At 37.1% G+C, this 60,948-nt stretch overlaps 2 non-coding genes and 3 pseudogenes across 2 annotated transcripts; 4 read left to right on the top strand and 1 right to left on the bottom strand.

Moving 5' to 3' along the window:
* Positions 1–868: 868 nt before the first annotated feature.
* On the top strand, positions 869–1,807 carry LOC143682025 (olfactory receptor 2F1-like; annotated as a pseudogene).
* Positions 1,808–15,229: 13,422 nt separating this feature from the next.
* LOC143687572 (protein SET-like) lies at positions 15,230–16,072 on the top strand (annotated as a pseudogene).
* A 7,348-nt stretch (positions 16,073–23,420) lies between these two features.
* On the top strand, positions 23,421–23,611 carry LOC143653881 (U2 spliceosomal RNA). The gene has a single exon (XR_013161592.1). It is a non-coding gene; the product is annotated as a U2 spliceosomal RNA (small nuclear RNA).
* An 8,641-nt stretch (positions 23,612–32,252) lies between these two features.
* Positions 32,253–32,443, top strand: LOC143653851 (U2 spliceosomal RNA). Its single transcript, XR_013161558.1, has one exon. It is a non-coding gene; the product is annotated as a U2 spliceosomal RNA (small nuclear RNA).
* A 13,237-nt stretch (positions 32,444–45,680) lies between these two features.
* LOC143682009 (taste receptor type 2 member 41-like) lies at positions 45,681–46,608 on the bottom strand (annotated as a pseudogene).
* Between the last annotated feature and the right edge of the window lie 14,340 nt (positions 46,609–60,948).

Below are 60,948 nucleotides of genomic sequence, written 5' to 3'. Positions count from 1 at the left end.
TTCCAAATGCTGTTATTATATTATTTAGATAAGCATTTATTTGAATATCTAAATAAATGCCTGCAATTCGCGATATTAATTATCCATTATTGAGAACCAAGGGTAGCTGCAATGGTATTCTAATTACAAAGCAACAAATTAAATTTAATCTCAGTGTCCCTGGTTAAATTGTAAGAACCAAGGAAGTAGGACCAGATTTAGGACTTCCTTGCTCACAGACAGGTCTCCAATACCTGGTACAGTCCCTGGGACAGCTGCACTGATGGGCAAAATAAGAATAATGTGAAATGATCCCTTTCTAAGCACTGGCTAGACCAGATTCTAGAAGAAGCATGAAGAGAACAAAATCCAGTTCTCTAAGGAAGGACACTGAAGAACCTCAGAGCATCACTATTGTTCTCGAGCGTCTGAATATAATACTTTACTCACTGCTAAGTCACATTTAAGAATATTTTCTTTCTTACTTTCCTCTTTCCTACCCTCCTTTTCCATACCAACCTTCTTTAGTGCTTTTTTTTCTTTTACTTTATTTTTTTCTTTCCTATCATTATTTCTCATTTTTCCCTATCACCTTTTTTCTCTTTCTACATTGATAAACTATCTCTTATATGATTATAATGGTGTTGGGCACTAGACACACACACAAAAAAAAGGATGATCGAAAAAGTGGAGACTTCAGCCCTGAGAATCTCCAATTTACTGTGGAAGCCAAAGTTTCTTTCTCCAGTGTTTTCATTTGCATTCCACCAAAACACCTAGATTAAGGAATTTAAGGTATGTTTCCCAATTTTAGCTTCAGTCTTAATCCATAGCTTTACTTCCCCTTCCTGACTCTCCTCCTCCCCTGGCAGACTCACCTCCCTCTTGCATGAAGAAGGACAACCTAACTTGGGTGAGTGAGTTTGTCCTAATGGGCATCTCCAGTGACAGGCAGACACAGACTGGATTCTGTCCTTTTGGTGCTGCCTACCTGCTCACCTTGCTGGGAAATGGGCTCATCATCCTCTTGACTGGGCTGGATGCACAACTCCACCTGCCCATGTACTTCTTCCTCTGCAACCTCTCAGTTGTGGACATCTGCTACATCTCCAGTGGTGTTCCCCAGATGCTGGTGCATTTCCTCCTGGAGAAGAAGGTCATCTCCTTCACCTGGTGTAGAGTCCGGCTCTTCTTCACTCTGGCTTATGGTGGAAGTGAGTTCCTATTGTTGGCTGCAATGGCCTATGACTGCTATGTGGCCATCTGTAACCCACTGCATTACATGTCAGTGATGAACCCAAGACTCTGTGTGATACTAACAGCTATCTCTTAGCTTGTGGGCCTGGCTAACACTATCATGGAGACCATGGTCACCATGCACTTGCCCACTTATGGGCAAAATGTGTTGAATCACGTGACCTGTGAGACACTGGCACTGATTAGATTGGCCTGTGTGGACACCACTTTCAATCAGGTGGTCCTAGTGGCCTCCAGCATAGTGGTGCTGCTGGTGCCCTGCTGCCTGGTCTCACTTTCCTACTGCTACATTGTGGCCAACATTTTGTGAATCCACTCCACATAGGGTCATCACAAAGTCTTTGGGACCAGTGCCTCCCACCTCACTGTGGTCTCCATGTCTTATGGGATAGCCCTCTTCACCTTTATGCAGCCTCACTCCACTGCCTCAGCAGAGCAGGACAAGGTGGTAATGGTCTTTTATGCGGTGGTGACACCTATGCTCAATCTTTTCATCTATTGTCTACCGAACAAAGATATGAAGGCTGCTCTGAGTTGAACTCTAAACAGCAGCTCTGAATTAAAATGTTAGGAAGTGATTTGTATACTGACAGACCTTCATTCTGAACACAACAGGCACTGGAGCTTGTCCTCTAACATAATGCAAAAGGAATAGGGATGGATATGTGTGAAGAGACAAGGTTTGGAGACCAAAGTCAATACATCTTTTGAAGTAATGGGGAAATGAGTTTTATCTTTGGATCCTAATTTTTGATCCCTGTTCTACTGCAAAAAGTGTGATATTGAAACAATTTAGAAATAAACACACCATACAAAAAGAAAAAATATTATATACTGGTATACCAGAATCAGAAAGGAAGATAAAATCAAGAGTCAGTTCAGTGCACAAAATTCATGCCATGAAAATCTATTTCCTCACTATGTCCTACAAATGTATGTCCCAGCTTTCCTGCAACAAGTGAGGAAAGAGAAAAAAGGCTATAAGTTACAAAATTCACTGTACCCATGGGATCAAAAAGGCCTTAGGCTAAAGGTGCAATGGTCACCCATGTGACTCACATCTGGTCCCACCCAGCTCATTAGGATGGGAAATACACATAGGGATTTAGGGTCAAAGGGATCATAATGTCTATCACAGCCAAGGTGGGCAGAATTCGTCCCAGTGTCATAGAGACTTAGCTTTGCATATTTTCCTTTTAAACCTGCAGTGGTAGCAAATAGCTGGCCAAAAAGTCAAGGATCAGAACCTCAAACAAATATCTTTCTAAACAATTAGGTATAAAAACATCACCTTGAGAAAACTGAGGACTATATTCAGGATGCATGCTTGACTAGAAGACCAAGCCATTCATGATCATAGGTGGGTCAAGGACTTAACCAAGGAAAGAATCAAAATTCTCCACTGGCAATAATTTTGTTCTTTTCTTTTAACATGCAACTGAGTGACTAAAATCTAAAAATGCCAAAACATAAAGCAAAGCAGTGATCATTTTATCTTTAAAAATGTTAAAACAACTTTTAAAAATCATAATAAATCACCTCTTATATAAGTATTACTAATCTCTGGTTTGCATTGACCACATAACAGAAAAACATAAAGTAAAACCATTCAAACCTTTACTCAAACTTTTCCTTTTTTTTTTTTTTTACATGGGCAGGCACCGGGAATCAAACCTGGGGTCCTCTGACATGGCAGGCAAGCATTCTTGCCGCTGAGCCACCGTGGCCCACCCTTACTCAAACTTTTGAGAAAATGCCAAAGGGCTCTATGCAGTACAGCACCATTTTAAATTCCCAACAAAACTCTTTAATCTCTCATCTTTAGACCTTTCTCTAGCTATTAATTTCTCTTCCAAATCAACCAAGTTATTTTTTCCTTGCTCTTCTCCAAGTTCAGATTTTTGCTCGCATTTTGCCAATGTCTGCAATTTGTACAGCAAAGAAACCTCAGGAGCAAGGATTCTTCCTCCTTAGATTGTAAGGGAGAACAAATCTCAAGCATTTATAATTTGATATATGCTCTTTTATCCTCATCACACATCTCTGGGACATCTGGCTTTGAGCAGTGTAGTATCCTAGTGGCTTATAACATAGCCTGATAACATAGCTTGTAACATAGCCTGATTGTAAAATGATCACGAAAATAACTGAATAATCAACCTTTGTGTATGAGGCTTTTTGATAAAACCAGTTAAAGGTTATACATATCAACCAAACCAATAACCTTGGTTTTATACTGGTTGAACTGTAATCTTTCTTCATTATATAACTCTATAGTAGGGACAATAATTTATTAAGGCAACTTCTAATAATAATAGTTAAAATAAACTTTAGCATGTAAAATTATACTGTTGGGGATTAAATTGTGTCCCCCATAAAGGGCATGTTGAAAGCCTAATCCCAGGTCCTGTGAGTGTGAGCCCATTTGTAAATAAGACCATTGAAGATGCTAGTATTAGTTAAGATGTGGCCAAACCGAATGACAGCAGACCTTAAACCACTATGGCTGAAGTCCTTATAAGTCAAGGAAATTGGACACAGAAGAAGCAAGAAGTCAGCAGAAACCAGAGGAGCAGATAGAGGGAGTGATAGGGATCACCATGTGACAGAGGAATGCCAGAATGCCACAGATTCCAGGAAAAAGCAAGTGCCCCCAATACCTTGATATTGGATTTCTAGACTCCAAAATAGTTAGATAATTCATTCCTGTTGTTTAAGCTACCTACTGTGGCTTAAGACAAGTACATTTCTATTCTCCATGGCAGGTATGCATAAATCTAGCTTATCCAAAGAACACATCAATTCATTAAGTCAAAAAGAAAGAATTCCAAAATATGTCCCTATTTCTGCCACTGGAAATAACCATTTGCTTCACCAAATGAAGCATTGGGAACTCATTGTTCCCAATGAGTGAAGTCATTCTTGAAGTAGTCTTATTGAACAGATTCCACGTAATCATTGATAAGAAGTTTCTGTACTAAGCTCATAAAACTTAGTTCACAGCTGAATCCTGATCCCTGACTTAAAGCATCAAGTGTCTCATATTGTTTTTGATTACTTTTGCCACAAGATGATAAACAGAATAAGAGAAGCCACTCATGGAATAGTTAAGTCTAAAGTCCACCTGATTTTCATATGGATCACTGGACTGGGAAGTTGAGAATAGCAACTTATGGAGCAAGAAATTAAAGTATATTACCAACAGAGAGGCCAATAGGCTCCTGTTTTTAAAAATGGATAGATTATTCCCTGCATCCAATCAAAAGGAATCCATATTTATAATGACAGTAAAGGTGAGTGTTAGTGAGGATTGGAACCCACCATCCAGAGGAGCAACCCACAATCTTGGGTTTAGCAAATCTCCCCTGGTTCTATTTATCTTGTACTTTAACCAGCCATACATATGGTTTCTGTTTTGCTTAGTTTTTAAACAATAAAATAAAAATATACTCAGGCAAAATTTTAATAGTGTGAAAAGGTTTTCCTATTAACTGAAAATCCATAAATACTTGCATCTTATCTTGAATTGAAATTTCCTCAAAACAAATTCATTCCAAGATGTCTAATAAATTTCCTAATATATCTTCCTGTAGTGAATTCCTGGAAAACATATCATAAATTGTGCACTAGTTTGAAACTCTTATGTACTCCAGAAGAGTCATGTTCTTTTGATACTGATCTAATATAATAGAGTAGGACCTCTTGATTAGGTTGTTTACATAGAGATGTGACATATCCAATTGTGGGAGTGACCTTTTGATTAGATGAAGATGTGACTCCATCCATTTAAGGTGGATCATAATTGGTTTATGGGAGTCCTTTAAAAGAGGAAATATTTTGGAGAAAGCTCAGACACAGACATTTGAAGATCAAGATGGAAATAACCCAGTGCTTAGCAGGACTCACAGAAATACCCAGAACCTGAAGAGAAGAAATTTCTGGCCCAGAAAGATGCTAAGATATGAAACCCAGAGTTTTGTCCTGGGACAGCTAACTGAGGTCCCACAGGTGCTTAGAGAGGAAGCCACTGGGATCAGAAGCTGGAAGCAACAGAACCAAGAACAAGGACCAGCAGATGCCAGCATGTGCCTTCCCATGTGATAGACATTGGCTTTTGTTTAAACTCATGGCATCTTTTTCTGGATGCCTTAGTCTGGACATTTTTAAGGCCTTAGAACTGCAAACTTGTAAACAGAATAAATCCCTTTTATAATTGTCAATCCATTTCTGATATAATGGATCAGTATAATATATGTTCTAGTACATAGTCATTCTGGCAACTTTAGCAAACTAAAACAAAGTTTATCATCATAAAGCTGATAATATTCTTCTTTTGTTAAAACAAAGAATTTTTTAAAAGAATTTGTGTTTCTGACCAAATCTCAACACCAAATTATAAGTAATAATTTTTCATAAAGCATAAGTTCTTAGAATAATTTAAAATAAAATCATGTGATATATCTCTCTATATCCTATAAAATGGGGATTCTCAATAATAAAATGTACAGTTATAAAATTTCATCATTTTTTTTTCGTAAATTTGAGTAAACCTGCAATACAACTCTATCAAAATATATACTTCACGAGTAAATACTATAAATGAAGATAAAAGCAGGAAAATCTCTGTATTAATAATGTTCTATGGATTGCTCCTTCTACATTCAAATATCAGACATAATACAATTGTAATAGGAGATTTCACAAAAGATCTCACAGAATCCCTGAAAAAAGCCTGTTAGAAATTGGGAAGAGACATACAAGCTGGGCACCTTTAACATGCCCTCCAAAAATAGACCTAAGAAAGGAAACTGACAGATGGGCACCAAAAGTAATCCACATGCAGTATCTACTGGAAAAGACCACATCTGGATATATCTCATCACAATCAAAGATTAGTAAGGAAAAATATAAAAAATAAAATTATGAAAGTGATAATGTATAGAGAGAGGGAGGTGCATCCTACAGAATCTAGAGGAAATTTACTGAAAGCTGACCAGAATGGTCTTCTCCATACCTCAGGTACAGAAACTCATTGGGAGGAAATACACTGAATGAAAAGCCAAAAGGATGAAATTAAAAGGAAGACTAATGAATGAAAAATATGATAAAGTATCTGAGAAATGCTCAGATCTCTAATGCAGATTTTGTTGCCACAGAGTGTTTCCTCTTAAGGCATTTTGGAGATGGGCAGCTTTAAAATCAACTCCTACCTGCCCATTCCAAAGTGAATTCTACCACTTGACATTGTTTATCCACATACTTAAAGTTCTGATGGCACTGCCCATCCAGAGCAGAGACTTATACAAATGTAGCCTACCCTCACAATTACACAGGAGCAGTCTATTACCACACAGTCATCCCTTCTTAAATATAAATGGGTAACTCCTGTTGCTGAAAATTTAAAACATGAATTAATAAAATGGTTGAAAGATAAATTGAAAGGGCCTTTTAGGAATATAGAACAAGAAATCAGAAATAAAAATTATAGAAGCTCTATTTCCAGCCATGAGGCAGTAAAAGGGTCTAGAATTCCCAGCTAGCATAAACAATTAAAAATCACTGTTTTCAGATGTTGAAAAGCAGACAGCACAGCACCACACAGATTTTCTGCCAGGAGTTAATATCCAGAGTATGGCAAAGAGAGAGGGGGGGATACTAACAGAATCCAGAAATATTGTTGAGTTGATGGGACAGAGATTGAAGTTGGAGGATGCCAAGGAGAACAGTACCACTCCAGGAAGGAGCAAGCTGCTCAAACAAAAAGTTTAAGAAATCAGTAAAAGTTCCCTCTGAGTCATTGGTTAAACACCAATCTGTGTATGAGTAAGTAGAATTCCCACAGTCTTGAGAAGAATAACATCCAAGGAATAAAAATTACAGGAGTGGTACAAAACAAACAATTCCCAGAATTTACACAGACCCAGGTTTTGTTCATTCAGAATTTTGCAACTAGTGCTGAGAAATAGGCAGGGAGACAACAGAAAAGCTATTCTTCAGAGGCCAAGCAAAATTAGTCCTTTAATAAAGACTGCACTGAACCTGCCCTAAACAAACATCAAAAGGACCAACTGATCCACAAGTAACTTAATTGATTATGAGAAAAAGTCCATGTTTTGAAAGAATACAATAGCATCAAGCACTTAATACTTAAAAACCACAATTTCCAATATCTAATAAAAAATTACTAGGCATATGAAGAGCAGGAAAATATAACTCATAACTTGGGGCAAATTAATCAACAAACAGACCTGAAATGACAGGAATGATGAAAATAGCAGATAAGTACTATAATAGCAGATATTCTTAATATGCTATATATGATTTTGGACTGAGTTATTACAACAGTGCATCCTGGGAACATAGGTTTGGGGCAAAAGAAACTTTCATCAAATGATCCCTCTATTGCAAAGAATGCAGAGCCAGGAAAAGGCAAATCTCCTTGTCACTTACATAGCACAAAGAGCCCAAAAGAGCAGAGGAAGAAGTCCCATCATGGCTGTTCTCTCAGGGCTGCCAAAAACTGCTCCTGGTCAGGATCAATGGATGGTGACTCCATACACACCCCTTAATGCTGGAGAAGAGAAGCATAGCTATACTGTTGGATTGTGGTTTTTAGCCACCACAAGAGGAAGTGCCTGCCACTGAGAATGTCCATGCTGATAAGTATTTGGGTCTGGTGTGGTCTTGATTTCCAGGTTTAAGTTCCAATAAGGCCTTTGCATTAGACTTAACATCTGCCCCAGGCTGTGGAAGACACACAATAGAATGGGAGGTGGCTGTAGTGGAAGGCCTGAGGATGAGCACTTAGTGTGTGTTTGTTATAACCTCCTCTTGGGAGTGAGATTTCCTTAACAATGAGCTAGAATATAAAGGAAAGCATGAATATAATAAGTGAAATGGAAAACATATTTAAAGAACTAAATGGAAATTCTGGAGAGTAAAGATGAAATATCTAAAGTGAACATTTCACTAGATGGGATTAACACTTGCTTAGACACTGCAAAAGAAAAGATCAGTGAACTTGAAGATTTAGCAATAGAATGTATCCCATATAAAGCATAGAGAGAAAAAAGACTTGTGGAATAATGTTAGGGTGATAAATATACACGTAATTGGAGTCCTAGAAGAACAGGAGGGGAGGCAAAACATATTTTAAGATACAATGGCTGACATGTTTGCAAATTTGTTTAATTAATATAAACCCATGTATCCAAAAGCCTCAACATATCATAAATGGAATAAACACATACACAAACACACACACAACACATACCAACATACATCATAATCAAACTGTTGAAAACAAATGATAAAGAGAACATCTTAAAAGCAGCCTGAAAAAAAGAGACAAGGAATACATGTTAATTTTAGAGGAACACATTATGTTTAGACAACAATTCTTATCAGAAACAGCAAGCCAGAAGGAAGTGGAGTGACATTGTAGTGTTTAAAGGAAAATAAAAGTGTGAACCTAGAAGTCTAGATCCAGAAAAAATATCCTAGATATTTCACATAAGTGGAATCATGCAAATGTTTTAATTTGTCTTCAGTTTTTCAGTGTTAGAAAGGATGCAGAGAACTATGAATCCACCTACCTTGCTTGTAGGAATGTAAAATTGTGTAGCTGCTGTGAAAAACATGCTTGGGGGTTCCTGAGAAAGGTAAACATAGAATTACCATAAGATCCAGTAATCCCACTGCTAGGTATATACCCCAAAGAATTGAGAGCAGAGACTTGAACAGATATTTGCATACCAATATTCATAGTAAGATTATTCACAATTGCTGACAGAAGGAAGCAACCCAAGTGTCCATCAAGGGAAGAATGGATAAGCAAAATATGTTATATATGTTCAATGGGATAGTGTTTTAGCCATGAAATGGAATGAATTGCTGATAGAAGGTTTCAACATAGATCAATGTTGAAAACACTGTGTTAAGTGAAATAATCTACACACAAGCCAACTTATATGAAATTCCACTTATATGACATATTAGAATAAGAAAATTCATATAAACAGAAAATAGATTAGAAGTTAACAAGAGGCTGGTGAGGGAGGATGGAAAGTTGTTGGTTAATGGGTTTATAATTTCTGTTTTGGGTGATGATAAAGTTTTGGTAATAGATGCTGAGGATGATGCACGGCATTGTAAATGTAATTAATAACACTGAATAGTGTTACTTAAAATGTTTAAAAGGGCAAATTTAATAATATATATATATCATAGATATATATGTTACCAAAATAAAAAATAAATTTAAAAAACAATTTCAGCTTTTATTCTTTCTCTTATTCTCACTTTGCATTTTATTCTCTTCATTGATAAGAATTTCAGTTGCTGTACCCAACACTCAGGAATCATTTTGGGGGACCAGAACCTGGTTACTAACATGCTGACAAAGGAAGCAGGTTTTTGGGGCAGCTAGTGAGTTCCTAGGTACAGGGCTCTGAAACTCAGCCTCTGCATATTGTGCCAAAACCAGTTTCTATTCTTAGTAATTTCTGTAGTGACATCTTCTGGCCAGAGAAGAACTGAAAGAAGGAAAAGGGTAAAGTTCCAGCTAGCTCTCAGCGGGAAAGATAGGATCCATCTACTCGGCCATCTCTCCAGGTTCATGGCAACTCAAATCTCTGTTTTGTATAAATTGTTTTCATTTCTGTTTAATTTGATTCTGTAGTCCATATGTCATTTCCTTAATATGCATCCTTTTCATTTTAATAGTGCTTGAAAGCATTATCAAACTTCTATCAACTTGAAAGTTTATGAAGGGATTTTTAATACCTTATTTCATTTGATAATCACTAGTTCTTACTTAGAGTCAAGATATTCTAGAACATTGGTTTTGGACAGATCAAGGAAAACTACGGTTAAGGAGAAACCCAGAACACAAAAGGCAAGTATTCAAAATAAATTCTTCATTCATTCATGGTGCAATCTGAGGCAAATCATTTAAACTATGCTAGCCTCAGCTTTTCAAACAGAAAATAGAGTTTAATATAAATGACTCCTAAGCATCTTCCCCCCTCAAAGACCTCAGTCTAGGTTTATCCCAAAACATTTCATTCTCTCAAATGCCACGTGGGATATTCAAAGATAAGATTAGAGGTTTCCCTTAAAGAAATGGTTCTCAAACTGAGCTTCACACTGTAAACACGTGGGAAGCATTAAAAGTTTCTAATATAGTGATGTCTGAGTTTCATCCCCTTGAGATTGATTTAAATGCTCTGGAGTGTGACCTGGGCTTCCAGACTTTTTAAACTTTCCCAAGTGATTCTAATATGCAGACAATGTTGAAAGCATTCCACTGGTATCCACCATGCATTTGGGGAGATTTTTACAGGCAAATCTTATTCTCTGAAAGTCTTTTCATCCCTCTCAAGCCTTTCCTAAGGGGCATCTGTTCTAGTTTGCTAGATGCCAGGAGCAACACACCAGAAATGGAATGGCTTTTAAAAAGGGGAATTAACTAAGCTATAAATTTACAGTTCTAAGGCTGTGAAATTGTCCCAATTAAAGTAAATCTATAGAAATGTTTCATCTAAGGCATGCAGGGAAAGATATCTTAATTCAAGAAGGCTGATGATGTTCAGGGTTTTTCTCTCAACTGGAAAGGCACATGGCGAACATGGCGGCATCTACTAGCACTCTCTCCCAGCTTCTTGTTTCATGAAGCTCCCCCAGGAACATATTCCTTCTTCATCTCCAAAGGTCTCTGGCTGCATGGTTTCTGTGATTCTTGTGGCTCTTTAATCATTCTGATGCTTTCTCCAAACTGCTTCCTCTTTTAAAGGATTCCAGTAAACTGATCAAGACTCATATTGAATGGGTGGAGCTACAGCTTTGTGAAGATAATCTACAGTGTTGAATAGGGTTTAAAAGAAGCAGCTGCCTCCATAAGGTGGATTAGGATTTAAACATGGCTTTTCTAGGGTACATAAATCCTTTCAAACCAGCACAGCATCTAAGTGGCTTTTCTAGAAGTTGGACTTTTCCAACTGTCCCTGTGGTCTCTCCTTATCCTTGGAATAACCAATAGAATTTCCTTCTCCCTCCATGTTATAAAATGACATGAGGCGAATATTAAAACAAAGGCTAAAGGACTTGCTTGCTAGTGTTTTTACAGACAAAGAAGTAAAGGGCATAAAATTGCTTGGTACATCTGTACTAAAAAATAATGATATCTTTATCCCTTTATAGAGGTTAAAACCTAAGCAAAATGATTAGGGAGGTGTTCCAAGGGCAAACATGGACAGAAAGATTTATCCAAAACAAAGCCCTAAGGATTTAAGAGTCACTTCCTTACTGACTTAATCTATGAGCATTATCAGTTTCCAAATGTTTTCATTGCAAGTAACAGATGTGTATATTGATCTTTTATTATTTACTTTAACATTCAAACAAATGTCAGCAATTTTGCCAAGGAAATGGCTTAATCTCAAAAAATTGGGAAACATATTATAATTGATATAAATTCCATGAGGCCTTAATCTTACCAGCCTGGTATTAAGCCTGATTAATCAGTATACTGAGAAGTAAGTGAGCAATAATCTCTCTGTCGCTGAGCCTGGCCTGGATTATGAGAGAAGCAGGAAGAGCCACTTGCCCCAGCCTAAGAAATAAGGATAAGAGGAAATCCCAGAACATACCTTGGACATCTTTGCATCTGGGAACAACCCTCAAGACCAAATTTTAAAAACTTATTTTATTCATGCTCCAAAAAAAAAATTTACTGTGCAATATTTGCTAGGAATCTCCATATAAAAAAATAAGGCAGAAAAAAATCCCTAACTTCAAGAAGCTTATAGTCTAGAGGAGAAAGCATACAAATAGTTAGAGTCCTACTTAAGGCCCTTTGTTCAGTTCTTGGCTGCAAATTCTGATTATGATTAAGCCTCTCTAACTTACCTCCTTTCCGAGCAGCCTAACCTGCCTCCTCCATGAAGAAGTGTTCTAGTTTGCTAGCTGCCAGAATGCAACACACCAGAGATGGATTGACTTTTAATAAAAGGGGATTTATTTCATTAGTTCTTCAGAGGAAAGGCACATGATAAACAAAGAAACAGGAAATGGCCAATCCAAATGCAGAGGACAAAACTCTTGAAAATAACAGTGAAGAAGACCACAATGTGGACATATCAAACAAAGATTTCAAAATCAGATCTTAAAAATATTCAAGTTGATGAATGAAATACAGAGAGAAAGAACCAAAGGATATCAAGAAAACATTGAGTAATATGTGAATCTTAGTAAAGAGATCATTTTAAAGAAAGAATCAAACATAACTACTGGAGTTGAAGACCACAATAACTGAAATGAAAAATTCCCAGAAAGAATTTGGAGGAAATTGGAGCTGGAAGAAGAAAGAATCAGCAAACTCAAAGGCAAGTCAATTAAGATGAGACAGGCTGGGTGATGCAATGGTGGCTCAGTGGCAAAAATTTGCCTGTCGTGCTGGAGACCCAGGTTCAATTCCTGGAGCCTGCCCATGCCAAAAAAAAAAAAGGAGAGACCAGTTGAGGAGCAGAAAATATATATATATATTAAATTGGCACTTCTGGGACAGCATCAAATATACCACATGATGGGAGGCTCAAGAAGAAGAAAGCAAGAAAGGGGCAGAAGGAATATTCAAAGAAATAAAGACAGTGAACATCCCAAACTTAACAAAATACATAAATATGCAATCCAAGCAGCCCAAAGAACATCAAACAGGATAAACATGAAGAAAAATGTGCTCCATCATACACTGATCACACTAGTGAGTACAAAGGAAAAAGTTCTGAAAGCAACAAGAGAAAAGCAAAGAGTTATGAACAAGGGTATTCCAAATGACTGATTTGCCAATTTCTCATCAGAAATCATAGAGGCAAGAAGGCAGTGGGTGGAAAGTGCTGAAGAAAAACAACTGCCAAATAAGAATTTTATATATGATGACAATTCCTTTCAAAAAAGGAGAGAGAAACTAAGGCATTGCCAGATAAACGAAAGCTAAAGGAGTTCATCCCCTGCCTTTATAAGTATTTCTGAAGAAAGTTCTGCAGATTGAAAGGAAGGAACACTAGAGAGGAGTCAAAGTCACATACAGAAATAAAGAACTCTGGTAAGGGAAACCATTTGGGTTATTATATATGCTAGTATAATTGCATTGTATTGTTAGATATGTAACTCCACTTCTTACTTCTTAGAGGTGCTAAAATTCAAATAAATGAAAAGTAAGGATAATCTATGGTTGAGGATATACAATATATGAAGATGGAATTCGTAACAAGTACAAGAAAAGGTGGTTGATGGAGAGGTAGTGGGGAAAAAAGCATGAATATACTATTGAAGTCAAGTTTCTATCAAACCAAACATGATTGGTATTTATTTAGAATGTTACATTTTAACCCCATGATAACTGCAAGAAAACATATGGAAAAAAATATGCATATAGAAAAAAGAAAGTACAAAAGATGAACAACACACACATACAAATAAACATAAAAGCAGGCATTAATGGAAGAACTGAAAAACAAAAAGCATAAGACTTACATAGTTTAAATATCAAAATGGCAGAAGAAAGTCCAACATAATCAATAGTGACTTTAAATGTAAATGGTTTAATCACTACAGTTAAAAAGCAGAGATTGGCAGAGTGGATTAAAAATCACGACCCAACTATATGCTTTCTGCAAGAGACTTACCTTAAATTCAAAGACAATAGGCTGAAAATGAAAGGATGGAAAAATATATACCATGCAAGCACAACTAAAAAAGAATGAGGTGGCGATGCTAATAATAGATAAAATAGACTTTAGGCAAAATTGTTATGAGGGACAAAGATGGTCATTATATAAAGGTGTCAATTCAACAAGAAGATGAAACAATTAAAAATATATATGTAGCTAACAGTAGTGCCTCCAAATTATGAAGCAAATGCCAACAGATTTGAAGGGAGACATTGATGGTTCTACATTAATGTTAGGAGACTTTAATATAACGCTTTCAATAATGGATAACATCTGATCAGAAGATCAATAAGGAAATATAAGACTTTTATGATACTCTAAACCAAATAGACCTAACAGACATATATAGAACACTTCACCCAACAACAACAGAACACACATTCTTCTCAATTGTACATGGATCATTCTAAAGGATAGGCATATGTTATGTCACAAAACAAGTGTCAATAAATTCAAAAATATTGAAATCACACAATGTATCTTCTCCAACTACAACACAATGAAGCCAAATACCAATAACAGGAGGAGGAATGGAAAATTCACAAATACGGAAAATTAAGCAACATATTCCTAAACAACCAATGGGTAAAGAGGAGATCACAAGCAAAACTATGAAATATCTTAGGAGAATCAAACTGAAAATATATATATATATATCTATATGCCAAAACCTATGCATACAGCCAGGGCAGTGCTGAGAGTGCAATTTATAGCCCTAAATGCTCACATTAAAAAAAAAAAATTTTAAGAAAAAATAAGAAAGACTTCAAATCAGAGATCTAACCTGATTTGGAAGAATTAGAGAAAGAAGAGCAAGCTAACCCAAAACAAACAGAAGGAAGGAAATAACAAAGATTGGTGGCGATAAATGAAATAGAGAACAAAAGAGAGAGAGAGAAAGAGGATCAACAAAACCAAAAGTTGGTTCTTTGAAAAGATCAATAAAATTGACAAAACTTTAACTAGACTGGTAAAGAAAAAGAAAGAGGACACAAATAATAAAAATCAGATAGGAAAAGGGGGACATTACTATTGACCCTGCTGAAATAAAGGGACTACAAAAAGATATTATATTATATATGATGGTACAGCAATAAGTTAGATAAACTAGATAAAATGAACAAAATTTTAGAAACACACAAGGTACCTGCACTGACTCGAGGAGAAATAGAAGATCACAACAAACCAATTACTTGCAAATAGACTGACTAAGTAATAAAAAACTCCAAAAAGAAAAGCTCAGGACCAGGTGGCTTCACAGCATGGCCCCCAAATGCCAGTCTTCACTCCTGGCTCAGAGTAAACTTGCTTCCAGCCCTCAGGCCAGAGGAAACATGGGTAGCTCTGGACTTGCCAAAAGGAGGAAAAGAGCAGTAGGAATCAATTGAACATACTGATGAATTACAAAATGAAATAGACAGACTTAATGAACAAGCGATTGAGGAAACTTTGAAAGTAGAACAGAAATACAATAAACTCTGCCAACCATTCATCAGAAGAGGTCACCAAAATCCCCAATTTTGGAATAACAACATTTGTCAATCATCCACAAGTGTCTCCATTGCTTGGGGAGGAAGATAAAGTGGCACTGAATTATTTGCAAGAGTTGAAGTGACAGAATTTGAAGATATTAAATCAAGTTACAGAATAGATTTTTATTTTGATGAAAATCCTTACTTCAAAAATAAAGCTCTCTCCAAAGAATCTCCTCTGAATGAGAGTGGTGATCCATCCTCAAAGTTGACTGAACTCAATGGAAATCTGGAAAGGATTTGATGAAATGTTCAAGTCTAACACAGAAGAAAGCCATCAGAAACAGGCAACATGAACCAGAGAGCTTCTTTACCTGGTTTACTGACCATTCTGACGCAGGTGCAGATGAGTTAGGAGAGGTCATCAAAGATGATATTTGGTCAAATCCACTATAGTACTATTTGGTTCCTGATATGGATGATGAAGAAGGGGAAAGAAAAGAAGAAGATGATGATGATGATGATGATGAAGGATTAGAAGATGTGAAGATGAGGATGAGGATGAAGGGGGAAGAAGATGAAAATGATGAGGAGGGAGAGGAAGGAGAGGAGAGTGAAGGAGAAGAAAACTAATAGAACACTGATGGATTCCAATTCCAACCTTTCTTTTTTAAATTTTCCCCAGTCCCTGGAAGCAAGTTGCAGTGTTTTTTTTTTTTTTCCTCTTGTGCTCAGTTGCCCTGTTTCTTGAGATATCTTTTTTCTCCTTTACACTGTGGTTCACAACTTATTTGGAGGGAAATACCTTGCATAGAATACAGTGGGAAAAGAATCTCTACCTGTTTCTGTTTCAAATTCATTTTTATTCCTTCCTGTCTCAACCAAAAACTTTATGGAATTAACATGCCACTGTGCTCTGTGGGAAAAAAGAAAAAACTGCTCCTTTTGCTCTGCTGGAAGCTTGAGGGTGCTAAGACCCTGTGTAGTACTGCATAGAATTCTAGCTTTTTTCCTTCTTTCTCTGTATATTGGGCTCAGAGATTTCACTGTGTCTCTATGTCAATATGAACAGTTAGCATTTATCATCATGTGTATCTGTCTACTTTCTCTTGTTTGAAAAAAGAAAAAACTTTAAAATGGGCTTATAGAAGGTCAACAAAGGATGAGCTTAAGAGTGTGGGTCAATTAAGTGGGCACTTTGACAACATAGCTTCTCCTTTGGAATGTTTAATTGTGATGTTTACTGGACATTCCTGCAGTTTAAAATGATACTTTTAAAAAATAAAATTCTCTCCTAATGATGACTTGAGCCCTGCCACTCCATGGGAGAATCAGCGGAACCTGGAGGATCTTATTTGGAATTGACCTTCTCTATTGCAATTTTGTTCCTGTTTATTTTTTTGTTTTTTATTTTTTTATTAATTAAAAAAATTAACTAACAAAACATTTAGAAATCATTCCATTCTACATATGCAATCGGTAATTCTTAATATCATCGCATAGTTGCATATTCATCATTTCTTAGTACATTTGCATCGATTTAGAAAAAGAAATAAAAAGACAACAGAAAAAGAAATAAAACGATAATAGAGAGAAAAAAAAACTATACCTCACATGCCGCTTCATTCAATGTTTTAACATAATTACATTAAAATTAGGTAGTATTGTGTTGTCCATTTCTGAGTTTTTGTATCCAGTCCTGTTGCACAGTCTGTATCCCTTCAGCTCCAATTACCCATTATCTTATCCTATTTATAACTCCTGATGGTCTCTGTTACCAATGACATATTCCAAGTTTATTCACTAATGTCGGTTCATATCAGTGAGACCATACAGTATTTGTCCTTTAGTTTTTGGCTAGTCTCACTCAGCATAATGTTCTCTAGGTCCATCCATGTTATTACATGCTTCATAAGTTTATTCTGTCTTAGAGCTGCATAATATTCCATCATATGTATATACTACAGTTTGTTTGTCCACTCTTCTGTTGGTGGACATTTTGGCTGTTTCCATCTCTTTGCAATTGTAAATAATGCTGCTATAAACATTGGTGTGCAAATGTCTGTTTGTGTCTTTGCCCTTAAGTCCTCGGAGTAGATACCTAGCAATGGTATTGCTGGGTCATATGGCAATTCTATATTCAGCTTTTTGAGGAACTGCCAAACTGCCTTCCACAATGGTTGCACCATTTGACATTCCCACCAACAGTGGATAAGTGTGCCTCTTTCTCCACATCCTTTCCAGCACTTGTCATTTTTTGTTTTGTTGATAATGGCCATTCTGGTGGGCGTGAGATGATATCTCATTGTGGTTTTGATTTGCACTTCTCTAATGGCCAGGGACATTGAGCATCTCTTCATGTGCCTTTTGGCCATTTGTATTTCCTCATCTGAGAAGTGTCTGTTCAAGTCTTTTTCCAATTTTGTAATTGGATTGGCTGTCTTTTTGTTGTTGAGTTGAACAATCTCTTTATAAATTCTGGATACTAGACCTTTATCTGATATGTCGTTTCCAAATATTGTCTCCCATTGTGTAGTCTGTCTTTCTACTTTCTTGATGAAGTTCTTTGATGCACAAAAGTGTTTAATTTTGAGGAGCTCCCATTTCTTTCTTTCTTTTTTCAGTGCTCTTGCTTTAGGTGTAAGGTCCATAAAACTGCCTCCAATTATAAGATTCATAAGATATCTCCCTACATTTTCTTTTTACTGTTTCATGGCCTTAGACCTAATGTTTAGATCTTTCATCCATTTTGAGTTAACTTTTGTATAGGGTGTGAGATACAGGTCCTCTTTCATTCTTTTGCATATGGATATCCAGTTCTCTAGGCACCATTTATTGAAGAGACTGCTCTGTCCCAGGTGAGTTGGCTTGACTGCCTTATCAAAGATCAAATGTCCATAGATGAGAGGGTCTATATCTGAGCACTCTATTTGATTCCATTGGTCGATCTATCTATCTTTATGCCAGTACCATGCTGTTTTGACCACTGTGGCTTCATAATATGCCTTAAAGTCCGGCAGCGTGAGACCTCCAGCTTCGTTTTTTTTTCCTCAAGATACTTTTAGCAATTCAGGGCACCCTGCCCTTCCAGATAAATTTGCTTATTGGTTTTTCTATTTCTGAAAAATAAGTTGTTGGGATTTTGATTGGTATTGCACTGAATCTGTAAATCAATTTAGGTAGAATTGACATCTTAACTATATTTAATCTTCCAATCCATGAACATGGAATGCCCTTCCATCTATTTAGGTCTTCTGTGATTTCTTTTAACAGTTTCTTGTAGTTTTCTTTGTATAGGTCTTTTGTCTCTTTAGTTAAATTTATTCCTAAGTACTTTATTCTTTTAGTTGCAATTGTAAATGGAATTTGTTTCTTGATTTCCCCCTCAGCTTGTTCATTGCTAGTGTATAGAAACACTACAGATATTTGAATGTTGATCTTGTAACCTGCTACTTTGCTGTACTCGTTTACTAGCTCTAGTAGTTTTGCTGTGGATTTTTCAGGGTTTTCGACGTATAGTATCATATCATCTGCAAACAGTGATAGTTTTACTTCTTCCTTTCCAATTTTGATGCCTTGTATTTCTTTTCCTTGTCTAATTGCTCTGGCTAGAACTTCCAACACAATGTTGAATAACAGTGGTGATAGTGGACATCCTTGTCTTCTTCCTGATCTTAGGGGGAAAGTTTTCAATTTTTCCCCATTGAAGATGATATTAGCTGTGAGTTTTTCATATATTCCCTTTATCATTTTAAGGAAGCTCCCTTGTATTCCTATCCTTTGAAGTATTTTCAACAGGAAAGAATGCTGAATCTTGTCAAATGCCTTCTCTGCATCAATTGAGATGATCATGTGATTTTTCTGCTTTGATTTGTTGATATGGTGTATTACATTAATTGATTTTCTTATGTTGAACCATCCTTGCATACCTGGGATGAATCCTACTTGGTCATGATGTATAATTCTTTTAATGTGTTGCTGGATTCGATTTGCTAGAATTTTGTTGAGGACTTTTGCATCTACATTCATTAGAGAGACTGGTCTGTAGTGTTTTTTTGTAATATCTTTGCCTGGTTTTGGTATGAGTGTGATGTTGCCTTCATAGAATGAATTAGGTAGCTTTCCCTCCACTTCAATTTTTTTGAAGAGTTTGAGCAGGGTTGGTACTAATTCTTTCTGGAATGTTTGGTAGAATTCACATGTGAAGCCGTCTGGTCCTGGACTTTTCTTTTTGGGAAGCTTTTGAATGACATCTTCAATTTCTTTACTTGTGATTGGTTTGTTGAGGTCATCTATTTCTTCTTGAGTCAAAGTTGGTTGTTCATGCCTTTCTAGGAACTTGTCCATTTCATCTACGTTTTGTATTTATTAGCATAAAGTTGTTCATAGTATCCTGTTATTACCTCCTTTATTTCTGTGGGGTCAGTGATTATGTCTCCTCTTCCATTTCTGATCTTATTTATTTGCGTCCTCTCTCTTCTTCTTTTTGTCAGTCCTGCTAAGGGCCCATCAATCTTGTTGATTTTCTCATAGAACCAACTTCTGGTCTTATTGATTTTCTCTATTGTTTTCATGTTCTCAATTTCATTTATTTCTGCTCTAATCTTTGTTATTTCTTTCCTTTTGCTTGCTTTGGGGTTAGTTTGCTGTTCTTTCTCCAGTTCTTCCAAGTGGACAGTTAATTCCTGGATTTTTGCCCTTTCTTCTTTTTTGATATAAGCATTTAGGGCAATAAATTTCCCTCTTAGCACTGCCTTTGTTGCATCCCACAGGTTTTGATATGTTGTGTTTTCATTTTCATTCGCCTCGAGATATTTACTAATTTCTCTTGTAATTTCTTCCTTGACCCACTGGTTGTTTAAGAGTGTGTTACTGAGCCTTCATGTGTTTGTGAATTTTCTGGCACTCTGCCTATTTTGATTCCAACTTCATTCCTGTATGATCTGAGAAAGTGTTGTGTATGATTTCAATCTTTTTAAATTTGTTGAGCCTTGCTTTGTGACCCAGCATATGGTCTATCTTTGAGAATGATCCATGAGCACTTGAGAAAAAGGTGTATCCTGCTGTTGTGGGGTGTAATGTCCTATAAATGTCTGTTAAGTCTAGCTCATTTACTGTAATATTTAAATTCTCTGCTTCTTTATTGATCCTCTGTCTAGATGTTCTATACATTGATGAGAGTGGGGAATTGAAGTCTCCAACTATTATGGTAGATGTGTCTATTTCCGTTTTCAGTATTTGAAGTGTTTGCCTCACGTATTTTGGGGCATTCTGGTTCGGTGCATAAATATTTATGATTGTTATGTCTTCTTGTTGAATTGTTCCTTTTATTAGTAGATAGTATCCTTCTTTGCCTCTTTTAACTGTTTTACATTTGAAGTCTACTTTATTGGATATTAGTATAGCTACTCCTGCTCTTTTCTGGTTGTTATTTGCATGAAATATCTTTTCCCAACCTTTCACTTTCAACCTATGTTTACCTTTGGGTCTAAGATGTGTTTCCTGTAGACAGCATATAGAAGGGTCCTGTTTTTTAATCCATTCTGCCAGTCTATATCTTTTGATTGGGAAATTCAGTCCATTAACATTTAGTATTATTACTGTTTGGGTTGTACTTTCTTCTACCATTTTACCTTTTGTATTTTATATATCATATCTGATTTTCCTTCTTTCTACACTCTTTTCCACACCTCTCTCTTCTGTCTTTTTGTAACTGACTCTAGTGCTCCCTTTATTATTTCTTGCAGAGCTGGTCTCTTGGTCACAAATTCTCTCAGTGTCTTTTTGTCTGAAAATGTTTTAATTTCTCCCTCATTTTTGAAGGAAAATTTGGTGGATATAGAAGTCTTGGTTGGCAGTTTTTCTCTTTTAGTAATTTAAATATTTCATCCCACTGTCTTCTTGCCTCCATGATTTCTGCTGAGAAATCTACACATAGTCTTATTGGGTTTCCCTTGTATGTGATGGATTGTTTTTCTTTTGCTGCTTTCAAGATCCTCTCTCTCTTTGACCTCTGACATTCTAACTAGTAAGTGTCTTGGAGATCGCCTGTTTGGATCTATTCTCTTTGGGGTGCTCTGTACTTCTTGGATCTGTAATTTTAGGTCTTTCATAAGAGTTGGGAGATTTTCAGTGATAATTTCTTCCATTAGTTTTTCTGCTCTTTTTCCCTTCTCTTCTCCTTCTGGGACACCCACAATATGTATATTTGTGAGCTTCATATTATCATTCAATTCCCTGAGCCCCTGCTCAAATTTTTCCATTATTTTCCCTATAGTTTCTGTTTCTTTTTGGATTTCAGATGTTCCATCCTCAAGTTCACTAATTCTAACCTCTGTCTCTTGATATCTACCATTGTAGGTTTCCATTGTTTTTTTCATCTCTTCTACTGTATCTTTCATTCCCATAAGTTCTGTGATTTGTTTTTTCAGACTTTTCATTTCTTCTTTTTGTTCATTCCTTGCCTTCTTCATGTCCTCCCTCAATTTATTGATTTGGTTTTTGAAGAGGTTTTCCATTTCTGTTCGTATATTCAGAATTAGTTGTCTCAGCTCCTGTATCTCATTTGAACTATTGGTTTGTTCCTTTGACTGGGCCATATCTTCAATTTTCCTGGTGTGATTTGTTATTTTTTGCTGGCGTCTGGACATTTATTTACCTTAATTAGTTTATTCTGGAGATTGCTTTCATTTCTTTTATCTAGGGTTTTCTTCCTGGATGAGTTTGTTGTCTATATGTTCATTGACCTTCAGTTCAGCTTTTTCTGGGCCTCTAGCTTAAGTTCTGTTTAACAGAGGGTAAATTTTCAGTTCTTATTTTCTTTTTTCTTGTCCTGCTTGTAAGGTACCTTTTCCCTCCCTACCTTTAGGAGGGTCTACATAGGTATTACAGACTCTAGCCGGGTTTTTCCAGGCTAAGCTGGCCTCCTTTCAGGGGGAAGGAATCACCAGCATCAGTTTTCCCTGAGTGTGAGACCCAGCAGGTTGAAAGACTTTCCTGTGAAGTCTCTGGGCTCTGTTTTTCTTATCCTGCCCAGTATGTGGTGCTTGTCTGTCTGCGGGTCCCACCAGCAAAATATGTTGTGGCTCCTTTAACTTTGGAAGGCTCTCCCTGCTGGGGGCATGGTGGACACATTGGAAAGGTTGTAGGTTGGTTTTAATGGCTTCAAATTGCGCAGCCCTGGGATTTGAATTCCTTGAGAGAGATTCTACCCGAGTTGCCTTTCACCCCTCCCGTGGGGAAGGTTCAGATGGGAGACAGCCCTGAAAGCAGCCTGTTTCTGCGTTTAGGGCAGCTGCAGCCTGTGTAATCCCAGCGCTGAGTCCAGAGGCAACCAAGCCTCTGTAGAAACAGCCACAGAAGGCTCTGTTTCATCCCCTTTCCTCTCTTCCAGCCAGCCCAATAGGCGACTTCCGCCCCGACCAGTTTCGCCTGAGCTGGGGGCCTATTTTCAATAGTCAGAATTTGTTCATTAATGCCACTATTGGTGTTCGGTTAGACTCAGTCCCTGCTACTGTTGGAGACTCCCTCCTTTCCCTCTGGAAAGCTGCCCGTGGGGGGTGGGGCGCCGGCCGCTGGCCGCCTCGGCTTGGGGAACTCGCTGCTCCGAGATTCACAGCCGGTCCAGAGACTTGCAGCCAGTCCGGGAAGCAGCCCGTGAGGGAGGAGCGCCGGCCGCCGGCCGCCGCAGCTTGGGGAAGTGCACGCGGCTCAGGGAGCTCACCGCCTGGAGACTCGCAGCAGGTCCAGCTGGTCCAGACTCGGGCATGTTGCGTGTCTGGTCTCTGTTGTGGCTCCAGGAGCTGCTCTGTATTGTTTCTGGTTATTTAGTAGTTGCTCTGGAGGATGAAGTAAAATGCATGCACCTTACCAAGCCGCCATCTTGGCCCCTTCTCCTATTCTGTTTATTTTTAAATTTTCTTTTTGTTTCACTGGAAAGGAAAGATGATGCTCAGTTTTAAACATTAGAAGTGTACAAATTATCGCTTCATGGTCTTTTGGCTAAGATCAAGTGTAGTACCTGTTCTTATCAGTTTAATATCTGATACGTCCTCTATCTGAGGACAAAATATTAAATAGATATTTGGAGCAGGGAGATGGAATAAAAGCTTGCTCCATCCACTCCACGCATCGACCTGGTATTGCAGTACCTCCAGGAACAGTGCATCCCCTTGGGGGAAACATGCATTGGTTCATAAACGTAAGCTTTAAAGTTGGTGTTGTCAGTCATTTCTTCGTTTTCTTGGTCCTGAACTATTTTTCTATTCCCAGCTGTTCTATTGAGGGCTTCAGATTCTTTTTGTCTTGTGTATATGCTTGGCTTTCTCCCACTGTTTGTGCCTGCAGCACCTGGCCCTTACAAGTAGCTCTCTAAGCTCTAACTTGAACTACTGGTTTCATTACTTGTTACCCCTGTTGCTAACTGAAATCTCTGTTTCTGTTTTCTCTTATCCCTATAAAAAAAGTGTACAAATTACTTTGTTACAATAAAACTAAATGTGTACACACACACAAAAAAAAAAAGAACATGGCTTTTCGAGGGTAAATAATAGTTTCAAACCAGCACACCATGATAAAAGGTATCTATGAAAAACCCATAGAAAACATCCACCTAATGAGTGAAAGACAGAAATCTTCCCTCTAAATTCAGGAAAAAGACAAGGATACCCACAGTCACCACAGTTACTCAATATTGTATGGAAAATTCTTGCTAGAGCAACCAGGCAAGAAAAAGAAACAAAAGATACCCAAATTGGAAAGGAAAAAGTAAAACCTCTATTTTCAGATGACATGATCATATATAAAGAAAATCCTGAAAAAATCCACAAAAAAGCTCCTAGAGTTAATAAATGAATCCATCAAAGTGACCGATGACACTTTGACAAAATCAAGCCCCCAAAACTCAACAGTGTTTCATACACACACAAAAAATGAACAATCAGAAGAAAATTTTCATATATAAAGGAATCAAAATAATCAAATACCATTGGAATGGTTGGAATAAATCTAACCAAAGATATAAAGGAGTGTACACAGAAAATTACGAAACATTGTTGAAAGAAATCAAAGAAGACCTAAATAAATAGAAGGTCATTCTGTGTTCATAAATTGGAAGACTAAATATTGTTAAGATGTCACACCCACCCAAAGCAACTTACAGATTCAGCACAATATCAATCAACGTTCAAACAACATTCTTTGCAGAAATGGAAAAGCCAATCATCAAATTAAATGGAAAGGTCCCCAAATAGCCAAAGCCATCGTGAAAAAGAAGAACAAAGTTGGAGGTCTCACACTTTCCAATCTTAAAACTTATTTCAAAGCCACAGTAATCACAACTGCATGGTACTGGCATATGGATAGAGCTGTAGAACAATGGGATCAAATTGAGAGTTCAGATATCACGTTTACAGCCAACAAAGTTTTGAGAAGGGGACAAAGGCTATCCAATTGAGAAAGAATAGTCTCTTCAACAAATGATACTGGGAAATTGGATGTCCATTTGCAACAAAAAAAGGGAAGCCTCCTACCTCACATGATAAACAAAAATCAATTGCAAATGGATCAAATACCTAAATATAAGAACTGGAACTATCAAACTAGTAGAAGAAAATGTAGAAAGCATCTTCAGGACCTTGTGTTAGGCATTGGTTTCTTAGACTTTACACCCAAAGCATAAGCAACAAAAGAACAACAAAAAAAAATTAAAACTTCTGTGCCTCAATCAACTTTATCATGAAAGTAAAATGACAACCTATACAATGAGAGAAACTATTTGGAAACCACATATCTAATAAAGTCTTAATATCCGGAAAGTATGAACAAATGCTTACACTTAATAACAAAAAGACAACCCAATTTCAAAATGGGGCAAAAAACTTGAACAGACATCTCTATTGGCAGAAAGCACCTGAAAAAATGCTCAACATCATTTGTCATCAAGAATGCAAATCAAAACCACAATGAGTTATCATTTCATACTCATTAAAATGTCTACTATTAATAAAACAGGAAATTAGAAGTTTGGAGAGAATGTGGAGAAATATTGAACTCTCATTCATTGCCGATGGCCATGTAAAATGGTGCTGCTGCTGTGGAAGAAAGTTTGGTGGCTTCTCAGAAAATACAGAATTACCATATCACCTGGCAATCCCAGCTAGATATATACCCAAAAGAACTGAAACCAAGAACTCAAACAAATATTTTCACACTGATGTTCAAGGCAGCATTATTTATAATTGCCAAAAGATGGAAGCAACTTAAGAGTCTATCAAGCAATGACTTGATAAACAAAATGTGGTATACACATACAATGAAATATTATTCAGTCATAAAAAGAAATGAAGTTCTGATACTCACAACAACATGGATAAACCTTGAATACATCATGTTTAATGAAATAAGCTATACCAGAAGGACAGATATAGTATGATCTCGTTAATTTGAAACAATGAAAATAAACAAACAGAGTCAGAATTCAGAATATAGGTTACTAGGGGATAGGATGGGGATAGGGAATGGGAAATCAAGACATGAAATATATAGGATTCATAAATGGAATGATGGCAATGTTTTTGGTTATGGATGGTGGTGATGGTAGTACAAAATTGTGAACCTAGTTAACAGCACTGAAATATGTGTCTGAATATGGTTAAAAGGAAAATGTTAGGTTGTATATATGGTAACAGAATAAAACTTTAAAAAAATCCGTAGAACTATGCTACACAAACAGTGAACACTAAGTTAAACCATGAACTATAGCTAATCGTACAATTATAAAATTGTGCTTTCATCAATTGTAACAAATGTTCCACACCAGTGCAAGGTGTAATAATAGGGTGGTATATGGGAATCCTGTATTTTATGTATGATTGTTCTGTAAACCCACAACTCCTCTAATAAAGGGGGAAAAAGAAATAAGTGAGAACTGAGACTTATCTCCATTGGGCTTATAGTGTAATAATGGAGACAGACATATAAACAATGATTACACAATAGAATTTGAAAAAAAAATGAGTGGAACCAGGAGGCTTTCTTCTAAGGGCTATGAAACTTGTACCAAGAGACAATGTGCTTGTGCAACTGTGCACACTGTGTGTGTGATTTGGAAAAATGTTTTCTTTGCTTTTGGACTCTGCTTTCAGAGGCATGAATAAGTAATGGAATTAAGCTCTGGAATCTTCTCTGTTAACTCTGGCCTTTTTCTAACAAGATTCAAAAACAGTTCATGCCAATCAGAAATTTTAAGTATTTGTTGATTGAGTGAGCATCAGCATAATTGTCATAATCATTTTCACCGATGTCCTGAGTATCAACTTCACTGTCTATAATTAATCAATCAAATACCATATTTAATTAGTATCTGTTCCATGTCCAACCCTGACTCCCTTCATCATCACTGTTATCACAACTTCCCTCCTCCTGAGTGTTGAGAGCAGGACCTGGAACACCACACAGGCCTTGGAAGGAAATATCAATCAGTAGACACATTTGTACTAATCTCTGTGTGCAACACTCTGTGCTAGGCACTGCAAGAGCCACAGAAGTGCATTAGGAGGCCCTACACCACAACTTAGAAATGATTTGGAAAGGTAAGAGATAAATACAAAACAAAAAAAAAAAAAAAGAGGGAAAAGAAATTACAACATAACCCAGCAATGCAAAAAAAAGAGCAATAAGCCAGTATTCGATTGATTGCCAAAGATAATGATCAATGTATGGAATTAGTGGTAGGAAACCCAAGTAATTTCCAAAGGAACTAAAAAGAGTAAAAAGATAAAAATGGGCCTTAGAAAATGGTAGAATTTGCATAGAATTTGAGGGAGTAGAGAGAAATCACCTCATTCTTAATGAGTAGGGGAATAACATGAGCCAGGTGAAAAGGTATTAAAGTAAAGTATGTCGGTGGAAGAGTAAGCAAACCAGTTTGGTTAGAGCACAGATTTCATTTTGAGTTGCCATTGAGAAGGAGGTAAGGCTGGAAAGAGGAGGCCTGAAAAGTAGGACTTTGAAAACAAAGCCAAAGAGTTTGCATTACAGGCAATGGCAGGATAGCAAAGGTTTGTTAGGTATTTTTAATTTTTTTTGACTTTTTTATTGTATAATCTAACATATGTACAAAGCAAAGAAATAAGAAACAATAATTTTCAAAGTACTCTTCAACAAATGGTTACAGGACAGATCCCAGGTTTTGTCATGGGCTACCATACGATTCTCTCATATTTTTTCTTCTAGCTGCTCCAGAAAATAGGAGGCTAGAGGGCTTAAATATTTTTTATCATCACAATAGACTTTTTTCCTTCTTTTTTTGTGAACAATAACATATATACAAAAAAGCTATAAATATCCAAGCACAGCACTACAATTAGTTGTAGAACATAGTTTAGACTTTGACATGGGTTACAATTTCACAATTTTGGGTTTTTACTTCTATCTGCTCTAAAATACTGGAGACGAAAAGGGATATCAATTTAATGATTCAGCATTCATATTCATTTATTAAGTCCTGTTTTCTATGTATAATTCCACCATCACCTTTGATCTTTCCAAACCTCTCTTTGGGGTTGTTTGGGTTATGGCGATTTTTAATTTTTCATATTGGAAGGGTCTGTCACTAATATGGGGTAGGGAGATGGAACTATCTGATGTTCTGGAGAGGCTGGGCTAGGTTTCAGGGCTTATCTGGACCAGGGACCCATCTGGAGGTTGTAGGTTTCTGGAAAGTTATTCTAGTGCCTGGAACCCTTGTGGAATCTTATGTATTGCCCTAGGTGTTGTTTAGGATTGGCTGGAATGGTCCTGGATGGGGGTTGGCAGGTTATGATAGGTAGCAAGGTCTACCTGAAGCTTGCATAAGAGCAACCTCCAGAGTAGCCTCTCGACACTATTTGAACTCTCTCCACCATTGATAACTTTATTAATTACACTTCTTTTCTCCCTTTTGGTCAGGATGTAGTTGTTGATTCCACGGTACCAGATCTGGATTCATCCCTGGGAGTCATCTTCCACTTCACCAGGAAGACTTTCACCCCTGGATGTCATGTCCCTCGTAGGGGGGAGAGCAATGATTTCACTTGCAAAGCTGAGCTTGAAGAGACTGAGGCCACATCTGAGCAACAACAGAGGTCCTCCAGAAGTAATTCTTAGGTCTTTTTATTTTATTAGTCACAAATTAGATAAAATTTATTATTGTAATTTGCATAAGTTTTAAACATACATAAAAATATAGAGAAGAGTATGATGAAGCTCTATATACTCATTGTCGATTTGACCATCAATTCACCGTCAATCTTGTTTCATCTATGCTTTCACTTACTCTCCATCAAAATTATTTTGAAGCAACTCTCACATAAAATATTTTCATCTGTAACTATGTCCTGAAATAGGATTATTTCTCTACCTCTGAAAGTTAAGGGCTTTTTATTTAAAAAGCCACTGCAATATTATTATCATAACCAAAAATCAGCAAAAATGTCCTCAATATCCTTAACATCTTTTAAAGGTTGGCAAAATGATAAGCAATGAATAAGTGTATTCAAATTTCACAGTTGAAGTTCATCTTGTGGCTTGAGTTTTGTTTGGTGTGATACCGTCGTGTTAGTGGCACACAATGTTTTTTCCAAGTTCCTGATTTGTTGAAAACTATCCCTTAGAATTCAGTTGGGGTTCAGATTTCTCCAATTGTTTCATACAAATACATATATATATTTAACCATTTGCTTGAATCTGGATCCTAAGAAGTCCACAAAGAGCTACTGGACCTATTATTGGATAATAGGTCTCTTAATTTTATTTTAATCTATAGGTTTCCTTCTATCTTTATTTGTTGAAGAATCTGGATCATTTTTTCTGGTTTTAATGATTACATTTCTGTTTCTTTTTTTATTTTTATTAATAAAACCAATCAACATACAATAAGAACATTCTTTTTCTTATTTATTGATTTTTTAATTTTTTTATAATATGACAACAAACACATTCTTAACATATGATCATTAACATATATATATTCTACATATATAATCAGTAGTTCACAATATCATCACATAGTTGCATATTCATCATGATCATTTCTTAGAACATTTGCATAAATTCAGAAAAAGAAATAAAAAAGAAAACAGAAAAAAACTCATACATACCATATCCTTTATCCTTCCCTTTCATTGATCACTAGCATTTCGATCTACTAAATTTATTTTAACATTTGTTCCCCCATTACTTATTTATTTTTAAGCCATATGCTTTACTCATCTTTCCATAAGGTAGACAAAAAAAGCATCAGACAAAAGGTTTTCACAATCACACAGTCACCTTGTGAAAGCTATATCATTATACAGTCATCTTCAAGACACATGGCTACTGGAACAGAGCTCTACATTTTCAGGCATTTCCCTCCAGCTTTCTGTTACACTTAACTAAAAAGGTGATATCTATTTAATGCATAAGAATAACCTCCAGGATAACCTCTCTACTCTGTTTGGAATCTCTCAGCCACTGACACTTTATTTTGTCTCATTTCTCTTTTCCCCCTTTCGATGATAAGGTTTTCTCAATCCCTTGGTGCTGAGACACAGCTCATTCTAGGAATTCTGTCCCACATTGCCAGGAAGGTCCACCCCCTGGGAGTCATGTCCCACATAGAGAGGGGGAGGGTAGTGAATTTGCTTGCCATGTTGGCTGAGAGATAGGCCACATCTGAGCAACAGAAGAGACTTTCTTGGGGATGACTCTTAGGCCTAATTTTAAGTAGGCTTAGCCTGTCTTTTGTGGGGCTAAGTGATAGCAAAGTTTTTTGATATGGAGACTAGCATACTTAATATGATATTCTAGAAGCTAGCGTCTTCATCTTCACCCGGTCCATTAGACTAATTGAGACAAAAATAAATTGTTAGTCTAATAAACTCTAGTTCATGCTTAACTGGAGGGAAGGGGTGAATCAACTATTTATAATACACTTCCTGTAATTAGTGAAAATATCATAGACCAAGCAGAATTTCAAACAGAGTTCAAAGTAGGGATAATAGAGTAGAGAAACTATGAAGTATAGACTGGAAATTATTTAGAGCCCAGAGAAATATTAGTAGCAAAATGAACCAACAAATCTCGCAGTTAAGAATTGAACAAAGGAAACCTTTTTGTTTTGTTTTTTTTAATGTGAGAAGAAAACCATCCTACCTGAGTAACTATCCCACATCTCAAGAGACAAACCCCTCTTTACACAAGTGCTATCCAGGTAAGGGAGGGATTTGGGTTCAAGTCTCCCTGAGGCACTAACCTGGGAAAGGTCTTTCACCTTTTTATTCCTTTTTTGTGGACAATAAATCTATGCTTGAAGCTCAGGAGAGCAAACCTCAGGGCCTAAGATTACATGGTACCCACTCCCCTGGAGAAGAGAGGAGGGGGCATGAGGAAGGCAATGGGTATTAGTATTAAAGAGCCATTTTAGAATGACCTAGAAATAAGGGAGGGCAAATGGATATAACCGAGCATTGTTCTGTGGCAATTCTGAATATACTGGGAAATTCACAAGGAAGGGGTTCCCTGATAGTCCCGCCTCCCTACTTCACTCAGAAAGCATCAACCTAATCTCTTCCTATCCAGAACAAATCTCCTCCATCTAGCATACTTTGCTTCACATAATCACACAGCCAGGACTACCACTACAGACAGCAAGGATTCTTAAGCCTGAAGTGTATTGTGAACACCCTGGAATCGTGTTTTAAAAATGTTATCTCAACCACAGTTCCATCTCCAGCGATGCCGGGCCTCCCACCCTTAACTCTGCAAACAGCTGTTCTCTCCTGTTGGGCACACTCAAAGGACTCAGTGGTTTCCCTTCATTGCATTTTTCCCAATTTGTAACTATATCCTTGCTTGTGTGACAATTCACTTTATACTTGACTCCCCACAATACTGTAAATTCAGAGTGGAGCCTGTCTGTGTACGCTCAAACAATAGATTAGCTGAAGAAATTCTCAATCTATGGTGCCAAGAAGGCTAAAATGCTCTGATTTGTAGATTGTTTCCTATCACTAGGTTTTTAAACTTTATAAAATGTCTTTCATAAAACCTTCAGCAGAGAACTGCAATTTTTGCTACTGGCTGAGTAGATAGGAATTTCAGATAAACACTCCTATGTCTGTTTTGAATACCAAAGAATTGGATTTAGCATCAGCAACTCTACCAGAAGAGGGCAGTGGAACATCAAGCCCAAAGCAAAAGATCCCATCAATAAATCTGATCTCCCACTGATTTCATCAGATTTCCAGTATATTTTCTTCGTGCTTTCCTTTATTTCCTAAATATAAACAACTCAGTATAACAACAGTTAAAAAAATATCATCTAGAATGAAATTTAAAGATACATAGATAGGTAATAACTAGTAACTCTCTTACTATTCCTAACTATTATAATTTTCCCCTTTGAATCTTCAGAGAAAAAAACCTTAACTCTTTTCTGTCACCTCCCTCATTTGATGTCAAAATGCTACTTAAGTGAATTATTCTCTTAGAGCCACACCCTCTAGTGAATTCCAAGATTACTTCAGGATCAGAACCCCTTCCCAATGACTTCTTATCTACCATTATTGGCTTTTCTTCATTTCACTCTCACACAGTATATTTGTTCAGCAGATGAAAAATAAATGAAAAGAAATTTAATTAGAATAAATTAAAAGAAAACAGAAAAAAAGAGTTAGACAAAGAAAAAGAAAAACCTGTCTTCCTTGTGGCTTAGAAAACTTTTTTCATACTTTGGTCTCTCTGCTCTCTTCATACTGATTCAAATACAGAAAATAATAAAAATAATAGCATTATCGCTTCTCGGCCTTTTGGCTAAGATCAAGTGTAGTATCTGTTCTTATCAGTTTGATATCTGGTGCGTCCTCTATCCGAGGACAGTGTATTAAATGGATTTTTGGAATTGGGAGATGGAGTAGGAGCTTGCTTCGTCCACTCCACGCATCGACCTGGCATTGCAGTATTTCCAGGAACGGTGCACCCCCAGAAAAAAAAATAATAATAATAGCATTAGCTATTAGTTATAATTACTAGAAACAAGCAGTCATGAGTGCTAATTATGTGTCATGTAAATATATTACCTACTTCTACTCAGAGGTGGTTACTATTACTCTGTTTAATTGGCAAGAAAACTAAGTCATAAAGGGTTAAGTATGCCTAGGAAGACATACTACAAGAAATGTAAAAGATGTATATTCTTAAAAAATGTAAAACTGCTGAAAGTACAAAAAGACATCATGAACAAATGGAAGGGCATATCAAACTCTTGGACAGGTAAAGTCAACAGTATAGAGTTAACATGCCTTCCTAGGTTAAGCTATACTTTTAATAGGGACACAATTAAAAAAACACACAAAAAAGTAATTTGTGCTTGAGACAAGACAAGATTATTCTAAATATAAATAGCCAAGAAAATTCTGAAAAAGAAAACTACTGAAGAAGACTAGTCTACTAGATATTCAAACATATTATAAACTTAGAATTAAATTGGTGTGGGGGTGCCATGTGGGACTGTCATATGCTTACACATAGTTCAGAATAAAATATTTGGAAGTAAACAATATGCACAAATGTTTGGAAGTAAACACTATGACTTTTTATTATATGATACAAAGCCACATTTTACATCAGTGGAGAAGAAATGTGTTATTCAATAAATAGTGTAAAAAGAACAAGTTAATCATCCATAAAAAAAATAAAATTTATGCTTCCATGATGCCTTGTATCCAGATAAATTCTGAATGCATCTAACATTTAAATGTAAAAATGAAAGCATAAAAGTACTAGAAGAAATTATAGAAAATTTTTATGATTTCAAAGTGAGAAATACTGTTCTAATTATGTGACAAAAAGATGACATAATTAAAAATTGTTTTGATAAGTCAACAAAATTTCTCCATGGCAAAAGTTGCTATTTAAAAAATCAAAAACAAACCAAACACAGAGAATAAGCTGATTGGTGGATATGCAAACAAAGAAGTAGATGAGAGAGTTCTTTGATGGTGATAGAACAGTTCTGTATAGTGATTTCAATAATGATTAATCTGTACCAGGGATAAAATTACATAGAATTACAGACACAGACACACAAATGCAGGTTAAGAAAGTGATGAGAAACTAATAAGGTCTGTAGTCATATAGACAATTATTAATAATTAATAATCTACAGTTATTTTCCCTGGTTTACCCCCATGCTACAGTGATATAAGATGTTGCCAATGGAGGAAGGTGGGAGAAGCTGGAGCAGAAGGGTACATGAGACTCTCTGTACTATTTTTGCCAACTTCCTGTGAGTCTATAATTATTTTTTTTAATCTTTATTATTTGTGTCAAGAAAAAGAAGGGGGACAAACACTGGGGTTAGGGTACACTCTTGCAGCTCAGACCACAGAGCTCCTCCAAACCAAAAAGAAAAAGACCAAAAACCAATCCAAAATTGAGCCAAGATAAAGACTGTACACAGGAAAGAAATACAAATGGTTCTTAACCATATGAAATGATGCTAAGCCTCATTCATTAACATTACACTAATATGCCATTTTTTAAATAACAAAATGGCAAAAATGTAAAAGTGTAGAAACAAGTACTCTCATCAGTTTCTGGTGAAAATTAGATTGGTGCAAACTTATGGAGGGCAATATCTGCAAAATTACAAATGCATATATCATTTGGTCAAGCAATTTCACGTCTTGGAATTTATCTTACCGCTACTTTATGCATGCATATGATTACTATGTGTAGAAGATTATTCATTGCAACATTCTTTTTAATAATGAAATACCGGAAGCACACTAAATGACCATAAACAGATGATTAGTTAAATAAATTATGGTGCATCTACACAAAAAAAAAAACAGTAAATGGATGTTATATTTTGTCACATACATAGATTCCCAAAATATAGGAAGTGGGAAGAACAGGAGCAGAACATTGCATATATTTTGCAAACATTTATGCAGAAGGCATGGGGAGAATGTAGTTTGTTAATTAACCAATCAATTACTGGTATAGAATATACTAGTTATAAGAAAGTTAATTGTCTGATGAGCTAATTATTCATTGCTTTCTGCTTATAGAATAAAATATTTTTGGAAGGACACACCTATAAAACCAATAAGGTTGGTTGCCTCACTGAGAAGATGTGGAAGTAAAATTTTCTATATACAATTTTCAGTATATTTTTCTTTTTAGATATGCAAATATATTACCTATTAAAATCAATATTAATAAAATCAATGTTTAAATTACAAATACAGAGCACTTTGCTCAAAGATTATGGTACAGAGTGTGCATCCACTTAGCAGCATATATCCTCATCTTTAGGGAAGATTTTTCACTGTCTGACTGAAAACTCCCTATCAGGATCCAGCTGCAAATTAGTCTCTGAAATTTGCACACTGATACCTTTTAGCAAAAACTTTTAAACCTGCCTTTGAGACATCAAATTCTAATTAATAACTTCTCAAAAATTATTTCGGACTTCCGGAGAAGATGGCAGCTTAGTAAGGTGCGCGCGTCTTAGTTCCTCCTTCAGAACAACTACTAAATAACTAGAAACAGTACAGAACACCTCCCGGAGCCACAACAAAAACCAGACACACAGTGTACCCCAGTCTGGACCGGCTGGACTGGCTGCGAGACTCCGCTGCGGTGAGGTCCCCGAGCAGCGCGTGATTCCCTGGGCTGTGGCGGCTAGCGGCCGGCACCCCTCCCTCCCTCCTTCCCAGTCTGGCTGAGAGATTCAGAGAGGCAAGTTCCCCAAGCCCCGGCGGATGGCGGCCGGAGCCCCTCCCTCACGTGCGGCTTCCCAGGCTGGCTGGGAGCCTCGGATCAGCGGTTCCCCAAGCCACGGCGGCCAGTGACCGGTGCCCCTCCCACACATGTGGTTTCCCGGGCCGGCTGGGAGCCTCAGATCAGCGGTTCCCCAAGCCAAGGTGGCCGGTGACTGGTACCCCACCCACACACGTGGCTTCCCAGGCTGGCTAGGACCCTCGGATCAGCAGTTCCCCAAGCTGCAGCGGCTGGCACCCCTCCCCCACAGGCAACTTCCCAGAAGGAAAGGAGAGTCTCCAACAGTAGTAGAGACTGAGTCCAACCTAACACTAATAGTGGCATTAATGAACAACTTCTGACTACTAAAAATAGGCCCTCAGCTCAGCAAAACTGACCAAGGTGGAAGTCGCCTATTGGGCTAAAGGAAAAAGAGGAAAGGGGGTGAAACAGAGCCTTCTGTGGCTGTTTCTATGGAGGTTTGGTTGCCTCTGGGCTCAGCGCTGGGATTACACAGGTTGCAACTACCCTGAACAAAGAAACAGGCTGCTTTCAGGGCTCTCTATCAACTGAACCTTCCCCGTAGGAGGGGAGAAACGCAAATCAGGTGGAATCCCTCTCTCAAGGAATTCAGATCCCAGGGCTTCACAATTTAAAGCCATTAAAACCAACCTAGAACCTTTCCACTGTCTCCACCACACACCCAGCAGTGAGAGCCTTCCAAAGTTAAAGGAGCCACAACATCTTTTGCTGGTGGAACAGACAGACAGACAAGCACCACATACTGGGCATGATAAGAAAAACATAGCCCAGAGACTTCACAGGAAAGTCTTTCAACCTGCTGGGTCCCATACTCAGGGAAATCTGATTAAATGCCCAGATGCCAGAAAAAATAACAAATCACACCAGGAAAATTGAAGATATGGCCCAGTCAAAGGAACAAACCAATAGCTCAAATGAGATACAGGAGCTGAGACAACTAATTCTGAATATACGAACAGAAATGGAAAACCTCTTCAAAAACCAAATCAATAAATTGAGGGAGGACATGAAGAAGGCAAAGAATGAACAAAAAGAAGAAATGGAAAGTCTGAAAAAACAAATCACAGAACTTATGGGAATGAAAGATACAGTAGAAGAGAGGAAAAAAACAATGGAAACCTACAATGGTAGATTTCAAGAGACAGAGGTTAGAATTAGTGAACTGAAGGATGGAACATCTGAAATCCAAAAAGAAACAGAAACTATAGGGAAAAGAATGGAAAAATTTGAGCAGGGGCTCAGGGAATTGAATGATAATATGAAGCTCACAAATATACGTATTGTGGGTGTCAAAGAAGGAGAAGAGGAGGGAAAAGGAGGAGAAAAACAAATGGATGAAATTATCACTGAAAATCTCCCACTCTTAGGAAAAACCTAAAATTACAGATCCAAGAAGTGCAGCGCACCTCAAAGAGAATAGATCCAAATAGGCGTTCTCCAAGACACTTACTAGTTAGAATGTCAGAGGTCAAAGAGAAAGAGAAGATCTTCAAAGCAGCAAGAGAAAAGCAATCCATCACATACAAGGGAAACCCAATAAGACTATGTGTAGATTTCTCAGCAGAAACCATGGAGGCAAGAAGACAGTGGGATGAAATATTTAAATTACTAAAAGAGAAAAACCGCCAACCAAGACTTCTATATCCAGCAAAATTGTCCTTCAAAAATGAGGGAGAAATTAAAGCATTTTCAGACAAAAAGACACTGAGAGAATTTGTGACCAAGAGACCAGCTCTGCAAGAAATACTAAAGGGAGCACTACTGTCAGATACAAAAAGACAGAAGAGAGAGGTGTGGAGAAGAGTGTAGAAAGAAGGAAAATCAGATATGATATATAAAATACAAAAGGCGAAATGGTAGAAGAAAGTACTACCCAAACAGTAATATCACTAAATGTTAATGGACTGAATTTCCCAATCAAAAGACATAGACTGGCAGAATGGATTAAAAAACAGGATCCTTCTATATGCTGTCTAAAGGAAACACATCTTAGACCAAAAGTTGAACACAGGTTGAAATGAAAGGTTGGGAAAAGATATTTCATGAAAATAACAACCAGAAAAGAGCAGGAGTAGCTATACTAATATCCAACAAAGTAGACTTCAAATGTAAAAGAGTTAAAAGAGACAAAGAAGGATACTATCTACTAATAAAAGGAACAATTCAACAAGAAGACATAACAATCATAAATATTTATGCACCGAACCAGAATGCCCCAAAATATGTGAGGTATACACTGCAAATACTGAAAAGGGAAACAGACACAGCTACCATAATAGTTAGAGACTTCAATTCCCCACTCTAATCAATGGACAAACATCTAGACAGAGGATCAATAAAGAAACAGAGAAAATGAATATTACAATAAATGAGCTAGACTTAACAGACATTTATAGGACATTACACCCCACAACAGCAGGATACACCTTTTTCTCAAGTGCTCATGGATCATTCTCAAAGATAGGCCATATGCTGGGTCACAAAGCAAGGCTCAACAAATTTAAAAAGATTGAAATCATACACAACACTTTCTCAGATCATACAGGAATGAAGTTGGAATTCAATAATAGGCAGAGTGCCAGAAAATTTACAAATACGTGGAGGCTCAACAACACACTCTTAAACAACCCGTGGGTCAAGGAAGAAATTACAAGAGAAATTAGTAAATGCCTCGAGGCAAATGAAAATGAAAATACAACATATCAAAACCTATGGGACGCAGCAAAGGCAATGCTAAGAGGGAAATTTATTGCCCTAAATGCCTATATCAGAAAAGAAGAAAGAGCAAAAATTCGGGAATTAACTGTCTACTTGGAAGAACTGGAGAAAGAACAGCAAACTAACCCCAAAGCAAGCAAAAGGAAAGAAATAACAAAGATTAGAGCAGAAATAAATGAAATTGAGAAGATGAAAACAATAGAGAAAATCAATAAGACCAGAAGTTGGTTCTATGAGAAAATCAACAAGATTGATGTGCCCTTAGCAGGACTGACAAAAAGAAGAAGAGAGAGGACGCAAATAAATAAGATCAGAAATGGAAGAGGAGACATAACCACTGACCCTGCAGAAATAAAGGAGGTAATAACAGGATACTATGAACAACTTTACACTAATAAATACAAAATGTAGATGAAATGGACAAGTTCCTAGAAAGGCAAGAACAACCAACTTTGACTCAAGAAGAAATAGATGACCTCAACAAACTAATCACAAGTAAAGAAATTGAATAAGTCATTCAAAAGCTTCCCAAAAAGAAAAGTCCAGGACCAGACGGCTTCACATCTGAATTCTACCAAACATTCTAGAAGGAATTAGTACCAACCCTGCTCAAACTCTTCAAAAAAATTGAAGTGGAGGGAAAGCTACCTAATTCATTCTATGAAACCAACATTACACTCATATCAAAACCAGGCAAAGATATTACAAAAAAAGAAAACTACAGACCAATCTCTCTAATGAATACAGATGCAAAAATCCTCAATAAAATTCTAGCAAATCGAATCCAGCAACACATTAAAAGAGGTATACATCATGACCAAGTAGGATTCATCCCAGGTATGCAAGGATGGTTCAACATAAGAAAATCAATTAATGTAATACACCATATCAACAAATCAAAGCAGAAAAATCACATGATCATCTCAATTGATGCAGAGAAGGTATTTGACAAGATTCAACATCCTTTCCTGTTGAAAACACTTCAAAGGATAGGAATACAAGGGAGCTTCCTTAAAATGGTAAAGGAAATATATGAAAAACCCAAAGCTAATATCATCCTCAATGGGGAAAAATTGAAAACTTTCCCCCTAAGATCAGGAACAAGACAAGGATATCCACTATCACCATTGTTATTCAACATTGTGTTGGAAGTTCTAGCCAGAGCAATTAGACAAGAAAAAGAAATACAAGTCATCAAAATTGGAAAGGAAGAAGCAAAACTATCACCATTTGCAGATGATATGATACTATACGTCGAAAACCCTGAAAAATCCACAGCAAAACTACTAGAGCTAATAAATGAGTACAGCAAAGTAGCAGGTTACAAGATCAACATTCAAATATCTGTAGTGTTTCTATACACTAGCAATGAACAAGCGGAGGGGGAAATCAAGAAACAAATTCCATTTACAACTGCAACTAAAAGAATAAAATACTTAGGAATAAATTTAACTAAAGAGACAAAAGACCTATACAAAGAAAACTACAAAAAACTGTTAAAATAAATCACAGAAGACCTAAACAGATGGAAGGGCATACTGTGTTCATGCATTGGAAGACTAAATATAGTTAAGATGTCAATTCTACCTAAATTGATTTACAGACTCAACACAATACCAATCAAAATCCCCACAGCTTATTTTTCAGAAATAGAAAAACCAATAAGCAAATTTATCTGGAAGGGCAGGGTACCCCAAATTGCTAAAAGTATCTTGAGGAAAATAAAATGAAGCTGGAGGTCTCACGCTGCCTGACTTTAAGGCATATTATGAAGCCACAGTGGTCAAAACAGCATGGTACTGGCATAAAGATAGATAGATCGACCAATGGAATCAAATAGAGTGCTCAGATATAGACCCTCTCATCTATGAACATTTGATCTTTGATAAGGCAGTCAAGCCAACTCACCTGGGACAGAACAGTCTCTTCAATAAATGGTGCCTAGAGAACTGGATATCCATATGCAAAAGAATGAAAGAGGACCCATATCTCACACCCTATACAAAAGTTAACTCAAAATGGATCAAAGATCTAAACATTAGGCCTAAGACCATAGAACAGTTTGAGGAAAATGTAGGGAGATATCTTATGAATCTTACAATTGGAGGCAGTTTTATGGACCTTAAACCTAAAGCAAGAGCACTGAAGAAAGAAAGAAAGAAATGGGAGCTCCTCAAAATTAAACACTTTTGTGCATCAAAGAACTTCATCAAGAAAGTAGAAAGACAGACTACACAATGGGAGACAATATTTGGAAACGACATATCAGATAAAGGTCTAGTATCCAGAATTTATACAGAGATTGTTCAACTCAACAACAAAAAGCCAATCCAATTACAAAATTGGAAAAAGACTTGAACAGACACTTCTCAGATGAGGAAATACAAATGGCCAAAAGGCACATGAAGAGATGCTCAATGTCCCTGGCCATTAGAGAAATGAAAATCAAAACCACAATGAGATATCATCTCACACCCACCAGAATGGCCATTATCAACAAAACAGAAAATGACAAGTGCTGGAAAGGATGTGGAGAAGAGGTACACTTATCCACTGTTGGTGGGAATGTCAAATGGTGCAACCATTGTGGAAGGCAGTTTTGCAGTTCCTCAAAAACTGAATATAGAATTGCCATATGACCCAGCAATACCATTGCTAGGTATCTACTCCGAGGACTTAAGGGCAAAGACACAAACGGACATTTGCACACCAATGTTTATAGCAGCATTATTTACAATTGCAAAGAGATGGAAACAGCCAAAACATCCACCAACAGACCAGTGGCTAAACAAACTGTGTTATACACATACGAGGGAATATTATGCAGCTCTGAGACAGAATAAACTTATGAAGCATGTAATAACATGGATGGACCTAGAGAACATTATGCTGAGTGAGACTAGCCAAAAACTAAAGGACAAATACTGTATGGTCTCACTGATATGAACCGAGATTAGTGAATAAACTTGGAATATGTCATTGGTAACAGAGACCATCAGGAGATAGAAATAGGGTAAGATAATGGGTAATTGGAGCTTAAGGGATACAGACTGTGCAACAGGACTGGATACAAAAACTCAGAAATGGACAGCACAATACTACCTAGTTGTAATGTAATCATGTTAAAACATTGAATGAAGCTGCATGTGAGGTATAGGGTTTTTTTTTCTCTTTATTATCGTTTTATTTCTTATTCTTTTGTCTTTTTATTTCTTTTTCTAAATCGATGCAAATGTACTAAGAAATGATGAATATGCAACTATGTGATGATATTAAGAATTGTATATGTAGAATGGAATGATTTCTAAATATTTTGTTAGTTAATTTTTTAATTAATAAAAAAATATATATATATTCAAAACTAAATATATATATATGTATTCAAAACTAAAAAGAAAAAAAAAACATTAAGATATCAGTCCAATCTACATATACAATCAGTAATGCTTAATATCATCACATAGTTGCACATTCATCATTTCTTGGAACATTTGCATTGATTTAGAAAAAGAAATAAAAAGACAACAGAAAAAGAAATAAAATGGTAACAGAGAAAAAAAAAGATTATACATACCATACCCCTTACCCCTCGCTTTCATTTAGCACTAGCATTTCAAACTAAATTTATTTTAAGATTTGTTCCCGCTATTATTTATTTTTATTCCATATGTTCTATTCTCCTGTTGATATTGTAGCTAAAAGAAGCATCAGACACAAGGTTTTCACATTCACAGAGTCTCGTTGTGAAAGCTATATCATTGTTCAATCATCATCAAGAAACATGGCTACTGGAACACAGCTCTACATTTTCAGGCAGTTCCCGCCAGCATCTCTGCTAAATCCTGAAAAACAAGGTGATATCTACTTAATGCATAAGAATAACCTCCAGGATAACCTCTCAACTCCGCTCAGAATCTCCCAGCCATTGACACTTAGTCTCATTTCACTCTTCCCCCTTTGGTCGAGAATGTTCTCTCAATCCCTTGATGTTAGTTCTCAGCTCATTCTAGGGTTTTTCTCAGTCCCTTGATGCTGAGTCTCAGCTCATTCCAGGATCTCTGTCCCATGCTGCCTGGAAGGTCCACATCCCTGGGAGTCATGTCCCATGCAGAGAGGGGGAGGGTGGTGAGACTTCTCATCATGTTGGCTGGAGAGAGAGGCCACATCTGAGCAACAAAAGAGGCTCTCTTGGGGGTGACTCTTAGGCCTAAATTTTAAGTAGACTTGACTTATCCTTTGTGGGGTTAAGTTTCATATGAACAAACCCCAAGACTGGGGGCTCAGCCTATAGCTTTGGTTGTCCACACTGCTTGTGAAAATATCAAAAATTCAACTTGGGGAAGTTGAATTTCTCCCCACTCTCACCATTCCCTGAAGGGGGCTTGCAAATACTTTTCCAGTCACTGATCAAGTCACTCTGAGATTCATCGGGGCATCACTCTGGACAAACCAACAAAATCTCATGTCCTACCTGAGATTCTAAGTACTTATGACATTCAATCAAACTATCTACATGATTATATTAGGAAATACTCTAGTCAAAATATAAATTTTGTAACAAACATTTTTTGCTTTAGTCTCACACATAAGGTGACATTTTGAAGTATTAATTATCATCTATTTTCAGCACCCTGCAATAATGACATTCCTTTGTTCTTCCTCATGCAAAAACATTTTAAAATTTGTGCATTGTACATTTCACTATTATTATACACTCTAGGCATTCCTAGATTATACCATCTTGATCTTTACCATCTGTCTTTCTTTCTGATTTCATTTATGTTCCCAGCCCTCCTCCCTCTATCATTCTCACATGCAGCTTCATTCAGTGTTTTAACATAATTACATTACAGTTAGGTAGTATTGTGCTGTCCATTTCTGAGTTTTTATATTCAGTCCTGTTGCACAATCTGTATCCCTTCAGCTCCAATTACCCAATATCTCACCCTATTTCTATCTCCTGATGGTTTCTGTTACCAAGGAAATATTCCAAGTTTATTTACTAATATCAGTTCATATCACTGAGACCATACAGTATTTGTCCTTTTGTTTCTCACTAATCACACTCAGCATAATGTCCTTAAGGTCCATTCATGTTGTTACATACTTCATAATTTTATTCTGTCTTACAGCTGCATAATATTCCATCTTATGTAAATGTCACAGTTTGTTTAGTCAACTGTCTGTTGGTGGACATTTTGGCTGTTTCCATCTCTTGGTAATTGTTAATAATGCTGCTATAAACATTGGTGTGTAAATGTCCATTTGTGTCCTTGGCCTCGAGTCCTTTGAGTAGAGACATCATATAGATGGGTCCTGTTTTTTAATCCATTCTGCCAGACTATGTCTTTTGATTGGAGAGTTTAATCCATTAACATTCAGTGTTATTACTGCATGGGTAGTACTTTCTCTACTCTTTTGCCTTCTGGATTTTATATGTCATATCTAATTTTCCTTCTTTTTACCTTTACTCATAGTCTTCCTTTCTACACTCTTCTCCACACCTCTCTCTTCTGTCTTCATATCTGTCTCTAGTGTTCCCTTTAGTATTTCTTGTAGAGCTGGTCTCTTGGTCACACATTCTCTCAGTGATTTTTTGTCTGAAAATGTTTTAATTTCTCCCTCATTTTTGAAGGACAGTTTTGTTGCATATAGAATTCTTGGTTGGCAGTTTTTCTCTTTTAATAATTTAAATATATTATCCCACTGTCTTCACACCTCCATGGTTTCTGCTGAGAGATCTGTGCATAGTCTTATTGGGCTTCCCTTGTATGTGATGGATTGCTTTTCTCTTGCTGCTTTCAAGATCCTCTCTTTCTCTTTGACCTCTGACATTCTGATTATTAAATGTCTTGGAGTATGTCTATTTGGATCTATTCTCTTTGGGGTACGCTGCACTTCTTGGATCTGCAATTTTAAGTCTTTCATAAAAGTTGGGAAATTTTCAGTGATAATTTCCTCCATTAGTTTTTCTCCTCCTTTTCCCTTCTCTTCTCCTTCTGGGACTCCCACAACATGTATATTCGTGCACTTCATATTGTCTTTCAATTCCCTGAGTCCCTGCTCATATTTTTCCATTTTTTTCCTATAGTTTCTGTTTCTTGTTGGATTTCAGATGTTCCATCCTTCAGTTTTGAAATCTTATGTTCTATCTCTCGAAATCTACCATTGTAGGTTTCCATTGTTTTTTTTTTCATCTCTTCTACTGTGTCTTTCATTCCCAAAATGAAATGAATCATAAGTTCTGTGATTTGTTTTTTTAGACTTTCAGTTTCTTCTTTTTGTTCTTTCCTTGCCTTCTTTATATCCTCCCTCAATTCACTGATTTGGTTTTTGATGAGGTTTTCCATGTCTGTTTGTACATTCTGAATTAATTGTTTCAGCTCCTGTATGTCATTTGAATTGTTGGGTTATTCCTTTGACTGGGCCATATCTTCAATTTTCCTGGTGTGATTTGTTATTTTTGCTGGCATCTAGGCATTTAATTACCTTAATTAGTTTATTCTGGAGATTGCTTTCATTTCTTTTATCTAGGGTTTTCTTGCTGGATGAATTTGTTGTCTATTTGTTCTTTGACATTCCGTTCAGCTTTATCTGGACCTTTAGCTTAAGTTTTGTTTAACAGAGGAGAATTTTTCAGTTCTTGTTTTCTTGTTTCTTGCCCTGCTTGTGTGGTGCCTTCCCCCCACACACACACACACTTAGAAGTGCCTACTTAGATATTATATACCTCAGCCAGATTTTCCCAGACCAAACTGGCCTCCTATCAGGAAGAAAGAGTCGCCTACGTCGGTTTTCCCTGAGGATGAGACCCAGTAGGTTGAAAGACTTTCCTGTGAAGTCTGTGGACTCTGTTTTTCTTATCCTGCCCTGTGTGTGGTGTTTGTCTGGCTGCAGGTTCCACCAGCATAACATGATGCGGTACCTTTAACTTTGGCAGACTCTCCCTGCTGGGGGCATGGTGGAGACAGAGGAGAGGTTGTAGGTTGGTTTTAATGGCTTCAAATTACCAAGCCCTGGTGTCTGAATTCCTTGATGGAGGGATTCCACCTAGGTGGGGCTTCACCCCTCCCCTGGGGAAGGCACAGGCTCCAGACAAGCCCCCAAAAGAGCTCACTTCTGCCTATGCCTGGGGCGGTTGCAGCCTGAAAAGGCCTGCCGCTATATCCGGAGACAGTCAAGCCTTTGTAGATACACAGCCACAAAAACCTCTGTTTTCTTCTTTTTTTTCCCTCCTTTTTCTGTCAATCCTGCCCCCTTGGTGCCGGGGCAAAAATGAGAAACCTCCACTTTGATCAGGTTCACCTAAGCTGGGGGCCTATTTTTAGTAGTCAGAATTTGTTAATTAGTTCCACAATTGGCATTTGATTGTGCCCAGTCCCTACTGCTGGTAAAGTCCTTTCCTTTCCCCTCTGGGAAGGGGCCTGTGGAGGAGGGGCACTGGCCGCCACAACTTTGGGAACTCACGGTTCTGGGGGGTGCTTGCAGCTGGTCCAGCTGGTCCAGACTAGGGTACGCTGTGTGTCTGGTCACTGACATGGCCCCAGGAACTGTTCTGTACTGTTTCTGGTTATTTAGTAATTGTTCTGGAGGACGAACTAAAATGTGCATGTGGTTAAGCCGCCATCTTGACCCGGAAGTTCCTGGGCTATGGTTTTATCATAGTCCTCAGAGTCTCTTCTGGAAGCCCATGCTACCATGCCACCCAGAAGCCCCTGGCCAAAAGAAGAAGCTGCCTCAGTGCTCCTCAGAGCCTGATGTTGCTGAAGGTGAGCACAAAAGGATGAACAGATGTGCACAGGTAGATCAGAATTTGCCAGGGCCAGTACCAGTCACTCTCTGAGGAGAAGAAGCCTGTAGCATCAATGATCAGGGACACGAAGGACAGAGCATAAAGAAAGAGGAAGGAGATGAGTGAATTCAGAGCCCTGGTATGAGCCTGGGCACTGGGGTCCTGCAGGCTAGAGGCATAATGTCGCATTCTCTGGGTGTGTCTCCTCAGAGAATTAATCAACAGAACAATGGAGACCAGAAAAACAGAGCAGGGAATTGACAGCCTGACAAATTTCAGGGGCAGGAAGTAGTGAATTTCCAGGCTCCTGCTCCACTCTTTGTAGGTCACAGTCACTAAAAAGTCTCTAATTAAGAATCCTTCTTGCATATCATGGTTCCCCCAAAAGAACAGCAAGGTGACAATAAAAGAAATCAGGAGAGAGCCCAGCAGAAGCCAGGCCTGACCCTGGGAGCCTCAACTTCAGCCAGAGGAAGGTGGGGTGGGTGATGTTAGCAATCTTCATATAGTAGAGGACGCTGATCCAGGTGCCAAACCAAAAAGTGACCAAGTTCAGGAAGTCCCAGTGCAAACCAAAGAACTGTCAGGCATACCCCCTGGAATACTCTGCCAGGTGCAAGAAGTAATAGAAGTTGTTCACCATTCCAACCCACTGCAGACAGAAGTGGGAGGCACTGAAGCTAAGGAGGATCATGTTAGAAGGGAGCAACTTCCCAGATCGTCTCCATTTCCAGCTCAGAACCAGCACAATGAAGCCATTGGTCATGATTCCCAGGAGACACAGCAAGACAAAGAGCAACAAAAAGAAGACAGTGAGTGCTGGTTGCATGTTGGCCCCTCCTCCAGTCACCACCTGATACCTGGGTCCTTGGCCTTCTCCTTACCTCTACCTGCACTTCCTCCTTTGATCTTTCATGGGGGCATAAGAAGAGTACTCAGACTCTGCATCTAAGCAAGTGCTCACTTAGAGGGGAGGACTCTCAGCCTAGGGTGTAAAGGTGTAATCTCAGTGAGAATGCAAATTTTCCCTGGGCTCAGTTACTGCTAGCCTTACCAACTGCCCCTGATTTGCCTTCTCTGGTTTTGCTTGCAAGGTTAGCTTCAACTTGGAGCATTTTTCAGGGCTCCTGGAATAATACCTTCTTTATTCCATCCTCATGTCCTGTGAACAGAACTTTCCCTATCAGATCATTCTCAAAACTGGAATTATACAGGTAATAAGTATAGTGAGGCATCCATAGGGCCAAAACCTAGGCAAAATAGTGACCTTAGAAAAGTCGGCCTTTGGCTAAGAATCCCCACACATCCACCCCCACCTATGAAAAGGCAACTTTTCAAATTCAAATACCTTTTTCTCATACTTTCTATCCAAACCTCTTCTTTCTATCCAAACCTCTCTTTGTGGGCCCTGAGATGTAAATGACTGATAATGGTGTAATGCTTCTGGTAAGTGAATTCATTTCCTTGTGATAGTAAGATTGAGGGTGCTGCTTCTTTTTTTTTTTTTTTTTTTTTACATGGGCAGGCACTGGGAACCGAACCCAGGTCCTCTGGCATGGCAGGCAAGCATTCTTGCCTGCTGAGCCACCGTGACCTGCCCGGGTGCTGCTTCTTGACGGGTGTTGGTGGAGGCTGCCTTCAGTTCCTAGAGCCTACCTGCTGTTCTTTGCCAAGTGGGTTTTTTCAACATGGCCACTTTTATCAAGCCATTAAGGAGAGTCTCTAGAGTGAGTCTGCTCACAAGATGGATTCTTAAATAAAATAATGTGATCACAAGACTGACTCCCATCACTGTTGTCATATTCTGTTGCCTAGAAGTAAGCCACAGGCTTCACAGTGACATTCAGAGGGAGAGGATTATACAAAGTCATGAATAGCAAGAGGGAGGATCACAGGGAACCACCTTAGAGTCTGGCTGCCCAATCGATATAACATAGCTTACAGGATAGACATTGAGTCCTATCTTTCAACATCAACATTAAAAAGAGATCCCTTTCTCAGAAAGTTAAATACAGAATTACAACAAGACCCAACAATCCCACTTTTAGGTATATGCCAAAAAAAAAAAATGAAATTAAGGACTCAGATATTTGCACACAGATATTAGTAACAGCATTATTCACGACTGCCAAAAGATGGAAGCAACCCCCAGTGACCATCAAGTGATGAATAAATAAACAAAATGTGATGTTTTACATTCAATGGAATATTACTCAGTTGTAAAAAGAAATGAAGCATGCTATAACATAGATGAAGCTTGAAGACAATGTGTTGAGTGAAATAAGCCAGACACAAAAGGACAAATACTGTATGACCTCACTGATATGAAATAATTAGAATAAACAAATTCATAGAGTCTGAAACTAAAATGCAGGAGTGGGGGGTAAGGAAAGAGAATGTGGGGTTAATGCTTAATTGGTACAAAATTTCTATCTGGGTGGATAGAAAAGTTTTTGCAATGGATGGTAGTGATGGTCACAAAACACTGTGGATGTAATGAACACCATTGAATTGTATACTTGTAAGTGGCTAAATGGGAAAGTTTATATATGTTCCTAGAATAAAAACTTAAAAAAAAAAAAGACATAGAACTGTCCACACAAAGGGTGAACCATAATGTAAGTTATGGGCTATAGTCAATAATATAATTACAATAATAGTGGTTCATCTACTGTAGCAAAGTACCCACACTAATGCAAAATTTTAATGAGAGAGTATGGGGGTGATAATATTGGAACTCTATTTTCTGCATGATTTTTCTGTAAAGCTACACTATTCTAATAAAACAACAAAAGTGAAAATAAATTTAAAATATTTTTTAAAAGTCATTAAAAAACAAGGAAATCCCATTGAAGTTAGTTACATGGATATTCATTCATTTTTCTCACTCTCAATTTGTGTTCCTTATATTGATTTCACTTATTCATTCATTCACTCATTCATTCAACAAATATTTAATGAGCATTTATATATGCTGAGCACTGCACTAGTCATGAGGAAAATAACAATGAACCAATCATGCAAGATCTCTGCTTTTATGGAACTTGCAATCCAAGAAAAGGAGATAGACAATAAACAAACACATGAACAAGTTAATTTCAGGTAATAATCAGTGCTTTTTTACTGGAATCCTTAAAGAGGGAACCATTTTGGGAAAAGCCCAGAACCAACAGAGCCCACACAGCCAGAGAGCTTTGGAGATGTGGAAGGAAGGCGCTCCAGGGGGAGCCTTATGAAATGAGGAGAGAAAGCTAGTAGAAGTCCCATGTGCCTTCCCAGCTTAGAGAGGTATCCAGAACCCTAAGACCCCAGAGAATGCCAGCCACATGACTTTCCAGCTGACAGAGCTGTTCTGGATGGCATCAGCCTTTCTTGAATGAAGGTAACCTCTTGTTGGTGCCTTAATTTGGACATTTTCAAGGCTCTAGACCTGTAAATTTACAACACAATGAATTCCATTCCTTAAAAGTCAAAAAAAAAAAAATCAGCACTTTTAAGAAAATAGAAGAGTGATATTTCTGGAGAATAAGTGGAGAAGGAAAAGTTCCTCCTTAAGCCCAATAGCCTGGGGAAAGCTTTCTTAGGAGTTGACATGTGGGCTGAGGGACCTGAGCAAGGAGAGCTTTCCCCATGTATAGCTGGCCATACTTATCATATTAACAAAGCATAGTTTGATTCATTCTCTTCCATCATTATTTTAAACTTTATTCAGTGTGGGAAACCTTCTCCTGCCAGACAATAAAAACTCCAGCAGGCCTCCTAACTTTTCTTTCCCCTTTTATCAAATATGTTGTCCCAAGATCACTTTCAAGTTCCAGAACAGCCTAAAATCCAAAAATGGAAATCCCAGTCCAATAAATAAATAAATACTAGATAAGTAGAAAACTGCAGCTTCTGCCCCTCTGAGATTGGCTAATATAGAGGGAGAAGAGAATGGAAAGGAGCAGGAAGCATCTTAATTGAAATATACCAAAGTAATCTGACTTTATGCTTTCCAGGCCTGTCAGATGTTAAATGTTGACTCTTTTCTCTCATGGGAACTTTCAGAGCTCTGGAAGTTCCCTACTGGGACATCTGTCTTGTAGTTCCCTTCATAGAGGGGGTTGAGGGGAAAGCATCTCTATTCTGGGTAGTCCCTCTTGATTCCTTCCTTAGCCCTTAAGCATTCATCATCAAATATTTGCTGCTGGAGTTTCCATATCCCAAGAAGCCCTATCAGTCTGGTCTCAAGATGACCTCACACTCAAGCTCTCTCCCTTATGGCCCTGAGCCAATCTCCCTTTCCATGCTCTGACAGTCCTGATGCAGTCACACTCTCCTAGTTATGACTTTAAAAACTTAATTAATTTGTTTGTTTCTCATCCTCTAAATTCCTGAGGCAGAAGCAAGACCCTGGAGCAAGTCTATTATGCTTGCCAACTGAATAATAGCAGAGTAAGCTTTCTGAATGACCCATGAAAGCTCCAACCCCCACCAGAGCTGAGGTGAGGAATGGGCATTTCTTATCCTACTTGGTGGAATATGGAATAGGACTTCTACAACTTCTTCTATTTATTTCTTACAAATCTTCTCTTCTTTACCTTCTCAATTTTTTTATTTTATCAAATGGTTTCAAGAGTTATGGAACAGAGGGAGGAGGGCTGGAGGCACAAATGAAATCAGAAAGAAAGATAGACAATAAAGACAGAGATGGTATAGTCTAGGAATGCCTAGAGTGTACAATAATAGTAACTAAATCTACAAATTAAAAAATGTTTTTGCATGAGGAAGACCAAAGGAATGCCAATATTTCAGGGTGTTGAAAATAGGTGATAATTCATATTTTAAAACTTTAACTTATGTGTGAGACTAAAGCAAAAAAAATGTTTATTTGGTACAAAATTTATGTTTTGACTACTGCATATCCTAATAAAACTTATGTGGACAGTTTAGTTGAACACCATAAGTACATAGAACCTTGTGTAGGGTATGAGATTTTGTAGGTTTGTCCAAAATACTGCCCTGATAAATCCCAAAGTGATTTGAACAGTGAATAAAATAGTATTTACAAAGTCCCCTTGGGGGAATGATGAGAAAAGGGGAAAATTCAGCTTCCCCATGTAGAGAATTCCTGATATTCTCACAAGCAGTGGGGATAAACAAAGCAATAGGCCAAGCCCTCAATCTTGGGGTTTGTTCATATGAAACTTATCCCCACAAAGGATAGGCTAAGCCCACTAAAAATTAGGCCTAAGAGTCACCCCCAGAAAACCTCTTTCATTGCACAGATGTGGCCTCTCTCTCTCAGTCAACATGACAAGCAAACTCACTGCCCTCCCCCTCTGTACTTAGGACATAACTCCCAGGGGTGCGAACTTTCCTGGCAAGGTGGGACATAAATCCTAGAATGAGCTGGGACTCAGCATCAAGGGATTGAGAAAACCTTCTCAACCAAAAGGGAGAAGAGAGAAATGAGATAAAAATAAAGTGTCGGTGGCTGAGAGATTTCAAACAGAGGTGAGAGGTTATCTGAGAGGATATGCATTATATAGATATCACCTTATTAAACATATATTGGAGAGGCTGGAGGGAAATGCCTGAAAGTGTTCCAGTAGCCATGTTTCTTGAAGATTATTGTATAATAATATAGCTTTTGCAGCGTGACTGTGTGATTGTGAAAACCTTGTGTCTGATGCTCCTTTTATCTATGGTAAGGACAGATAAGTAAAATATATGTATTTAAAATAAATAAATAATAAGGGGAACAAATATTAAAATAAACTTAGTAGATTGAAATGCTAGTGATCAATGAAAGGAAGTGGTAAGGGGTATAGGGGAAACAAAGGCTAAAATATATTGGGTAGGTGCAAATACTAGCAGCCAATGAGAGGGAGGGGTAAGCAGTATGGCATGTGTGAGTTTTTTCTTTTTTCTTTTTATATCTTTTTGAATTGATGCAAATGTTCTAAGAAATGATCATGATGATGAATATGCAACTATGTGATGATATTGTGGATTATTGATTATATACCAAGAATGGAATGATTATATGGCAATAATGTTCATGTTTGTATGTTGTTATGTTTAAATAAATAAATAAATAAATAAATAAATAGGAGTTGTGAAACAGTTTTACATGCATTTCCTTTGAAAAGATGCTTATATTGAACGGCAAACTGACTTTGAAATTTCATGTCATTAAATCTTGCTACCTATTAGACACTTCAACTTTTAGCATCCTGTTATTTAAAAGGCCAGATCAAGACAGAAATGAAGATTATGTTAAGAAATTGGTATACTATTCTAATATAATTTGAAAGCCATGGGAAGGTTTTAAACAGGGGAGTAGCATGATCTGATTTGTGTTTTCAAAAATAGATCTTCTGAGCTATAATGAAATTGGGGAGAAACGAGGGTGGAAGAGAGTAATAGAAAGGTTCTTGTAAATCAAGTGCAAGCAGATGGTAGTTTGTCCTCAGGTAGAAGAAGCACTGGAGGTGGTAAAAAGTGATTAGATGCTGACATATTTTGAAGGTAAGTTCCATAGGATATCCTAACATGAAGGTGAGTGAAAGAGAGGAATCAAGGATGGTTCCAAAATTTTTTACTTCGGTAACTGGGGGAATTTTATGGAGCCATTTACTGAGATGAGGAAGACTAGGAAAAGAATATGATTGTACAGGGAAGCTAATAACTTGGTTTTGGCCATGTTAAGTTTGAGGTGCCTGCTGGATATTTAAGTTGAGACTTGAAGTGGACAAGTGAAATTCAAGTCTGAATCTTAGTGAAAAGTTAAGGCTGGACTTACAGGTTTGGGAAGCATCAACACTTACATGATATTTAAAGTCATTAAACTAGATGAGCTCATCTAGGGAGAGAATGTAGATGAGACTGTAGAGGAACTGGGACCAAGCCTTGTGCTGCCAACTTCTAGGGGTTGAAAGCCAGAGGATCCAGCAAAGGAGATTTGGCTGAGATTTGTATTAGAAAATAAAAAGTGGCCATACTGGAATGAAAAAATATATTGAAGAGATTCTAATTCTGCAGGGTGATCTGCACCTAGAGATTGAATGCAGTCTTCTCTGGGAGATGCCCTTAGGCAGACACTGTTGACAAGTTCAAACACTTAAACAAAAAAAGAGAAAGGTTCTTAGAAAACAGCACTTGGATTTCTCAGGGCCCCTTGGTTGGGACCCAAGATTAGCAGAGTAAATTGTCACTGTCGAAGTTGGCTTCTGTCCTATACTTTACACAATAAATGCCCCAGAGGAGTAGCCTTAGATTTCCACCTATTTATCATTCATCTAGTTAACAAAGTCTATTCAGTGTGTTCTGTGTGCCAGACCCTGTGCCCAGCACATAGATACAAAGATTACTAAGTCTCTTGAGGGAGAAAGACAACTAGACCAAATAATGGTAATTCAGCATAGTAAGTGATAAAATAATGATAACCAATATTTACACATTGCTACTATGTATCCCTATGTATTCTTCCAAGTGCTTTATACATATTTTTTTATCCTTATTAACAAATTTAAAAAACAGTGAGTTGGGACAACTGAATATCCACATGCAAACAAATGAAGTTGAACACTAACTTAAAACTGTGCATAGAATGAATCCACAGTTGATCATAGACCTAAACGTAAGCACGAAAATTATAACACTCTTAGAAGAAAGCACAGGAGTAAATTTTCATGATTTGAGATAGGCAAAGCTATTTGATATAATACCAAAAGGGACTAAAGAAAAAATAGATAAAATCGATAAATTTGACTTCATCAAAATTAAATGTTGTATGCTTCAAGGACACGGTCAAGAAAATGAAAAGCAACCCACAAACTGGGAGAAAATATTTGGAAATCTTATATCTGATAATGAGCTTTTATATCTTATAACTCAAAATAGAAAAGACAAATAACCGAATTTAAAAATGAGTGTGAACTGGAACAGACATTTTTCTGAAGAAGATAAGCAAAGGCCAATAAGCACATGAAAAAGAGACTCAAAATCATTAGTCATAAAGGAAATCAAAATCAAAATCACAATGAAATACCCCTTCACACCTGCTAGGAGAGCTAACACCAAAAAGACAGACAATCAAATAAAGACAATGTTAGCAACTCTGTGAAGATACTGAAATGCTCATACATTGCTGGTGGGGTTGTAAAATGGTGCAACCACTTTGGAAAACAGTTTGGCCATTCTTTCAAAATGTTAAACACAGAGTTACATACAACCTAGCAATTCCACTCCTACGTATATACCCAAAAGAATTAAAAATATATGTCCACATGAAAAATTGTACACAAATCTTCATAACAGCATAAAAACCTAATGAGACAGTTACTATTGTTATCCTCATTTTACAGAAAAGGGGCACAGGAGAGGTAAAGGATTCAACTCAGATGGTCTAGCTACCAAGCCTATATTCTTACCATTATAGTATCCTGTTTCTACTCAGAGCATGAAAGAGATGCACAAAATCCAGTAGATTGTTGAGGGGAAAAGGGAATAAAAGGTGGTTATTTGGGAGCTCTTGTAGGAAAATATAATACTTGAATTGAATCTTCATTTAAGAGTTAATGAGGCAACCGAGGATAGAGAGGTAGACTAAGGAAAAATGACCATCTTAAGAAAGGCATAGTGGGAACAGAGGGATCCAAAGGTAGTTCAGAATGAAAGGAGGTTAGAGAAGTTGTCTGAGCAGAGGAAAGAGAGGACAGTGTCAAAGGGGATGCTAGGGAGCTAGGGCAGGAAGCCAATTCACAAAGTTCCTCATATGCTGCTATCAGCTCTTTTGATTCTGTCATGAAGCTTGCAAGAAACCATATTTGGAAACTTCATCAATAAAAGCAAGGAAATTCTTCTTTAGGGCACATTCTATTGCCTTTGTTAACTCTCTGGACATAGTCAAGGGCAGATTGAATGGGGGCCCAGACGCAGGATGGGGCATTTTGCCCATTTGTGCAGAGAACCAGTATTTTTGCTCTGGCATACTGGGTATTGGTGATATGGATGCTGGTGGTCACACATAAGGTTGTGGCAAAAGAGGATCCTTCAGCAGCCTCACAGATACGGCATTAAACAGAGGCAGATTTGGAGAAGAAGAACATGCCAAGTGTTATGTGTTGCATAAACAGATCTCCGGAGTCACCAAGAAATTATTGGGGAAACACTAGAAAAAAAAGAGAAGGTAGGAGATTAAGTCCAGAAATTAAGCTGATGGTGCATTAGCCATTATAATTTTGGCATTTTCTATTAACAGCCAGCCTTTTTATAATGATACAGTCATCAAGTCTAGACTACTCTCATAATTTCACAGACAATTCCAAGCATCATGGGTCCATTATCTGTATGAATAGTAATTGTTTTCTTTGCAGAAACGTTATTATCTTATTGACTGTACTCACACTGATAACTTTCTCTCAAGTCATCCTCAGTTCTCAGAGTTCCAAGCTAACAGTATTAACTTTTGCTTTGGGCAACTCTCTCTCTCTCCCCTCCATATGCTTTTTCTTCTTTTTGGAGAAGTTGTAGGTTTATAGACAAACCATGCCTAAAATACAGAGCTCCCATATACCACCCTATTATTAACACCTTACATTATTGTAGTTCATTTGTTACAATTCATAAAAGAACATTTTTATAATTGTACTTTTAACTATAGTCCATCATTTATAATAAGGTTCACTGGGTTGTACAGTCATATGGTTTTTGCTTGTTTTTAAATTTTTATTCTAGTTAGATAAATACAACCTAAAATTTCCCCCTTTTAACCACATTCAAGCATATAATTCAGAGCTGTTAATTACATTCACAGTATTGTGCTATCATCACCACCATCCATTTCCAATATTTTTCAGGCCCCCAAACTGAAACTCTGTACAACCTAAACATTCAGGACCCTAGTAACCTACAATCTAGTTTCTGAGTCTATGAATTTGCTTGTTATAATTCTTTAATAGCAATGAGAGTACTCAATACTTGTTCTCTTGTGTCTTGGCTTATTTAATTCAATATGATGTCTTCAAGGTTTCATCCATGTTGTCGCATGTATCAGAAATCATTCCTTTTTAGGACTAATTAATATACCATTTTATGAATATTACATATCAATATACACATTTTGTTTATCCATTCATTAGTTGATGGACACTGGATTACTTCCATCTTTTGATAATTGTGAATAATGCCACTATGAACATCCGTATGCAAATATCTATTCAAGCACCTGTTTTCAATTCTTTTAGGTACATGTACCTAAAAAAATTGTGGAATTGCCACATTGTCATATGATAATTCTATACTTAACTTTTTGAAGAGCCATCAAATTGTCTTTCATAGTGGTTGCACCATTTTGCATTTCTACCAACAATGAATGAGTGTTTCTATTTCTCCATAGCCTCTCCAATCCTTACAATGCTCCATATTTTTAATAGTAGCCATTCTAAAAGTGGGTGTGGTTTTGATATGCATTTCCCTAATACCAATGAGGTTGAGCATATTTTCATGTGTTCTTTGTTCATTTGTATATTTCTTTAGGGAAATTTCTTTTCAAGCCTTTTGCCCATATTTTAATTGGGATGTTCTTTTTATGGTTGAATTATAGAATTCCCTTATATATTCTGGATGTTAAATCCATATCAGATATGTGTTTTCCAAATATTTCTCCTACTAGGTAGGCTGTTTTTGTACCTTTCATGATAATGTGCTTTGGTGCACAAAAGTTCTAATTTTGACATGGTCCCATTTATCTCTCTCTTTTTTTTTTTTTTACATGGGCAGGCACCGGGAATTGAACCTGGGTCCTCTGGTATGGCAGGCAAGCATTCTTGCTTGCTGAGCCACCGTGGCCCACCCCCATTTATCTGTTTGTGCAGATGTTGCTGCTTGTGTTTGGGGTAGAAATTCTAAAAAAGGATTGCCTAACACAGGATCCTGAAAATACTTCCCTATGTTTTCTTCTAAGAGTTTTATAATTCTTGTTCTTATATTTAAGTATTTGGTCCATTTTGAGTCAATTTTTATATATGGTGTGAGGTAGGGGTCCATCTTTATTCTTTTACATTTGAATACCCAATTTTCCCAGCACCATTTATTGAAGAAACTACTGTTTCCCAATTGAATGGATTTGGCACCTTGTCAAAAAACAATTGACCTTAAACATGAGAGTTGATTTGTGAACACTCAATTAGATTCCATTGGCTTGTATGTCTATCTTTGTGTCAGCACCATGCTGTTTTGATTACTGTGGCTTTGTAGGAAGTTTTAAGATTGGGAAATGTGAATCCTTCAACTTTGCTCTTCTCTTTCAAGATGGTTTTGGCTATTTGGGGCCCCTTACCCTTCATATAAATTTGATCATTGGCTTTTCCATTTCTGCAAAGAACGTTGTTGGAATTTTGATTTGTATTGTGTTGTATCTGTAAATTGCCTTGGGTAGACTTGACATCTTAACAATATTTACTCTTCCAATCCATGAACACAGAATGTCCTTACATATATTTAGGTCTTCTTTGGGATCTTTTAACAATGTTATGTAGTTTTTTGCGTACAAGTCATTTACTGTCTTGGCTAGATTTATTCCTAGATACGTGATTCTTTTAGTTGTTATAGTAAATGTAGTTTTCTTTATTTCTCCTTCAGATTGTATATTTCTAGTGTAATATTGATCTTGTATCCTGTCATTTTGCTGAATTCATTTATTAGATCCAAGAACTTTGTTGAGGATTTTCCAGAATTTTCTGTATGTAGGATCATGTCATCTGCAAATAGGGGAAGTTTTACTTCTTACATTCCAATTGGGATGCCACAAATTTCTTTGTCTTGCATAATTGTTCTAGTTAGAATTTCCAGAACCATGTTGAATAACAGTGGTGATAGTGGGCATCCTTATACTGTTCCTGATCTTTGAGGGAAAGCTTTCAGTCTTCCATTATTAAATAAGATGCTATATGCCCTTTATAATGTTGAGGACATTTCTGTCGATTCTTAATGTAGTGTTTTTATCAATAAGTGTTGCTAGATTTTGTCAAATGCCTTTTCTGCAGCAACTGGAATCATTATGTGTTTTTTCCCTTTACTCTGTTAACATGAGTTAATTGATTTTTGGGTCTTCATTTAGATTCTAATAACCTTTGTAGAATGTTTACCATGTGTAACAAGTACTATGCTAAACTTTCCCCCTCCATTATCTCAATTCATTTTCACAAGAAAATAGTGAGATAGAAATTATAATTACTACATAGATAAGAAAACATATACTCAAAGAGTTTAAGTGATTTCCTCAAGGTCGATAGGATTTAAAGTTAGATTTACTCATTCTGAGTCCTGTGCTTTGTCCCCTACACTCCACTGTCATCTAATCTAACAAGACAGTGGAATTATGTGTGGGGTTGGGGGGTGGGGGGTGTCCAAAAGAGTCAAGCAGACAGACAGACAGAGAGAGATACATGAAGAAAGAGAGAATGAACCACTGAAACTTTTAATGCAAAATGGAATGGTGATACTAAATATCCCCTAAACGGCACAGAGTCAAAAAGTAGTATGGACAAATATAGTGTCTTGGACAATTTTATAACATTTATCTATAATGGTTAAAAATCGTATATTTAAAGGCAATATATATGAAATCATGCTCCTTGGAACATACTTTTATAATTCAGAATAATATTGGCTGAGAATTGGGTAGGACTGGCCCATGATTTCCTCTCAGAAAAGAAGGGGAATGTTTGAAACAACAGCCATAACAATGTAGAATGCAAAACAATGAGCAAAGATATTGCTTGAAATAAAATGTCAGAATGTGCTCCAGACTGTCCTGCTGGGTTCTGAAAAGGTTAGAATAATTCTGAATGAACATCATTAAATTTATTGCATCCTGGGCCCATTTAGGATTATTGTAAAAGATTATAATAAATGCCTGCCTATTCAACAAGGCAGTTGTACTAAATATTTTTACTTCCAAGCTTTTTTTATCTTTCATTTTTATTTTTTGCTATACTTTCCACAAAATATTTCAGTATTCTGGAAAATTGCCATCTATGAAAACAAATGATGATTACTTATGATATCTGTGAAATGGTAAGAATACTTTTTGTTCATTATTCATCATTTCATAATATTTTTCATGCTTTTTCGCTTATCTTCACATTTCAAAGTTGCTTTCAATATTTATTGAAAGGCCTTTCATATGTCATTGCAGATAAGAGAAGTATTCATTACACATGAGAAAAAACATAATATATAAATTCATTACCTTAATTTTATAAAAAGTCATTTACATATTTGAAATATTGGTGTTTTATATATATATTTATTAGACACACATGTAAACACAATTCAATGTGACGAAAAAATTATGGAAGGGATAATGAGTGTTGATGGTTATGAAATAAAGGTTGAGTAATTTTATAAACTTCATAATATTCATATTTTCCAAGCTTTTTGCAATAACAACATATCAAAAAGGACTAAAGTTTTAAAACTAAATGGTTTGTGATGTAGTTAAGGAATATCAAATAATTCTACTGTATCTTCAAAATTAACCATAACTCGTTAAGGCCCTATGATTTGAGATTAGTAAGAATTGGTTAATCTAGCACGATTGGGGTGTGGAAGGCAGAGCAGGACAGAACCAGTAATAGTATGTCAAGGTCTCACCATAATGCTGAGTTGTATGTAAGTCTTCCAAAGACTTAATCACCACTATTTTCCTTGAAATTTTTCTCTATAAATTGTTTTAATTTGCTAACTACCAGAATGCAATATACCAGAAATGGGATGACTTTTAGAAAGGGGAATTTAATAAGTTTCAAGTTAACAGTTTTTAGACCATGGAAATGTCCCAATTAAAGCAAGTCTATAGAACTGTCCAATCTAAGGCATCCAGGGAAAGATACCTTAGTTCAAAAAAGCCAATGAAGTTCAGAATTTCTCTCTCAAGTGAGAAGGCACATGGTGAACATGATCAGGGTTTCTCTCTCATCAGGAAAGGCATGTTGCGAAGATGGTGTCATCTGCTAGTTTTCTCTCCTGGCTTCCTGTTTCATGAAGCTCCCTGGGAGGCATTTTTCTTCTTTATCTCCAAAAATCACTGGCTGGTAGTCTCTGCTTCTCATGGCTGCATCATTCTGCTCTCTAAGAATCTCTCTTTCTCCAAAAAGTTTCCTCTTTTATAGGATTCCAGTAAACTAATTAAGACCTACCTAGAATGGATGGAGATACATCTCTACCTAAGCCAGTTAAACAGCCACTCTTGATTGAGTCACATCTCCAGGGAGATGATCTAATTAAAGTTTCAAACATACAGTACTTAATATGGATTAGAAGAAACAGCTGCCTTAACAAAATGGGATTAGGATTAAAACATGGCATTTCTAGGGTACATATGTCCTCTCCAACCAGCACATAAATATTTAGCATTTGACTAATTGTTCCAAACAAACCTTTCAGCACATGTTACACCCCTCCCTGCAAATATACACTGCCACCATTATTACAGCACCATCTTACCAGTGCCATCACAACCTTATGAATTCAACCTCCACTCCCATTCTACAGATAAGAAACTGAGACTTAGTGAAGGTAACTTACTTCGAAGTTATAATACAAATAAGATGCAGTATAAATACAAGTAAGAATTGACATAAACTTAAGCTTTGCCTTCAAAGCAATGTACTGTACTCTCCAAGGTCCCTTATATTATTTGGTTTAGTTCTCTTTACCAATTTCATGCCTTGGAAATCCTTTAACTTCCAAGAAAGTGGCATAATCAGAAACATAATATCCTTCTTCTCCCCAAATCTGTACTAGAATATAAGGAGAAGTAGGGTCCGCAAGAGAATTCTGGGTATGGTGCATTAACTTAGAATAACTGCTTAACTTTTACTTGCATCTTGAGAATTAGTGATTAGTTCATCTGGCTATAATTAAAAGGATACATGATTGGCCTATTCCAAATCCTCAGGTTCTGACCCCACAGGATTCCCTGAATGTTTGAAACTGATTCACAAATTCAAATCAAAGCAAAAGAAAGGAACCTTTTTTGAGAGTCTTTGGCAATTTTGCTTCTCAGGGCCGGGTTACTAGTTGCTGAAGGATGAGGCTGGCATGAGAAACTATAATGGAAACCACACTAGTCCATAGGGTATGATGCTGTTAAGAATAAGCACAAGTCCAGTATAGA

The sequence above is a fragment of the Tamandua tetradactyla genome, chromosome 1, assembly GCF_023851605.1.
Source record: "Tamandua tetradactyla isolate mTamTet1 chromosome 1, mTamTet1.pri, whole genome shotgun sequence".
NCBI classification, from domain to species: Eukaryota; Metazoa; Chordata; class Mammalia; order Pilosa; family Myrmecophagidae; genus Tamandua; species Tamandua tetradactyla.
Note: the sequence above shows the minus strand (reverse complement) of the source record. Positions and strands in the feature narration are given on the sequence as shown.